We start from the raw sequence: 64,814 nt of genomic DNA on the forward strand, positions 1-64,814 counted from the left end.
GGCAGACTTAAGAGTCTGACTTCTGTAAGACCCCTCTCCCTCTCTTCTAGTTTTCCTCCTTATTATCATTAACAGCTCATTTTTACCTTTCAAAATTCTGCCTAGACCTCTGCTTTTTCACTTTAAAATCTCCTCCTCAACTAGACAATCTCCTTTATTTTCATGACCTCCTCATTCATGAGAGAACCTGTATTTCCACCTCCCACCTCTCCATCTAATGTTATTATTTTTACTCTCAGCTAATGACCCCACCAACACCCCCATACTTGAAAACCCGAGTCACCATTAATTTGTTCACATCCTTCAACTTCTCCATCCAGTTGGCAACCAAACTGCACTTTCCCCCTCAAACATTTCCTTGCATCCATGCACCGCTCCCCGCCCCACCCCCCAACTGGATCTCTTTGACTTGTCACTGCCTGAATTCCAGCTAAGATCATCGTTTCTTGGCCAAACTGTTCTGTGCTCCTGCCTTATAAGCCACTTACCACATGAAAAGTTATCTTTCACACCCAGCCCATAACATGCCTTTCATCAGTGCTCCCTGCTGGTTGCAGGATAAAGCCTTCTCATTATAATTCTTCCTTTGCCATCTAGTGGCCTGCTCTTCCTCTCCACACCTTGAACAGCAGCCACACTTGCCTACTGCCTGCTAATAGACATTCCAGGTGCTTTCCTACTCCACAGCTTTGCCCAGTCTCTCCCTCTGACTAAACTCTGGCTCATCCTTTCTGACTGGATTCAGAGGCTACCTTCTCTATAAAACCTTATTTTAAATTATTTTTTAAATTGAGGCATAGTAACATATAGTAAAATGCACAGGTATTAAGTTGGGTGAGTTTTGGCAACTGCATGCTCCCCAATCAATATACAGAGCACTGCCACTGCCCCAGAATTCCAGCATGTTCCTCCCAGTTGCACTCTTCCCACCACCAGAGACAACCACTCACCTGTTCTCTACCTCTACAGATTAGCCGTTTGCTCATCACACAAGAGGAGTCAATAGTATATGGTCTTTGTTTCTATGTCTGCCTTCTTTCACTCAGCATGAGCTGAGATTGATCAGCCCTACTGTGTCTATAAGTTCATTGCATTTCATTGCTGAGAAGTATCACACAGTTTGTAAATGTAAACACTTACTCGTTGATGGGATATTTACATTTGGGTGTGGGGGTGGGCACAGAGGTTCTGTAGGAAGCTGCCTTCATTCTTCTCTGTTCTTTATTTTTCTAAGCCACCCAGGATTATAGTTTATTGTAGCTGGGTCTGTCTTCCCCATTTAATAGTTTTTTTAAGGTTTTATTTATTTATTTTAGAGAAAGAGAGAGATACTGAGAAAGCATGCTGGAGAGGATGTGGAGAAAGGGGATCCCTCTTACACTGTTGGTGGGAATGCAAGTTGGTACAGCCACTCTGGAAAACAGTGTGGAGGTCCCTTAAAAAGTTAAAAATTGAGCTACCCTATGATCCAGCTTGCACTACTGGGTATTTACCCCAAAAATACGGACAGAGTGAAGAGAAGGGCCATATGCACCCAAATGTTCATAGCAGCATTGTCCACGATAGCTAAATTGTGGAAGGAGCCGAGATGCCCTTCAACAGATGACTGGATTAAGAAGAGGTGGTCCATATATACAATGGACTATTACTCAGCCATCAGAAAGAACGATTACCCAACATTTGCAGCAACATGGACGGGACTGGAGGAGATTATGCTAAGTGAAATAAGTCAAGCAGAGAAAGACAATTATCATATGGTTTCACTCATTTATGGAACATAAGAAATAGCAGGAAGATTGGTAGGAGAAGGAAGGGAAGAATGAAGGGGGGGTAAACAGAAGGGGGAATGAACCATGAGAGACTATGGACTCTGGGAAACAAACCGAGGGCTTCAGAGGGGAAGGGGGGTGGGGGACTGGGATAGGCCACTGATGGGTATTAAGGAGGGCATATATTGCATGGCGCATTGGGTATTATATGCAAATAATGAATCATGGAACACTACATCAAAAACTAAGGATATACTGTATGGTGACTAACGTAACACAATAAAAAATTATTATCAATCAATCAATCAATAAACCATACTTAAAAAAAAGAAAGAAAGCATGAGCTGGGGTGGGGGGCAGAGAGAAGATGCAGGCTCCCTGCTGATGCGGGGCTCAATCCCAGGACTCTGGGATCCTGACCTGAGCCGAAGGCAGACACTTAACCAACGGAGGCACCCAGGCGCCCCTGTTTAACTTAATATTAATAATATTTCATTTCCTTGGGCGCTTACATGTGATTGGAAGTGTGTGAACTACTTAGTACATCCATCAGCTCATCCAATCATTGCAAGGATTCCATGCAGTAGACAATGTCCTGATACCCACTGACAAGGAGAAAACTGAAGCCTGAAGAGGCCAAGTTCCTTTTTTAAGTTAACCCATCTGGTGAGTAGTCGAATGAAGATCAGAATCTAGATCTCACGCCATCATTGCAAATTCTTAACAATTATGCCATAATACTACATGCCTGGTAAATAGTAGGCTCTCACTTTTTAAAATTTTAAATTTAATACTTTCTAAAGAAATTCAGTATTCTTGGCAACAGTTGACCCAAGAAGACACAATTTATTCTTCACTGATAAAACCAAACAACCACCCTTGTAAAATGATTTCATATGCACTTTTATTTCAAAAAAGCCCTTTTATTTTGTTCACAATTTTGTGAGTCAGAAATCTGGGAGGACTCAGTTGGTCAGTCCTTGCTTGGGGTCTCTCCTGTGGCTGCAGTCACATGTCAGCTGGGCTCCAGATACAGGGGGGCTGTCCTTGGCTGGACGTCCACAATGGCTCATTCACATGGCTGGCAGTCTATGCTGTCAGTGGGAGACATGCTGGGGCTGTCAACCCCAGGGCCAACATGTGGCCTCTCCAGCACAATGATCTCCCAAGATCACCTTGTGGGACAGCTTGCAGGATGTAAGATGGTGTTGCAGCCATTTTTGAAAAATAGAATCTGCCAGAGCCATCTCCTTAAGGCAGCTGAACTTTGGGGCATGTCATTGGGCCCACTGACGGTAAAGACTTTCAAGTTCCAAAATTCCTCTTTGGGGTCAATGTCAGGAAATAGGTGGGGTTTATTGGGAAAACTAAACAGGCAGATTTATTTTTAAGGCCATTTGAAAGTTATTTCACCCAGTGTGGGGCCAAGGATTGTGTTTTCAGAAACCCGTTAAGTAGTAAATGTACAACTGTGCTGGGCACATAGCACCAAATGAGTCTCATCAGATATTTAGTCTTGTAAATTATGTCAGCAAGGGGAACTGTAAATATCTCCAAATGAAGTAATACTTACGGGCATTATAAAATGATTTAATCCAAGCTAGAATCACTCGCAGTAAGAACTGGCAATTTAGTGACTCTTTGTAAGCTAAGTGTTGGGGTAAACCTGAGGTCAGAAAAGGCACTGCTCCAGCCTTACCTGGCGTTGCGGATATGCAGCTGAGGGTAATGGTTGTGCCTGTGACATATATGCACAGCAAAGTCCTCATCATACGTCAGACTCGGAATGTTCCCCACTTGCTCAAACACGGTTATGAGAGTCGAGCCTAAATCACGGAGACAAAGAAACGTGGCCTCATTTTACCAAGGAATAATTTTCGGACTTCAGAACAAAATGTAACTTCCATTCTAAGTTGTATTTTAATTGTTATGATCAAATAGGCATGTGATACATTAAGGACTCAGAGACCCTTCTTATTCCCATTCCCCAAAGCGCCACATTAAGCATGAAGTTTCCTATGTTGGCACCTGGGGACAGGAGGTGGTTGCGTAGACCTTACCTAGGCTCATGTACGATGGAACTATGAGGAATATGAAGTGCAGCTCTGGCACTGCCTTAAACACGGTCCTGGCGAGGGGAAGAGAAGGCAGGACAGGTGTTAATAACAGAGAAATCCTGTTAGCTGGCACTGTGTGAGACACATGCCTTCACTAAAAACATCAGATGTTCATAAATCCATCTGGGCTCCTCTGCTCCTTGCCTGCAAAGGCAAGAACATCCTCAAGGCAATTTCTTTTCCTTCTCTATGTTTCTTTAAATTCCAAACGGCCTCTTTTCTGTCTGTTCCATAGAGGTAGAGAGAAGAGAGTGTGTCATATTCACGTGGCACACCAGATTTCTGCTGACATTAACCTTTGACCTGGCATCTGGATGGTCTGGTGTGACATTACAAAGTGACTTGAAAGCTGAGGCCACCACCCCCAAATGTCTGCACAGGCTGTCAGAGACACAGCACCATCACCTGGCAGCCTGACTGATCATATTTCGACACGCCATATTATTCAGGATGATTCTGAAGTCTGTCAGATTAATAAACATTTCTAAAGAGAAGATTGAGGAAAACTATTTTTAGAAACATCCAAACCTATGATGCTTTACTCTACCTCCCCAAAACCATTTTTTTTAAATGACTGCACTACCTGTTTGCTTCAAATGATGGTAGTGAAAGATGTGTGTCAAAGGGAGTGCTGACTCAAAGAAACAGATCGTTTTCTTTCAGAAATATCACTGCTGTTCAACAGAGAGGCTTTAATACAGCCATTAAGTTATAAGCAAATTAAACACCTCAAAGAATTTCATGTCCTTTGAAATATTTTAAAACTAGGCACATAGTCTCTTCTCTGTCATTTTGGCATTAACCTGTCTTGTCTACGGTGCTGCTGGCCAGCTCTCTGATGTCATCGTCTGCAAGACCCCAGCCACTCACCGAATAATCTCTTTGCAGCAGCCAACGGAATACTCATCCACAGCCACAAAGAGGTGCAGGAACAACGTGTTTAGAGGCTGTACAAGAAAGGAGAACATGATTAAAGGCTGAGTCAGCATTCGGGCCATGTCAGAGCAGGGTGGGAGGTGCGGGGAGGATTTGGGGTGGCCACAGGCTCAGAGCTGCCCGGTTTGGGGGGTGATATTTTATGTCTATAGTGATGAGACACTCAGGCAGCATTCGAGCTATCTCACTGATTCCATTTGCTGCCTTCTGTCGTCCTAGCTTAGAATTATTCAAGGAAACAGGGATTGCAAATGAGTCCAGTGCATCCAGCCCTTCTTCCTGCCCTCACGAAGGGGGCTAGGGGCAGGGAAGTGCCTGCAGGGGAGTGAAATCGATTATTAACTCAGTAGTCTTGTCCTCGGGGGTGTCTATGCCAAGTGAAAGACAATCACCCATTCCCTGGGGCTCTTGAGTCAGCAGCTGCTGCTCTATTCAAGTGACACAAGAGAAAGATTCTCTTATGAATTTGAAGGATGGAAGGCAGATGCCACGTTATGAATCCAATGGCTTGTTTTGTTCAACATTCCCAGAGTCAGAATCAAATATTACTCTTGGGATCCAGAAAATCTGATAGCTGGAAACTCAAAGTAGCAAGATTCGAACAGGACTTTAGGTTAAATCTCTAGTTTTTAAAGAGCTTTGTCCCCTAACTTCTGAAGACATTTTAAGTGGCCTCAATAATGAGCAGTTATTCCATACATCTGCTCAACTCAGTACCCCAGTGTTTATGGGCAAATCTTCAAATTCCAGAGATAATGTGAATGTGAGGTGGTTAACTGGTGGGGGTGGTGCTTGCACCTAGATCAGAACAGGAGTGCTTCTGTGTTTCTTGTCTGCTGACCAATTTTATAGATAGCCTTGTGTTACCACCTGCACATATGTGTGTCTTGGTCTGCATGCCTCAGAAATATTCAGAAGCGGTGTTTATCAGACATAAAATGGCAAGAGAAGAACCATGAGTTTGGTTCAGGAGCCTGAAAACTCCCAAAAGGGAAACAATACAAACCCTACAGTCCATATAGCAACAGCCACAACACCACTGTGAGCACATTCCGTGTGTTACCTGCTAATCCCACAACCGCCTTACCTAACATCTGCTTTACATTCTGAACAGGACTAGTCTTAGGAGTACACAGCTTATTATTTGGCTGATGTATCTTCCAAATTCTCTCTTCCATCAAAAATATTATAATTCAAGGTTTATTCTTTAGCTTTAAGATAAAAAGCATTACTTCAGTTACAAATACCCCTGGGATAAGTAATACATGAAGCCGTCAGGCTCTATACCAATGCTTTCCAATAATAAAATAACTTGAGCCACAAATACATGCCGCATATGTAATTTCCTAGTAGACATATAAAAAAAAGAATTAAGCTAAACACATAAAATTAATTTTCAATATATTTTATTTAACCTAACATACACTTAAATTATCATTTTGCCAAGTAATATAAAAATCGTGAGATATTTTACACTTTTTTCTTACTAAATATTTGAAATTCAGTGTATATTTTACACTTACAGCACATCTAAATTCAGACTAGCACATGTCACGTACTCAAAAGTACATATGGCCGATGGCCACCATACAGGATAGCCAAGCTCTACACTGCTGAAGGAGTTTAAAAGTAGTTCAAAGAGAAACCATCTTAAGAGAACAAGCAAAGGAACAAAAGAGGAATGAATTTACGAATAAGGGTGTTAATTTATGATGCTTGAAAAGGTAAAATCATGACCCTAATACAAATATCAAAGAAGCACATGTCCGAGATTTATTCAACCCATCAATGAAGGAGTCGATCGGTGGGATGAGAAAAACAATTCGTCGCACTTGAGGAGTTGGCTACGTTAGGCATTTTAACGAGGGGATGTTAGAATAAGACAGCTAGGCTAGATACAAAATTGTTAATGTCCTACAAGGCCATACACCATAACTTCTGAGGTGATCTCTTCCACCAGACAGAAATTATTTACAAATCGAATGGATAAAAATCTACAAAGATAATCACTGTTCCTGTAGAACTGTACAATAGTCTGGTCAATAGAAAATCAATCAAAGGTACAAGCATTGGACTGAAAGCATCTTTTTGGCCTATTTCCAAGTTTAAGATAATTTTTCTGAAAACAGTAACTGGGTGTATAGAGTGGTGAGAAAGAGGAGAAGCAAAGGACAAGGGGAAGACATTATTTAGCTGAATAAATGCTGGATGGTGTGTTGGGGTGCATGTGGGCATGTATGTGTGTCCATATACATGTATATATGGGGAGGTGAACTCACTCATTCACTCAATCGGTGTTTCCTAGGGCTCTGGGGACACACTCTTGAATTCCACTGACAGGCAAGCATGCTACCCACAGTCATGGCCTCTAGCTCTCCACTGAACTGGGGCCATATGCAGGCCTGGCTCTGGCAGGCTGAGGGCAGAGAAGGCTCAGACCTGGCACCAGCTACCAAGTCAAGTTGCCAACAGGTTGTAATGTGCCCACAGCTAGAAGACATCAAATGAGCCAGAGTCCACAAGGGCACCTTGAAAATTACAGAGTGCAACAGAAACCTAAGGCTCTATTATCACTGTTACAGGAGCAAAGATGTAAAGGCAGGTGCCCTCTCAACATATCAAAGACTTCAGACGCTGAGCCTAAGTGTCCATTGATGGATGGATAAAGAAGATGTGGTATTACATACATACATACACACACACAGGCTTGCGCCCACATATGTACACATACAATAGAATATTACTCAGCCATAAAAAAATGAGACCTTGCCATTTGTGACAAGATAGATGGACCTAGAAGGTATTATGCTAAGTGAAATAAGTCGGTCAGAGAAAGACAAATACCAAATGATTTCACACTTATGTAGAATCTAAAACACAAATGAACAAACAAACAAAACAGAAACAGACCCATAAATACAGAGAACTGGTGGTTGCTTTCAGAAGGGAGGGAGAGGGGGATGGGCAAAATGGGTAAAAAGGGAGCGGAATAAAATTAAAAAATATGGAATGAAGAAGTCACGGGGATGAAAGGTACAGCATAGGGAATATAGTCGATGGTACTGCATTGTATAGTGACAGGTGGTAGCTACACTTGGGGCGAGCATAGCATAACATAAAGAGCTGACCAATCACTGTTGTACACCTGAAACTAATGTAACATTGTGTGTTAACTATAGTTCAATAAAAAACAATTAAAAAAAGACTTTGGACACTGATGCTGGGGGCACAGTGTGAAGACCTGAGAAGCACACATCTGACGCTCCCGCTGATTCCCTGCTCCCTCCTTCACCAGCAGAGGTGACCGACGCCTTGCTTACTGATCTGCCTATTACCTTCTCTTTTTCATCCTCTCTGGCCTCTTGCTCTTAAACTCACCTTTCCTCCCCACTAGCTAACTTTGTTTCTCACTGTCATGATGTCCTTTCCATCGTGAATTTTGAACTACTCAGTCTCAAAACTGGAAAGACATATGTCAAACATAGGACTTCCCTTCAAAATTAAGGCTGTTCTAATAAGAACTGTGTGTAATTGCTTACTGTGCATGGGATTTCACTGTCAAGATCCCGGAACACGGATACCCAGCTGTCCTGATTGGAGACATTCCAGTTGGGATAGTCCACGAAGGTAGCCTGGGCCATGATCTCCTCCTTGTCATTGCAGAGAGTAACAGCAAGGTTTGCCTTTTCCCTGTAGAAATGATTAAAACTGCACACATGACTAAGATTACCAAAAGGGAGATGAGGAGGTGTCATTTTTTTCTCCCTCCTTTGGCTACTGAAGCCTAGCAACCACCGCATAATGTATGAAACCTCCGGAAGAGGTGGGAACAATGTGGCAGCAACTTCGAGAACACAACTTTCAGGACATCTGGGGCTACCAACTAAGTTTTTATTAAGAATTATATTTCATTACAAAGGTGTTATATTTACACGAAGTGTCCAATACCCTTCACTTGGAGATTAGCTGGGGAAATTGTTTGTCATTTTCCCTATACTTCCAACATTGTCAATTCCACCGTGTTGACCTAAACATGTGTAGTTAGAGTGGCCAACTGTCCCTGTGTACCTGAGACTGAGAAGGTCCCCAGGATATGCGACCATCAGGGCTACAGGTCCTGAGCAAACCTGGATGAGTTGGTCACCTATGCAAAGTAGTGAAGCTGAGAGTTTAGCCCCATCTCTGTCAGCTATCTTAACCAATTTCTTCAAACCCTGAGCCCTTATCTCTGGGCTGATGGATTCTTACAGCATGTGAGTATCTATCACCTGATCCAGCTGCAGAAATGGGGACCCTGAGGGTCTGGCTTAAACCAAGGCAACCCAGCAAGTTAAAAAAGACAAGGGTGGAGAAGCAGGTCTTCCAACTCTTGTTCTGGTGGTTGTCCCAAGGGGACATCTTGATGTTCCTTCCCAATTGCTCCGCTGTCATGCAGCCTGGCATGCCAGCAAGAGCTCTGACTTAGGGATTGTATATGGTTTACTGCATGGAGAACCATTTGTATAGAAATTGAGATGCCCTTTTCACTTTTTCAGCTGAGTGAAATCTACTGGTATCTTAAGTTGGAGGAAAAAGATTTAAGTGTTCCTTCAAAAAACAAAGGCAGAAGTTACCCATATTCCTTAGTAAGGGGACTAAGAAGATAGCATGTAACTGAAGGAGGAGAAAAGATAATGGAGAGCATAGAGAAAAAGTTCTATACGCTTTCCAGTTTTATTTTCATCATAAAAGTAACAAATCGTGACTACAGTCAAAAACAGAAAGTACTCATGAGAAGAGAAAAAATGATTGGAAAAGTCATCCTTTGTACCACTTCCCATAGGTAACCAAACAGTGCCAATATTTTGGTGTCTATCTCACCAGACTTACCTTTTTTTTGAGAATAATTATATAATGAAATGTACTTTGTGTGTTTTTAAAAATGGAATCACATAACCCATACTGTTTGTAGCCTGCTTTTTTCCCACTTGACAACATACCATTTTTCTAGAGTCGTTCACCAAAGAGCAGTCTCTCACATACGTGCACTTCCTGTACTTCATTTTTTTCTTCAAATGGTTCACTTTTGGCTTAGATAAGATGATTTCAATAGAAAATTTACAACATCATTGTAAATGGAAAACTGGTATCCCTTGCTATAAACAGAAGATAACCATAAAAATCAAGATACACATTTAGAACAAAACTTGTTCTTGGGTGTATCAAGACAAATCACCGTGGGTACCAGCAGAGGTACAGGCATCTTTGGGAAACATTGTGCTAGGCATGTTGATCTCAGCACCTACAGCCACTGGCCCTCTTCAAAGGAGGTCCACTCTTCAGCCATAGGGGACTTCCTCTGGGTGCACCTGCCACAGGGCTATCGTGGAAAGAAGACAGCAGACTGCCCTCAGGTCCCAAGAATACACCATCCACACAGAGGGCTCATTAGCAAAAGGATGCAGTCCCCCAGTCTCTCCATTCTGATTCACTGAATCTCTGCCCCTCTTCCCACTCCTGTAGTGGTTCTCTCCAGCTCCTGATCCTCTGGGCTCCTCTGTCCCAGGCTCCCAGAGTCATGACCTACCGCTTCACAGTGATAGTCCTCACTCTAATTCAGATGAGAAAATGCCCAGGGCACAGGACCCGGCAATGATGGTGGTGGCGGTGGAGGAGGAAGTGGGCAAGAGCTGGGACAAGGCAGCTGCCATCCCCTCAGGGAAACAAGGGAAATGTGTTCCTGGAATCCCAATTTGAACTTGAAACACATTTATCCATGGGAACCTAGGACGGTGGTTGGGTTCCATAGTACAATTAGCACAGTACTATACCACACAGACATTATAGATTAAATAGGCTTTTATAGGTTGGCCTGGGAAGCCAGCCATGAATAACGTCGTTTCAATGGGAAAATGCACTTCAATTTCCAAATGGCTGAGTGCAAGAAAGTAACTTTCGTAGCATCATACTTTTGTATGTATAATTCCCACTTCTTATTACCTCTTAACATTAGCCCTCTATGGGACAGATAAAAAATCATTGCAGGAGAAAAGAAGGGAGAGGTGGAAAAAGGTAGAGGGAGAGGCTTGTTTTTAAAAGTTTGATTTAGAATTCTTTTTTGGAATAAGCCAAATCAAAAATACACACACACACACACGTATATTTCACACAAAATACATTAAAGCTCAAGGATATTATCCAGCAAGCGAAATCAGAGTTCTTTTCATTAAAGTAATGTCTCATTTGTTCACTTGGTTTAGCGAATTTTCCAAGTTCAGCCAAAACTCATTTTATTTAACTACACTTGATGGAAATCTTGGGTGAAACAGTATCCCCATTTTCTGCTTTATTAGGCAGCACAAATGGCACAGATCTGGGTGTTCCCAGAGCCTGTCACAGTTTCCTTCCTCCCCCCCCCCAGCCCCCTGCACTGTGACACATGCACTTGATGTGGCCAATTCCTTTGGCCCTGTCCCCGCTCATCTGCCATGCCCAATCTGCTCATTTTCTCCCCTACCATTTAGCAGGGTTTTTAGGTGAGGTCAGTTGTATTCATTCCTGTATCTGTGACTGAGCCAGCAGGTAATATAATGAAATGCAATAAAACCAGGAAGAAACCACCAGTTTTAGAAATGCTTGTAAAATGGATCTCTGAGCCTTGAGGTTGACCTGCCAAGAGGATGGGAGTTACTTAATAGGAAAAATGAAAGGCTGCATGGGCTGGGTACACACTATGGAAATGTAAATTTACTTTTACTTCTGAAGATATGCTGGCTTCTGAGGTAGGTCACAACCTTTTTAGTTATTAGGATCCCATAGTTATTAGGATCCCAAGATTAAAAAAAACCTTTCATTACTCCACTCCCACATGGCATACATTATGCTTTCTATATCTGCCAATTCAGAAAATACATAAACACATGAGACGTGTGGATTCGAGGTACGCTGACAGCCACTCCAAGGCTCAGCGGCGGTGTGAAACTCACTTTCGGAAACAACTGGCTGTCAAGAACATTCAGGTAATTAGTATGTGTCTGTGTACAGGATTTGAGAAAACAGATTTGTGGAAGGTTTTCAAAAAAAATCTGTAGGAAGGCCCTAGTTGTAACCCCACCCCCATCTCCCATGCCATGCTCTGAATACCCCCTAAAAGGATGGGCCCTTGGCAACTGATCACATGGATCACTGGTGATCACATGGACAGCCCAACCATGTCCCCTCCTGCTCAGGCCAACTGTGACACACTTCACCCCAGGAAGGGCAAGTCACAAGTGCACATTTGCTACCAACCTGGGGGTTTGTAATTTATTTGTATGCAGGAATTTGTTCACATGCAGAAATTTATTCGCGTGGTAAAGATTCAAGACCCATTAACATGTACAGTGGCCCTCTGTCACTTGCTTTTCCATCTCAGGCAATCATGCCTCTCTTTGTACCATATTCTGAGGCTTGTTGATTTCTTTTAATGATATATATGGAAGAAAATTCCATCATACTCATAAAGCAGTGACTCATCCTGTTCCATGGCTGCCTAGTTGCTGAGAAAGGAAGGGAAGGAGAATAATAGAAAAGACTGCCTCTATCTGATTCTCATCCCTGTTCCCTTATAGGCAAAACCGGGGGGAAGGAAAAAGTAGTAATGAGCAACTCCTAGGAGCTAGGCACTGCCCTATATTTAACAACTATTCTCACTGTCCCACTCATCCTATAAATTAGGTGTAACTGTCCGTTTCACAGATGAGGATGCTAAGGCTTAAGCAGATTATGCAAAATCACATGGCTAGTAGTGGATTTATGCATTAATGTAACAAACATTTCTTGAATACATACCAAGTGCTAAGCTTTTTTCTAGACTCCAGGGACACAGAGGGGAACAGACAAAAATCCCTCCCCTCATGGAGCTGACATTCTAGTGACTGGAGACAGGCTTATTTTCAAAAGACAAAACAAAAAACCCTAAAATGCATAGAATGTCAGTTGGGTTCAAGTGCTATGAAGAAAAATAGGGGAGAAGAGGATGAACCTCGCAGGCACGCACAGGTGCGCTTCCAGGAAAAGGCAGTGTTTGAGGTGCAATGGAAACGCCTCTGTAACTGTTGGATGAGGCACACGTATGCCCAGGGTGCTGCAGGAAAAATAAAGGAACTCAGTGGAGCTCAAGGGAGATGAGGTCAGAAGGGAAAAGGGTGGGCTCCACACCAGGTCACGGCAGGCATGTGGCAGACCAGTGGAGGGTTTTGAGCAGAGCACCACAGGATCTGGTTGGTGTGAACAGTGTCACTCTGGCTATTATGTTGAGAATAATTTGCTGGGTCTGCGGGGGGGAGGGCGAGTGTTGGGCGAGGACTGATGCCAAGGTGGAAGCAGAGACCAAAGGGGCTGTTGAAATACTCAAGTGAGAATGCTGGTGCCTTGTACCTCACCTCAGCAGGAGAAGTGAGGTGGAAAGAAGAGACCAGGTTCTGGACGTATTCTGAAGGTAGAAGTGACAGCTTTGCTGGTGTGGTAGGTAAGAGCAAGAGTGAAGGTGACACCAAGGTTTTTGGTCCAAGCAAGCGAAAGGCTGGAGTTGCTAGAGTTACCGAGATGGGGAAAGTATGGACAGAGTAGTTTGGAGGCAGGTGATGATTGTGCTGGTTGTGAAGTACCTACCAGGTATCCAAGGGGTGACATCCAACAAGAAGCTGGATAAATGGAACACTACATCAAAAGCTAATAATGTACTGTATGGTGACTAACATATCATTATAAAAAATAAATTTTAAAAAGCTGGATAAATGAATTTGGAATCTAAGAGATTCCGTCAACAATGTTACCTGTTTTTCACGTTTAAATCATAAATTCACCCAGAATTGGTTTTTTTTCCTTTCCTTTTTTTTTTCTTGTATGACAGGAAGTTGGTCTTTACATTTATTCTCTTTTCCATATGGGTAACAAACTGTCTCAGCACCATTTATTGAATGGTACATCCTTTCCTCACTGGCTTGGTCATCAAGTTTTCATATAAGTGTGGGTCTCTTTCTGGGATCTCTAATTCCTTGGCCATTATCACACTGTCCTGATTACCATACTTATAATGAGTTTTTAGTTGGGCAAATCTCCCCACCTTGTTTCTCTTCTTTCAAATTGCTCTGGCCCTTTGCTCTCCCATATAAATTCACACCTATATTATCAACTTCAACAAATAATCTATTTGGGTTTTGATTGGAAGAGAATTGACTTCTTTGTGTTATTAAATATTCCTATTCAAGAGTGTGGTATACTTCTTCATTTATTTAGGTCTTCCTTGATGTCTTTCAATAAAAATTAATAATTTACCCCATAATAGGCTTGGATGTGTAGTTTCTGGGAAGGAAGGGGAGTACCTTTGAATCCTACCCTCCCCTTGAATACTTTAAAAGTACTTTCATTCTAATCGTGCACCTGACAATTTATCTGCTATTTTTGTTCTATATTTCACCTAAGTTATTATTTATATCTCATAACTTACTATTTATATTTAGTATCTACATTAGATTAGGCATCATCATCACTGCTTTATGCAAGTTTGATTTTTTCCTTAGACTTACCAACATATTTGCACATATATTTGTTTACTTTCTTATATCTTGGCTTTCTAGTTGAGATATTCTTCTTTCTGCCTAGAGGATATTCTGAGGAAACCCCTTTATTCAGGGTTCATTGATAAACTAACTCAACTTTTGCTGGCCTGAAAATGCATTCATTTTCCTCTAGGTATTGAAAACCTATTTCCCTGGGTACACAATTTTAGTTTGGTGCTGTTTTCTCTCGAATACTGAAGATATTCTACTATCTCTGGCTATCATGGTTGCTAGTGAGAAATCATTATTAGTCTAATCTTCAGTAGTTTGCAGGCAATTTGTCTTTTTTCTCTGATAATTTTTCAGATCTTCTCTCCAGCTTTGGTATTCTTCTGTTTCAGTATGATGTGCTTAGCTGTGGATTTCTCTGTGCATTTATCCTGTTTGGGTTTCACTGAGTTTTCCAGATTGGTATTTTCAACAATCCTGGAGAACTGTCAGCCATGATCTCTTCAAATATTGCCTCTTCTACTTCCTGTTGTTTCCTTCCAAAAGTCTGATTAGACCTAACTGTAACTGTTAACTGTTCCATTCTTACTTTTTGCCTCTCTTTGTGCTGAATTCTGGATAATTCATTGGTATCGGTCCCCCAGTTTGCTACTTGCTACTTCTGTCTTCAACTATGTCTGTTATGATGTTTAGTTCATTCAATGAGCTTTTAACTATATTTTCATTTCTGATGGTTTATTTGGCTTTTTTTCAAATCTCATTATTCATTTTTATGGTCTATTTCAATGTATCTTTTCACTGTAGATATAGTAAGCAGTTATTTTCTATTCTTTGATGACATCCGAAGTCTTTGAGGGTCTGATTCTGCTTTATACTTTTGGTTGTTGGTTCTCCCTAATGGTGCATGTTTCTTTATATATTTGTGATTTTTGACTGTAAGTGCATATAGCTTAGAACTCTATCTGGGTGCATTATTTGAAGTCTGAGTTGAACCTCCATCCTTCAGTCCTGATTTGTGTTATTTCAGCCAGTTTCCTGGACACACTACTAATCTGCGACCACTTTTAATCAAATTCTCCACTTTATTTGCTTTATTCAGTCTACTGGTAAACAAACATAGCTTTTGTCTGAAAATGCACTCATTATTTAGGAAGTTTTGAAGCTTTTTGGGGCCACACAGATAATCAGCATGGACCTTAAATCAACACATGCTTTCAAATTCTTAAAGGCTTTGTCCCCCTTCATTCCATGCTGAGGTTGAAAAGACTACTTTCCTTACTGTCCTGGCTTCAGCAGTGGGTTTATGTCTCATTCATCCTTACAATGAGCAACCCAGTTTTATACAAAAGGATCTAATACTTCCCTCCTTAGGTGGAGGGAGTATTTATCTTCTGTTCTTTGCAAAGCTGTCAAAACAGAAGCAAGAGGTTTCTAGAATGTAGCAAAAATCCTCAAGGAGAAGGTGACACTGGTTCCTGCTGTTTTCCTAAAGTTTCTGATTTCATTTTGATAATGTTCTCTACACAATACTTAACTTTTGTGTTCGTGTGTGTGTGTCGACATGTTGTTTCCATCCAGAGGACATCATTACGGTGTTTAATTCACCATAATGGCAAAAAATGGAATCGTTTCACTGATATACACATTTTTAAAGCATTTTTTACATGTTGCCCTGCTGGTCTCCCACAAAATTGTGAACATTTGCATTACATTCATCAGTGCGATAATCAGAAAATACAAATTTTAATGTCTTAGACTGGACTTAGTTTAAACATTTCAATTATATTTAATATGAAGCTTTATAAAATCCAAAATACTAAGCTATCTTTTATCTTTTTCAATAAAAATAATAAGGAACAGATTATAGAATGTTTACATTCTAGCGTCAAAAAAAAAAAAAAAACCGAGAAAAAATCTATGCATATTTTGAAGTTTAGAAGATCATTTTAACAGCAATGGTTAAGAGAGCAAATCTGGGCTTTGTCACTTACTAACTGCTTGACCTTGGGCAGGCCTGCATTTTCTTATCTGTAAAATGGACAAGATAGTGGCTACCTCAGAGTTGTAAATAAGACAGTACTAGTAAAGCACAGCACCCAACAGAAAATAAATGCTGGAAACTAGCAGCAGATATTTTTAATTTACCCCGAGTGACTCTACTAGTGCGTGGGCAGTTGAGATTTGAACTCAAGTTTGCCTGAATCCAAACCCATGAGAAACCCTCTCAATTTGCAGGTTGTTATGAGACTTAGAGATTGGTTGTTTCTGGAGATCAATCTGCTCAGCAGGACAAATTTTCTTGCTGTCCCTTTCCTCACCATAAAGCCCTATAAGATAAGGAATGGGATCCCTTCCTTGTGTGTAATAAAATTGATAAACAGCCTTTTTTCAGGTGGCCAGGAAGATGGCAGACATTCAGACTGAACGTTCCTGTCAAAGGCAACCAACCATCTTCCAAAATAAGAAGAACGTCCTACTTGGAGAAACTGGCAAGAAGAAGCTCCCACCATACTACAAGAACATCGGTCTGGGCTCCATAGAGGGCACCTACACTGACAGCCTCTTTACTGGTAATGTCTCCATCTGAGGGTGGATTCTGCCTGGGGTGGTGACCAAGATGAAGACACACGGAACCACTGTCACCTGTGGAGACTACCTCCATGACATCCAAAGGTACAACTGCTTTGAGAAACGCCCCAAAAACAGATCTGCGTACCTGTACCCCTGCTTCAGGTGAACACAGAATGCCCAGATTGGTCACAGTGGGCAAGTGCTAGTCCTTGAGCAAGACTGTGTGCTTCAATGTGCTCAGAGTCATGAAGGCCGCTGGCACCAAGAAGCAAGTCCAGAAGTTCTGAGACTAGACATCTGCCCATACCCCTGAAGAAAGTAATTTTTCCAGTTAAAAAAATTGATAAACATTCTTGGCTTACTTAGCTACATACTTACAGAAGATAGATGACATTAAGCCTCCCAAACAGCTTCTGGGTAAATTTTCTAATGAGGTTTTTGATACAATAAATATCCTGTGATTCTGTTCTTCGGCAATGAACCACTTCTACCTTTCCTCTTGGAGAAGTGAGCACTGACATTTTTTATCCTGTCCCAAAAAGAGAGAAAACAGTCCACCGTTAATCTGAGATGACAAGCCGGTCTGGTTAAAGTACTTACAAAATCAGACATTAATTCAATTTCCGTATGGTCAGATTGAACATGGTATTTGAGTGCTGGTGAGACACATTTTCCCCTGGGCGGGGGGTGGCTGTGACGACTGTCATCTCAAACTAGCCACATGTTTCTCTCCAGAAGAATGATGTTTCTGAGAATTGGCCCATCTAGAAATTTCTGAAACTGTACTCTTTGTTCCCAAGAAAGCTGCTTTAATATTCTAACAATAGAATTGAAAAACACTGAAAGGAGTTATTTACTGATTCAGAATCCTTTTCATTTAATTGGCCACCATGGCATGTGGTCAAGAGTTATAGGGGAAATACTGGCAGCTTCTACCAATGTTCCAAATAGAGTTCACCAAACTAGAGCCCTGAAAAGCAACAGTACTGAGAGATGTTTTGAGACAAAAAAAGTTCTGTGGTCAATTAAGTGTAGGAAATGCTGTTTATGATGGCCTTCCTGAGGGCCCACCATGCCCATTAAAGTCTTTGAGAAGTTCCATAATAAAGTACCTCCTTTCTTTGTATAACCCAGCTTTTCCCACACCCTTTCTGAGGAGAATTTTTAATGACAGCGACAGTGGAGAGTCTAAAGACACTTTGGGGAATGCTGCTGACAGGAACAGCAGGCCACAAACTGATTTCAATCTCTCTCTTAATGTCTTAATATATGTGTGTGTCTTTCTATTTCCCTCCTCCCTGTCTGTCCCTTCATTCCTTCCTGTTTCTTCTTTTCCTTTTTCCTTGGGATAATCATTTTATTATGTATTAGCCAGTATACTCAAAACAGGCACATTAATTTTCACCACCGTACTGACCCTAGGAACAATATGGGCCATTTCCAGCACCCTGGAACACTGTCTCATGGCACCCCCCAGTTCATTATCCTCTTCAAATGTAACCACGATTCTGACTTCTATCACATAGATGATCTTAGCTAAATTTTGGAATATCACATAAGTGGAATTACATAGTGCTTATGGTTTTCTTCCAAAACACAATATTATATCATTTGGCTTTTTGTTGTTATCATTGTTGTTTAGATACATCCTTGTATAATTTTCAGTGTACCAAAGAACTTGAGCACGGCAGGGGTCTGAGACAGCACTGGACCAAGCTCCTCCTTTGTCAGATGAGCAAACTGAGGCCCATGAAGTGAAGTGACTTGCCTCAGGACACCGACATTTGATCAGAAACTGAACCTTGGGCATGTCCTTCTAGTCCAACCCCCTGACGCTCCCCTTGTTGAAGTAGCCTGCAGGCTGCCTCTGTGAGTAAGGGTCCCCTGCTCTCCCAGTCCACTGGTTTCACATTAACTGCAATTTAACTGCTCTTATCCATCAACACTTGGATGTTAAGGGTGCAAGGTGTGGGGTCATGCAGGGGGACTTAGAAAGATGGCAGGTGGCAGTCAAGAATCATCACCCTGTGGTGGTCTCCTTGAGGAAGCCACCCTCTACTTCTGCAGGCCTCCATTAGCACTTGCCAAGCAGACCCAGCTCTTGCGGATGCCCTACATTGTCCAAGCTCACAGAAACTGAAAGGAGGAGCCCAAAATGCCAATTTTTCATTTACAATGGGAAAGTCAACAGCCAGACAGTCCAGATGTTTCTGCAACCCAGACAGTTAACAAACAAGTCATGTAGGCTAAATACAAGTCTGACTTCCTCTCCTTTGATAGAACAAGGTGTGCTATGTGGCCACTGCCTTACAGCCTTGGTGTCAGGGTAACTGAGGTGAACTGGGGAGCACATGTACTCTCAACTCCAGCCTCGTGCTGTCTTGTGAAAATGTGAGCTCAGACTGGCAGATCTTCACATTCTGCAAAGGAAGAAAATCTTCATATTTATAATAGCATCTCCAAAATCAGAAATAGTGGCTCAAAATTTTCTTCACACTCTGAAGATGTAAATAAGCAAACATTTCTTTAAGCTGATTCAACCTCCACACATGCCATGGCAAAGCCATCCAGGCACTCTCTCTTTACAGAGTAACTAACTACATAGCTATGAAAGCCTGGCTATCAGAAGGCAGTTTACATGGGGCCATGGCCAGGAACACAGGCTATGGAATCAGAGTACCAGGGATGAGACCCAGTTTCTAGCCCCTGTTAGCTGTGTAACCTTGAGCTAGTTACTTAAACTCTCGGTGCCTCAGTTTTCTCATCTGTAAATTAGAGATAATATGCATACTGTAAAAGGTTCTGTAAATGAGTTGTTACATGTAAAACACTAAAAGCAGTGTTTGACGTGTGTTCAGTAAATATTGAGCACGGAAGTTTCTCAGGATTTAAAATAGTGGACATCAAGAAGTCACTCGAAGCTCCTGAGGTCTGGGGGAACTTCATTTACTGCAGAGACGCCAAGCCAAGGAAACCAGATATGGCTAATGCTTAGGTGGCACCTTCACAGTTTCCTGGGCATCTCTACATTGTTGACAACCACGAGACCAATGAATTCCCTTTGCAATAAACACATCCCTTCTTGGATAAATGAACACACCTTCAGTAAGGTGGCCATTAAGTTCTGATGACCTGATGACATTCCCTTTCTAAGATACAGCCCAGGTGCAATATGAGCTAATTCCATGTTCAAACTCTAATGTCAATCTTTCTTAACATTTGATTTTTAAAAGCATTTTTAAATACAGCGATGCATTCTTCATTGTACCTTCTCAATGCATAATACCTTTTCAGTGTGAAAAACATAAAACTGTATATAAGGCTGAAGTCATGATGGTTTTTATTGTGGCAAAATGTGGCATAAAATTTACCATTTTTACCATTTTAAGTGTATGATTCAATGGTGTTAATTACATTCATGTCACCACTACCCATATTCAGAATTTTTTCATCTGAAATCCTGGTGTGAAACCCTTTGGTCCCAACTGAAATTTCCTCTCTTTTGGGCTTGGCATGTATATAATTTCAGACAGTATCTTCTATGTTAGGAGAAACGATACATGCTGGATGGAGATGATGACCCAGGAGGGAGATAATCTACTGGAGGGTGTCTCACCTGAAGGCCTTCTCCCTCCAAATCGGGGAGAAGCATTCCCAAGCAATAAAATGACAGTATTATTTCAAAGGAGGCAATCAGAACCAGGCTGACTACCTCTGAGCAATTAAATACTCAGTAATATTTTCCACAGTGCCTGTGAACGTGAAATTACGTGCCTCCTACAAAGACATGGCATTAGTAGAGACAGTAAATTTTCATATTTATAAAATATTTTTTTACCTACTTTGGGTAGAAACGGACATTAATAATGTCTACATTCTTGTCAAAGCTAGCCATAAATGTTGTCATTCCTGGCTTTGGTTTTAACTTAAAAGCAAAACTGAAGAGACATCCTGTTTGTGAAACATGATGTCATAAGCAAAAGCTACAAATACATATATATATATTTTTTGAATAAAATAAGAAAACATAATTAGAGAGCTGAGCTTTGGGGGGAAAGGAAACAAGGAAAGAAAGAAGGGAACAAGCAGAGAGAAATCCCCCACCCAGGTGGCAATGACTTTGTGTGCAGTGGCTCAGGGAGTAATCAAATGTGATGCAGGCCCTCGGGGCAAGAGTTTGCACCCTCTGCGGGGAGAGCAGGGGCCTCATTCAGAACCAAGAACTGAAACTAAACCCATGCGTCCAACCTGGACTTTGGAGGTGTGGGCCTCTTGATAAATGAGGAGACTAAAAAAACTGAAACTACTATCCCCTGGAAGCGGCAAAGCAGCTTTCTCTAATGATAGCTCTGGGTAGAAAACAAAACTACTTGTGAGGAGTCCAAATCCTAGACCAAAGTAGATGTGCATCCTAACCCATGCTACCTGTGTAGTGTGCAAGTCCCCCAAAACTTCAGATAATAGACTGTGAAAGAGATGATGAAATAAGTATGTTTACAATTATTAGAAATATAAAAAGAGAAATGTCATGAGAACACGTAATTATGAAAAAGAACAAAAACCTTAAAAATGGAAAATATGATTATTGAACTTTAACTGGATGGGTTAAAAACATATTAGACATGATTAAAAAGAATTAATGAACTGGAAGACAGCTATGAAGAAATTTTCTAGAAAGAAGCACAGAGAAATAGAAAAAAAATATAGAAAGCAGTTAAGAGACATGTAAGACAGAATAAAAAGAATATCTTCTTATAGGAATTCCAAAAATAAGTAAATAAAATGTTGTTTGAAAATAATGGCTAATGATTTTTTTGGTAATGATGAAAGACCTGAATCCTCAGGAGCAGGAAAATAAGAATAAATAAAAATAAAAATAAATCCTAAATATATAGTAGTGAAATTACAAAATGCTAAAAACAGAAAACCTGAAAGCAACCAGATAAAAGACAAACTGTCCATGAGAAAGTAAGAATTAGACTAAGAGTATATTTCTCATCAGCAACAACATGAGCCAGTGGTTCAGGGGTTGGCAAACTCCCTCTGTAAAAGGTCAGATGATAAATATTTCAGGCTTCGTGAGCCACATGTTCCTTGTGCAACTACCCAACTCTGCTATTATAGCATAACAGCCGGAAACAATAAGATCACAAATAAGCATGACTGTATTCTGATAAAATTCTAGGGGCCCCTGGGTGGTTCAGTCGGTTAAGTGTCTGACTTCAGCTCAGGTCGTGATCTCAGGGTCCTGGGATTGAGCCCCTCCGGCTCCAGGCTCAATGGGGAGTCTGTTTCTCCCTCTACCCCTCCCCCACTTGGGCACCTGCTCTTGCTCTCTCTCTCTCAAAAAATAAAATCTTTAATAAAATTCTACTCATGGACACTGAAATTTGACTTTTATATAACTTTAGTGTGTCCTGAAATATTCTTTGGTTTTTTTCAGTTATTTAAAAATATTTTAAAAGAAATTCTTAGCAAAAATAGCCTATGGGCTGAATTTGACCTATGCGCTATAGTTTCCTAATCACCAGAATAGTATCTTTAAAAAAGTAAAAGTAAAAACAGCCGTTAACCTAGAATTCTATGCCTAGCTAAACAATCACTAAAAGATGAAAGTTAAGAAAAGACAATTTACTACGAAGATGGAAAGAAATTACCAAAGAATCTGGTTAAAAGAACTAAAAGATGTGTATCAGGAAGAATAAAATTAAAATCAGAAGGGAGTGTAATATAAGATAAAGTGCTGGAGAGACAGAAATAAACAGGCAGGTATATCTAAAGAAGCACTGATGGCAAAAAAAAGAAAAAGAGGTAATAATGATGATAAATTTTGCTTAAAAAACAAAAACAGCATCGAATTACCAGGCAATAAAAACTTGCAAGATGGAAGGAGGGCAACCAGAAATAAAACATTCAAAGTGTTTGCATCTCTGAAAGGAGGACAGAGATTATTAAAATTAAACTTTGTTAAATTAGTTATTCATAGTTACAAGTTTAAGGGACATCACATAAGGGAAACATCTTTTTATTTTAATGGGTATTTATTTTGTTAGGTGACTTTGTTTCAGTGATATAAAATCTCATTCAAGTTACTTAAAATTTGAAAAGTGAAGTAACTTACAAACATTTAAATAATAAAATTGGTAGTAGAGAGCTATGGCAAATATTTTTATATTATTACAAATGACTTCAGTTAGTCATTTGTCATATAAGTCATAACTTTTCTCAAAAGCACTATTCACATAGATGTGATTTTTCTAAATACATAAAATACACACAAGCATATTTATAAATTTTTTTTCTAAACACCAAAAGAGACTTGCAACTGTCATTTCTTAATCAATGAGCTATCAGGCCATGAAGACATGGAGGAATCAAATGCATATTACCAAGTGAAAGAAACCAACCTGAAAAAGCTACATACTATATGATGCCAATGATATGACATTCTGGAAAAGAATAGTGAATAGTGAAACTATTCTTTACCATATTTTGATGGTAGATACAGGTCATTAAGTTTCACAGAATGTCTCACACCAAGAGTGAACCCTAGTGTTAATTTGTGAACTTTGGGTTATAATGATGTGTCAGTGTAGGTTCATCAACTATAACAAATGTACTACGCTGGTGAGAAATACTGGGGAAAGGGGGATGACAGGTGTGAGAAATAGGAATTCCCTGTACCTTCAGCTTTTTTGTGAACCTAAAAGTACTTTTAAAAAGTCTTTCTTTAAAAATTCTCTTAACCATTTGCTTGCATATAATTAATTTTTTGCTTTGAAGACAGGTCAAGAATTATACCAGCTAACATTTACGAATCACTTTGCATAGATTTTCTCTTTACTGCTAATGAAAGAGATAACTATTATTTTCATCTCACAACTAAGGACATCGGAGCTAAGAGACTTTACCTAATTAAGGCACATTCACAGAAAATTTAAACACCTGTTTACCTGACCAAAAGTATGGCTTATTTGCTAGTACTCTGATGATTTATTTTCATTTTTTTCCTATTATCTGGCTTTAAAATACCTCCAGTTATTTTTAATTACAAGCCTTAGAGTTTATTTATGCACAACTGCCCAGAAAGGAAGACCTCAGACTACAAAGCCTAGAATGCAACGCTGCAAAGGGCCGCCTAGGGACGCGGCAGCTCGCCCCTTAGCATGCTGGGAAAGGCAGTTTTCGGCCCTGCCTCTCTTCCCCCGCCCCCAAGCCTCCGGATCAGAGCTTTGTTCCTATTCCCCTTCCCCCGCGCCACGGTTCGACCGACCCACTTGGCCTCGCAGGTCCTCCCAGTTCTGGAGACTGACCTGGGGATGCGCCCCTGACGCCCTGGACTCCGTCCCCGCGTCCCTGTCGGGCGGGCCAGGGCTACCCACCTCACGGGCAACTCCGAGACCCGGCGCTCAGAGGAGGACGCTCAGCCCGGTTACCACAGAAACGAAGTTGCCTGCGTCACGGCGCGTGCGGGAAGTCAAAGGTCACACCAGCTAGTTCCGCTTCCTGTTCCGGGACCCAGTTTGTTGTCAGAAAGCTTTGGGGTTCCGGCCAGCCCTCGGGGCCTATTTCTGGGGTCCAGGTTGGCCCGAGATCTGCTGCTGCAGCCATGGCGGCCTCCACCGCGGCCGGGAAGCAGAGGATTCCCAAAGTGGCCAAGGTAGGAGACCGCGAGCGGCTTCGTGGGAGGAGGCCCGGGAGAGGGGCTTGCCCCAGCCTCCTTGGGGCTCGCGGCAAGAGAGGGTGTGGTGCCGGGAGCAGTTCTACGCTATGTGGGCAAAGGGGAAGGAGGAGGGGAAGGGTTATACGGTGGTGGGGTGCAGGCTTTTGTCACCCCGGGGCAACCCCCGCGTTGGCATGGCCTTCGTTCTAGGATGTGTTTTTGCTGGGGGAGGGGTGGGGTCATTCGGCAGCAGCTAGGCAGTGCTCGCACAAACGGGGAACGGCAGAGGGAGAGGGAGAAGTAGGCTCCCCACTGAGCAGGGAGCACAGTGCTGGGCTCGATCCCAGGACCTTGGGATCTTGACCTGAGCTGAAGGCAGACGCTTAACTGACTGAGCCATCCAGGCGCCCCTCAATTCCATAAAATTTTATTGGGCACCAGTGGTCCAACAGAAATACAATGTGAGCCACGTATGTAATTTTAAGTTTTCCTGTAGCTACATTAAGCAGTCAAAACAAGCATCATTAATTTTAACTGTATATTTTCTTTAATCCATGATCCAAGATATTCCAACATGTAATCAATATAGGAAATTTAAGTAGGTAGTTTATTGGTTTTTTTTTTTTTTTCATACAAAATCTTCAAAATCCAGTGTATATTTTACCCTTACAGCCCATCTCTATTTGGGCTCACTACATTAGCTCACGGCCACTATGTTGGACAGCACAGCTCTAAGCCTTCAAGAAGCTTACGGTCTAATGATGGGAATTTACTGAATGTTGTCTTTGATTTGAAATGTCATGAAAAAGCCAAACGCGGTTTGAGACATTATTGTCCACCTGGGACATAATTGAAAAATTCTGTAAGTAGAAGTTGCAGCAGTAAAAAAGATATAGCACACATCCTGATAACACAAAACCTTTAGTGAGAATTCTACCTAAGCGCCTCAAAATTTATTATTACGCTAATCTAAAAGGGAACACTTGCTATTTTTGCTGCCTTTTCTCTTAATACTTACCTAGGGCTTTGTAATAAATACCATGCATAACAAAGAAAACCTTGTTTTCTGTTTAGTTTCATAGAGAAATGAAAACCTATCATCCAAAGTGGGCATCTTGTAATAATACTTAGAAAGTTCACATCCTAAAAAATGTGTATTTGCTTCCTAAATCTTGTGTGATGAGCATCTACTAAAAATGAAAATGTCTTCTGTCTTAAAAGGTGAAAAACAAAGCCCCAGCTGAGGTGCAGATAACTGCTGAGCAACTCTTAAGAGAAGCTAAAGAAAGAGAACTTGAGCTGCTTCCACCTCCACCTCAACAGAAGATCACAGATGAAGAAGAGTTAAATGATTACAAACTAAGAAAAAGGAAGGTCAGTCAGGGTGATATTTTCCAGTCTATTAATAACACTGTTATGAATTTATAGGTCAGAGTTTGCAAAGATAAGAATAGGTTAGTGTTTCTAGCCATATGAGTAGTGCAACTTCTGGTTACCAGATAATTGCATTTTGCTGAACTTCAGAAAATATGCCATGAGTTGTCTTTTAAAGTATAAGGAAACGAAATTCACCAGAGACCTAATTTTTGGTGCTGAATCAAAGATGGGTGGAAGTTTAACAAGTGGAGCATCTGACAGCTGGAAGGGGCAGGGCTTACCAAGGCCACGTTATGTACTCTCTCTGTACCACCTTCTGGAAAAGAGCCATGAGAGGACTTGGGAATTCTCACTGTAGAATCCTCACTCTAGGGTAATTTTTTTTTCCTTTAAGATTTTGTTTATTTATTTCAAGAGACAGAGAACGTGCGAGCAGCGGGAGGGGCGGAGGGAGAGAATCTTAAGCAGCCTCCACACTCAGCATGGATCCCCATTCGGGGCTTGATCTCACAACCCTGAGATCATGACCTGAGCCAAAATCAAGAATCAGACACATAACTGACTGAGCCACCCAGGCGTCCCTGGGGTAATTTTAAACCACTAATCCTGTTGTACCTCCTTATTAGTGATGTTCAAAGAGTGATGTGTGAAATTCTGAGACATTACTAAGAGGAATGAAATGGTTAAAAACATTTTTTCATACTAGGAACAAGTAAAGACTATTATTAAAGTATCAGTTAGTTATTAGCAATAAAAGAAAATACCAACAAATCTGCTAATAATTCCTTATATCTAAAGTTTTTTCCTTGTTTGCATGTAAGACTGTAAAGAAACACCTGAGATTGTAACCTTCATTAGTGAGTTTCTTATTTCTCAGGATTCCAGTGTGTAATTTCTCCTAAATAAGAACAAAATGAATAAACCTTTTAGAACAGGATGAATAGACAAAGGATGATGTCATTTTTACTTACTTTTCCCTTCAATTTGACCCTTTTTCCCTTCCTCCAGACTTTTGAAGATAACATAAGAAAAAACAGGACTGTGATTAGTAACTGGATAAAATATGCACAATGGGAAGAGAGTCTAAAGGAGATTCAAAGGTAAAATTGCTGAGTGTGTAACTTCATATGTAAAGATATCATAAGTTAAGAGACAGAAAAGAAGTAGAAAAAGTTAAAGCACAAGTGAAAGAGTGTGCCTCTAGTAGTCATCCAAGTTGTTCAGTGAAACCCTAGGGTTCCCTTGAGGAGCCTCAGGGGCACTGTGGTAGGGAGTCCTGGGGGAAGCAGCAGAGGAGACGCTGCAGGTGGGTCTCACCTCCAGCACACACCACAGTCAGAGAAGCACACTTTCACCTGCTTTCTCTGTATTGGGATTTTTTTTATAAAAAAATTGTTCACTGGAAGCCAGTGGCCAGCAAGATAAAAGTCCTGTTCCCCAGCCTTTCTGCATTTTCCTGGTATACCACTGCCCCAGCTGTGCCCGTGTACCAGCCACTCCATGAACACATTTGTGTCTCCTTACTCTACGTTAGGCTGTTCTCTCTGCCTACAGTGAGCACTCCTCCCTACCCACCTTGGCCTCTGGAGCTTTCCTCAACTTCTTAACTCTGGAGTTACCTCCTGCTTAGCCATTTGCACCAGACATTATTATTATTTCTTCCCTTTTGCTTCCTTGTGTAAACCTTGACTCTAACATTTACCATATTGTGGTGTAATGATGTGCATGTAGTTTTTTGTAAGAGTTTGTAAGCTTCCTGAAAACATGTCTTTTCACTTTTTTATGCCCAGAACCTGGCTCATGGTGAACACATGATAAAATAGCAGGCCACTGCAGATGGTTTGAGATAGTGGCCCTATGTGTTATGTGTACTACTCTTGATATTCTCCAAATCTGGCTTCTTAAGGGCTCGATCCATATACGAACGTGCTTTAGATGTAGACTACCGAAACATTACACTCTGGCTGAAATATGCAGAAATGGAAATGAAGAATCGCCAGGTCAACCATGCCCGAAATATCTGGGACCGGGCCATAACAACTCTGCCTCGAGTCAACCAGTTCTGGTAAGTTTCTGATCTACCAAAGCAGCTTTTTGTAGGCTAGTGAGGTTCTGCATTTTTGTGTTTTACTTTATTTACATAGTTGCAATCATATATATTTAATTTACATTCTACTTTTTCTTTAAATGTACTGTAAGTAGTTTTTAATGTTCTATAGTATAGTGTCATAATCACTACATGTAATAGCTGTGTAATCAAAATTAAAATTTGGGTTGCAATCTTTTATGCATAAGAAACTTATTGTTGAACTAAGCAATCTTTAATTAAAATGTATCTTTATTTGCTCTGGTTCATCGTTTCCAGATCTATATTTGATAAGAAAACATGTTTGCTTTAACCTTTGGGGAAGATAAAGCCCTAAGTCTTCACATTTAACCAAGTTAGAACTGCAAAAAGTGCCAAAGATCATTTTTCCCCCCGTAAGTCATTTTGACCATGACAGATATTTTGGGATGATTTTGTTAAAGGTACAAGTACACGTACATGGAGGAGATGTTGGGAAACATTGCTGGTGCCCGGCAAGTGTTTGAGCGCTGGATGGAATGGCAGCCTGAGGAGCAAGCCTGGCACTCCTACATCAACTTTGAGCTGCGATACAAAGAGGTGGACCGGGCCCGCACCATTTATGAACGCTATATCCTTTGAGTGAGTCTGAGTGGTGCTGTTGTGTCCTGGTTGCTACTCCTGCCGGGGAGGTATAGTCATGGTCTGGACATATGGGTTGTCATTAACGTAGGCCCAGAAGTCAAAGATACAAGTTTCATCTGCTTCATGAGCTACATAACTGTTTCTAGAGACATAGGATGGTCAAAATAAAAGTTTGTCGTCTGGGTAACTGAGCTTTTTCCAGTGAAACCTTGGATTTGTTTGTATTTTGGCGTTCCTTGTGGAAAGTGACATACCAGGGCTTTGGCTGCTATAGCCAGTCCTGTTTCTCCTGGGTTTTTTTTCTAGGTTTTTCTAGGGTGTTGGTCATTAGCACCACTACTGGGAATCCATCCAAAGGATGGAGACAGGAGGGCAGCATAGTGTAGCGCAACAAGCTCTGGCTCCAGGCCAGCTGGATGGGTGTGAGTCCCTTCCCTGGCACCTGTTAGCGGGGCAGCCTCAGGTAAGTCAGTTCACACTTCTGAACTTTTTTTCCTTTATAAAACAAAAGCGAATATACCAAGATTAGTTGTTTTTAGGATTTAAGATAATCTATATTGGGGGTGTGTGTGTGTGTGTGTCTGTGTCTGTGTGTGTACACATATCTCCCTTAGGAACAGATTTGGTGTTTGCTAATTAAGTAGCTTCATAGAACATTACCCAGAAAAACAAGCATCAGCTTTATTATGCAATTTTAAGGTCTCTATGACCTCTGCCCATTTTAATATGATTAATTTAACAGAACCTTGTATAGCGCTTGTTATGTGTCAGGCATTGTTGTAAGCACATTACAAATAACAACACTTAATCCTCAGGACAGCTCTGAGTTCGGGAACTACTCCAGTCTGCGGGGTGGGAGACGCAGGCATGAGTGAGAGGCAGTGTGGCCTGGGTCTCTCTGGTAGTGATGGAGATGGGCCTTGAACCCAGCTGCAGCTTCAGAGCCTATGCCCTTAATTTCACTGCCACATATTACTACTTTGAATTAGTGATTTCCTGTAGCAAGGTAGATGAAAAATAGGTTTAGTCTATTAAGAAATAAAATGGTAATTCAGAGCTTTCTTTTCTGTGTCAACTATGTTTCAATAAAAAAAGAGAAAAACTTAAAAAAACCCTTTTTCTTCTGCCTGTAGTTAGCAGTATTGTTTTTGTAACATTTTTTTCTTAATCATTAATTCAGATGTTAATGTTATTGAGCATATAATACAGTAGGTGCCATTTATTGAGCACCTTTTTTTGGCACCAAAGTGCTAAGAGCTTTACACACATTTCCTCCTTTCAAGCCACTGAGGTTGGGTTAGTATTTTTTTTTCTCTTTTTACAGATGATAGAACTGAGTCTTAGACATGTTAAATGACTTGTTCAGGATAGCATGGTCAATAACAGGTTTCAGCTTTTTCATTTCTCCAGATTCCTGTTTGTACCCACTACGGAAATACTGAGTAAGTCCTGGAGGAAGACAGATGAACAAGTCACGGCCCCCTTCAGAGGTCGCAGTTTAGCTGTTCTTTGCCTTTGCACGTGTTTTTTCAACCCTATAGTCGTAGTTTGCATTGTTGGGGGTTTGGGTTTGGAGGTTGTTGTTGTTGTTGTTGTTGTTTTCATTTGAAAAGCCTTGCTGTCTTGTGTGGTATTTCCTTAATTCCCTTGAACTTGTCCTCGTGCACCCTGATGTCAAGAACTGGATCAAGTATGCCCGCTTTGAAGAAAAACATGGTTATTTTGCCCATGCACGGAAAGTGTATGAGAGAGCTGTCGAGTTCTTTGGAGATGAGCATATGGATGAACACCTTTATGTTGCCTTTGCCAAATTTGAAGAAAATCAGAAAGAAGTAAGTACACTTGAAGAACTCATTTATATTGCATAATAGCTTAGGAACGATTACTTGTTGTGTGCGTTGAGTTCATTCCATTTTCTTACTTATCCTTGGAAAAAATGTTTCCAAAATCTCTCAAAGAAAACAGCATACATTTGTGGCTTAGCTTCAGATTGGGAACTGAGTGATTATAGATTGTACTAAAGTGTCCTAAGTGTGTTGTCCTTTGCTTGAAAATTAAACCTTTATATATATGATGAGAATACTGTGTATAAATTGAGAGTTCATCATTTGGTCTCCTCATTAAAGGGTTTTATAGGTAACAAACCTGGAAAACAGAAGTCCAGAGCCCTTAGAACAGAGCAGAATTTGAAATGGAAACAGAGATTCCCCCACAAATAAGTCAGTTCTGGTCTTCCATAATACATATAGAAATAATCTCTTAAAGTAATTCAGGTACCGTAGAATTGAGAGAGGTAGGCTGAGGTCCAAACACAGGGTCTTACACTTACCACAGTAAGGACTACAGATACTATTCCAAGGCCAGTGGGAAGTATGAAGGGTTCTAAGCAGAAGAGTGGTAGGATGGGATTTATATTCTAAAGAAAACCTCTAGCTAATCTGTGGAGACCGTATTGGGAAGAACGTGGCAAAAGTGGAAGGAAGCAAGGGGACTTTTGAAGTGGCCATGGAAGAAATGGAGATGGTGTGGCAGTGGGGGGAGGGGAGCAGGGGATGGGGAGAAGGGAAGGGCTGTGTTGAAGAGGTAGAGGTGGCGGGGCTCTCTGAGGTAGTGAAGGTAGGGGATGAGGACAGGAGAGGAATCCCAAGGAGGACTCCTGGTGCTTGAGGCTGGAGCAAGGGCATGACGGTAAGTGTTGCTTACCAAGACTGGGAAGACAGTCCCAGGTTTGATGGTGAGGAACAGGAGGTCAGTTTTGGACCTGTTTAGTCTGAGATGCATAGGTGTCACCCCACGGGCAGTGTCAGGTAGACAGTATTAAGTGTGGAGCTCAGAGGAGCGTGTCAGTGGGCCCTGATGAATAAATACCTCAACAAGAGGGAGAAGAAAAGTCTTATTTTGGACACTCTGAGACCACAGACTCTAACAAGTAATATATCATATCCTAATTACCTTCCAAGTTGTGGCTCAAGTGAGAGTATTGTGTTGTAGAAGTAATTCTCCTGTCTGCTTTTAGTTTGAAAGGGTAAGAGTGATCTACAAGTATGCCCTGGATAGAATTTCAAAGCAGGAGGCCCAAGAACTCTTTAAAAACTATACCATCTTTGAGAAGAAGTTCGGTGATCGACGAGGTATTGAAGACATCATTGTGAGCAAACGAAGATTCCAGTATGAGGAAGAGGTGAAGGTGAGTGCTGGTGTGGACGCCGAACCTTGCAGGTGACAGAGATGTGCCAACCAGCGAAGAATAGCAGGAGAGGGCTCCCAGGGATCACGCTCTTGCTGACATGTCTGCAGTGATTGGCAGCCATTGCAACAGCAGTCAGCAGGCTCCTGGGAAAGGCCAGCAAGCAGCGCTTGCTCTGCCCGCCACATGTTGAAAGTTACTGTGAGGGTTGCTGGTAGCGCGCTGTAGAACTTGAACAAAAACCGGGAATCCATGTGAAGTCCTTTCTGAAGATGGGAGAGTCGGATATTGAGCCTGACAGTTTTTGTACACTACCTTTTAGCTTAACTGCTTGAACAAAACATACATTGTAGATATGTTTTTATTCTCATCTCTTTATTTGTAATGTATTGTTTTGAGATAATAGCATTTTCCTTTATTGGTCTGCTGTGCATATAAAAACTTTTGCTTAGTCAAATGAATTAGGATATCGCCAAAGGACCAAGTCTGGTATTAAATGAGGTCAGCAAGATACATTCAAGATAAATGACTATTAATTGAGAAGGCAGGGTTCATGTTTGTGACCATGATTCTAATTCCACTGTAATTTTATTTTATTTTTATTATTTTTTTTTATAAATTTTTATTATGTTAGTCACCATACATTATATCCTTAGTTTTTGATGTAATGTTCCATGATTCATTATTTGCCTATAACACCCAGTGCACCATGCAATATGTGCCCTCCTTAATACCCATCACTGGCCTATCCCAGTCCCCCACCCCCCAGCCCTCTGAAGCCCTCAGTTTGTTTCCCAGAGTCCACAGTCTCTCATGGTTCATTCCCCCTTCTGTTTATTTTTATTTTTATTATTTAAAAAAATTTTTTTCGATTTAAATTCAATTAGCCAACATATAATAATACATCATTAGTTTTTGTTGTAATGTTCAGTGATGCGTTAGTTACATACAACACCCAGCACTCATCACATCACGTGCCCTCCTTAATGCTCATCATCCACTGTAATTTTAAATCTAGACATAATGATATGCAGTCAAGTGTACAAACAAATATATTTATAAAAGTAGGCGTCTTATTATTGAGCGATTATCTGGAGAGTGGTGGTTGTATATTAAAGCAGCCTTGCTGTGGGACACCTGGCAAATAATCTGCCCTCTATGTTCCTTTTTCTTTTCTATTTATAGAATCTCAGGAATAGTATTTTTTTTAAGATTTTATTTATTTGAGAGAGAGAGTGCGAGCATGAGCGGGGGCGGGGGGGGGCAGAGCAAGAAGCAGACTCCCTGCTGAGCAGAGAGCCCAACGTGGGACTCGATCCCAGGAGCCTGAGCCAAAGGCAGACACTTAACCAACTGAGCCACCCAGGTGCCCCAGGAATGGTACTTTTAAATGACATGGGTGCCAAACAGTTGCTAAAATATAGGAAGGCAATCTAGCGTCTTTTTTTTTTTTTTTTTTTTTTTTTACCTCACAGAGTTCAGCAAGTGTAGCTCTTGGTTTGGTTTTTATTCATTAAACTTGTGGTCTTTCTAGGCTAATCCACACAATTACGATGCATGGTTTGATTACTTGCGCTTGGTGGAAAGTGATGCAGAAGCAGAAACCGTTCGAGAAGTCTATGAAAGAGCCATTGCCAATGTGCCACCCATTCAAGAGAAGCGGCACTGGAAGCGCTATATCTATCTGTGGGTTAACTACGCACTCTATGAAGAATTGGAGGCCAAGGTAAAAAATGGAATTACGCCTCAGCTGTTGATGGCTGCCCCCTCCCTGGCTGCTCACCCCTGTGCGTGCACCTTGGCTGTGGTGGGTAGCAGTGGGTACTGACATGTACAATCCCTGAAACAGGAATCTAGTTCTAGAGTTTCAGCCATACAGTTAACATAATTTCTCTGCCCCCTTTTAAACTCTGTATACCTGTCATGGGCCCAGGTGAGGTGTTTTTTTGTTTTGTTCATTTTGTGTTTCAAACCTGAGGCACCAGATTATCACTTGGAACTTCCAAGGGAACAATGAAGCCGTCGTTAGCTTATTTTGTATCATTTTCCGGGCTGATCCTAAATAGGGATCACAGCTAGATTACACATCTTTGCTTCTAGTAAAGATCAGGTGGGATTTTCAGAAATTGGTTGTGGATAAATTAATTGGGAAAGACTAGCTTTCTGCTGTCGATCTGAGACTATAAAATGTCTTTGTTTCTGTCTGCTCTCAGGAGAAAAGCCTTTCTACAGACAAGCTCTCAGAGATTGATGGCTATCTCGTTGTTGATTCTTTAACCAAAGTTTGATGGCCACAGGTAGTTCACGTTTGATCATAAACAATGAAATCAGGGTTTGAGAATAGCACCCTGTGAAGACATTCAGGGTGGGGGTGTATATTTTTACTAGTGCTAGCAAAACTAGCATCAGTACAGACTTCAATATTCAGTGAAAATTTCTTTCCTAATACAGGATCCCGAGAGGACGAGACAGGTATATCAAGCTTCTTTGGAATTAATTCCTCATAAAAAGGTATGTTTGGTGTAAGTGTTCTGTTCCAAAGTGTCAAAATCCTGCTTGTGTTACTTGTGAAATAATACTTACTGTTTGAGTAGTTTGCTATGCAGGGCACCCTGGAAAACTTAGGTCTCAAAAGTATGCTCTTTGCCTCTGAAAACACCTTACAGCCTGGTTGAGAGGACAGTCTGCATTGACAAATGAGTAATATGGATAATAATGTAGAAATTCAGAGGGGCGCCTGGGTGGCTTAGTCATTAAGCGTCTGCCTTCCGCTCAGGGCGTGATCCCAGGGTCCTGGGATCGAGCCCCGCATCAGGCTCCCTGCTCTGCTGGGAGCCTGCTTCTTCCTCTCCCACTCCCCCTGCTTGCGTTCCCTCTCTTACTGGCTGTCTCTCTCTCTCTGTCAAATAAATAAAATCTTTAAAAAAAGATGTAGAAATTCAGAGGGTGGGTCACTGGAATAGACTGAGTGGAAGGAGGAAGCTGCACATCAGAAAGCACTCGGCATGTGCAGGAAACAACGAGCAGATGTTTGTTGGCATCCGAGCGGACATGGGTGTGCGTGGGGCTTAACACTGGTGTGCGAGTCTGGAAATGGCTGAGACATTATCTCAACCCTATTTCCCAGCATGAGAAACAAGTAGAGATATTGACCGAATTACCTTCTAGAATAGAGATGGCATGTTCTGCCTGCTTACGAGCATACCCACAAAACAAAGCCGGTTCTCAGTGGGGGCTGCAGGGCCATACAGTACAATAAAGTATTTGGATTACTGTTTGTAACTTTTGTAAAATAATCACATTTGCTTAAAAACAAGAAAATACATCTGTCCTAGCTGTAATATTTAGGGAAATCTAATTGCATGTGGCCTTTTACTAAATTTTTAACTTTAGCATAATTGAAACAACTCTTTTAAATGTTTTTTGTGCTTTTGTTTTCTAGTTCACATTTGCCAAGATGTGGTTACTATATGCACAATTTGAAATAAGACAGAAAAATTTACCATTTGCCAGAAGAGCTTTGGTAAGTAAAGAAAGGATCAGGGGGCACCTAGGTGGAATTCTCTGCCTCTGCCCCTCTCCCTGTGCTTGTGCACATGCTCTCTTTCTCTCTCTCAAATAAGTAACTAAAATCTTGGGGGAGAAAAAGGAAGGATCAAGATGCATCACTGACTTCTTTGAGAAGGAAATTAAATCTTAGTGCTTACAACTTGGACAGTTCCTACTAAGAATGCAACAGAAGTATTCTGCCTTTATAACCTGAGATGTGTCAGAAAATGCATGGCGTTTGAAGAAAGATCGGGTGATAATGTTTAAATCGCTCTATTTTAACACTGGAAGCTTTATCTGTAGCTGCCAGTTACCAGATCTTTTCTCAGACTGGAAGGATTGGATGTTAGATCACATTAGATCTGAAGTCAGCTCTTGAGTAAATTCATCTTGTGCAAAAACCTGGGGGTATTACATGCACCTTCCTCTTAACAGCTGTTCTAAAGTCTCTTAAGATCAAATGCTGTTTAAATGCAGGTGTCTTTCTGTAAGCCACTCTTGGCTCTCTGGCTGTGGGCAGTGAAGCAGCTTTCATTCTGTGATCACCACTTTACTTATAGGAGGTTTCATCCATCTGACATCCATATTCCCTAGTGCTCTGAGAAACTAAGTAAAATCCAGAGTACTTGTACAGACAGTTCTGCAGCCCTCTCTTGCTGAATAGGAACCAGTGGGCAGAGGCCCTCTTGACAGCTGGGTGAAGTAGAGGGTTTCCATTGGCCTTCTGTCAAGACCCAGTGTGAACAGTGATACCACAGAGGCAAAGAATGGCTTGTCACGTTCTTCCTCAGCAGAGAACAGCTGATGGGATAGGTCAGTGATGTCTGTACACAGGTTGAAACCACATATCACAGTGGTTTGGTCATTTTATTTTCCAGGGAACTTCCATAGGCAAATGTCCAAAGAACAAGTTATTTAAAGGTTATATAGAATTGGAGCTGCAGCTTCGAGAATTTGACAGATGCCGGAAGCTTTATGAAAAGTTCTTGGAATTTGGACCCGAAAATTGTACCTCTTGGATTAAATTTGCAGAATTAGAAACGATCCTTGGTGATATTGAGAGAGCCCGGGCAATCTACGAGTTAGCCATCAGTCAGCCACGCTTAGACATGCCAGAGGTGAGAATCTCGAGATGAATATGATTTTGTTTTAGATATTTCCCTAGTATTGCTTTAGATGACCATCTACATGTGTGTGCATTTTAGAGTGTAAAGATAAACTCACTTGCTGTCTTGTCTACTCAGATTAGTACTTTACTGTTGGGGGCATAGAAGAAGGATGGGAGTGCGAGAAGCAGCCCTCTCCTAGTAAGACACCAGAGCCCAGAAAAGCCCCATGCTGACACCAGGATGAATTGGGATATAATGGGGCCAGTTGCTCTCTTCCTCCCTTCTTCAAGTAGACGGCTAACTAAAGGGGATGGGACAGGGCCGGCCAGGCAGGGAAATAGCAGGCAGCTCTGGAGAACAGGGCAGATGGAGGTTGAGGCTGCACATCCCGATTCTCCTGGCACAGTTCTTCCCAGATTGGGTCAGCAAAAGAATCTCTATCTAAACCAGAATATTCCTTAAATTAAACTACTGCCACCATCCTGGCCTGTCCTAGGACCTGAAATCATCCCTTCCCTATTTAAACTTAAGCCACAAGGTGGCGCCAAACCACAGCTAGGACCTGTTTGGGAGCCACTGAACTCACCCAGCCTTTTTGTTAGTCTTGCCCTAATGTGACTCTGCATTTTATGGCTTGGGTCCCACTGGCTGCATTAGGGCAGGTCTTTATGTATAATGGTTCTATCATCAGTTGGCCTCAGCTCCCAGGCATCCAGGCCACATGTCACTACATCCTTGTTTCCTACCAGGCAGTACCTAGCAAGTACACTGCTATTTACTGAATAGTTGTTGAGGTGAACTCAGTCCTATCAAGGAATTTACAGTGGAGGTAAGAAGAGTATATCCTGGCTAATCTAGGCATGTCCTCATGGTAGTGTCAGTTGTATGTGACAGGATCATGGCAGTGTCTGGGAGACTTGGCAAGTCTCTGACCTTTTCTTAAGTCCAGCATTTGAAAAACTCTGAAAGAGAATCCAAAAATGAATCCAAAGCCTTTTATCTCCTAATGTAGAATGGTAGCCAAGTTTTGGCCAGCTTATAAATGCCACTGTTCTTATTGTGTCCAGATGCTGCCCGTTCTTTAATTGTTCATATAAGTCCTGGGTTCCTGGATGTCCTAGGTTGGAATGGTAGTTAAGCTCAGCTTTGGATAGGGACACGTTGCTCTTTAAATGTCAAGGATGACTTACTAAGTTCTCTTTCTTAGGTGCTTTGGAAATCATATATTGATTTTGAAATTGAGCAGGAAGAAACTGAGAGAACACGAAATCTTTACCGAAGATTGCTTCAGCGGACACAACATGTCAAGGTACCTTGCACTCTGTAGATTATCTTTGATTTTGTCTAAATCGGCAGTCCTGAAGGAAATACCATATTTCTGTATTTTAAGTGTTCCAGTTTTTTGTTGGTTTTTTTCCTTTAATGATTTTCTTGCTTTTAGAAAGAGCCTATGAGTGTCACAGGACTTTGGAATTTAAAGTTTGTATCAGGTCAATATTTATATTGCATGGGAGTAACTTGAATATCACAGGATTGAATAAAAAGTTAAACTCTTTTCAGGATTTTAAGACTATTTCAAACACGTAATTGGATATAGAAGCAGACTGCTTCAACATTATTGAAGCATGTAATCAGTATGTTCTTGGGAATACTACAGATGAACACATTAGTATGTTCAGATGTCTTTAACTAGAAATTAGCATTATTACATGATCGTGTTTGGGTGACATGGTTAATTTGCTTCCATAATAATTTTTCTTAAGGTATGGATCAGCTTTGCACAGTTTGAGCTGTCTTCAGGGAAAGAAGGAAGTTTGGCTAAGTGCAGACAAATTTATGAAGAGGCTAACAAAACCATGAGGAACTGTGAAGAAAAAGAAGAGAGACTTATGTTGCTGGAATCGTGGAGAAGCTTTGAAGATGAATTCGGAACAGTATCAGATAAGGAGAGAGTAGACAAACTCATGCCAGAGAAAGTCAAGAAGAGAAGAAAGGTCCAGGCTGATGATGGGGTAAGAACTGAGCCCCTAGAGCTGTTCTTATTAGATGAGCAGAAATGCATCTAACTTTGAAATTTGTACTTTTAAGTGCCATATGTACAATCTGAGCATGGGAGCAAACGGCCTGGAGTAGGAGACAGTTGCAACCTGGCTACCATGGAAACACAGAGCAGGGTGTATCATCTACCCAGGGGTGGAGATGGGAGATGGTTGGCAAAGGCTTCTGGGAGGTGGTTGATTTCAGGAGCTATATGAAGCATGATATTTCTGGAGCATTAAGCAGGAGGTCAGAGTGGAGGGAAATGAAATTCAGCTTTTAGGTAGGACCCAAGCCAGAGACTTTGTAAGCTACAGAAAGGCTCTTAAGCACAAAATGACATGACCCAGTGGTTGGCATCTCCTGCAGGCATACTCAGGGGGCTTAGATTGGAGGAGGACCTGTTGGGAGGCTCTTATAAGCAGAGCAAGTGATGGTGGAAGCTGGAACTAGAGCAATGTTTAGGCCAAATCAGTGACCAATTTGAGGTGGGGCTGTAAGGGCAGAGAGTCAGATTAATAGTGCACAGATTATGGCTTTCGCTACTAAGTATTAAGTCTTTAAAAATTTAAAATCTTAGAAAACTACAAGATGGATGTGGAGACACGAAATATCTTCTTGGTTGACTGTAGAGGAGTTGTGCTTTAATTTTTAGGATCTTTTCCCACTGGTTTTTAGCTCTCCGTGAGCCCCACTTGCAGCAATACCAACCCCAACAGCTACTTTTTTTAAATTCAGTTAATTAACATATATTGTACTGTTAGTTTCAGAGGTAGAGTTCAGTGATTCATCAGTTTCACATAACACCCAGTGCTCATTACATCCCATGCCTATTAATGTCCATCACGCGGTTACCCAACAGGTACTTGTTCACCCCAACCTTGTAGGCCCAGCCCTTGTTCTTTCTGTGATGGGCTTTGATGTTGTTCTGTAAATGAACATAAGTTGAATTTGAACTCGCTAGGGTTTTGCAGTGAAAAGTCTCCACTGTAAAGTAATTACAGTGTATTTCAGACACGTGTTGGCTTATCTCTTAGTTGTTTTACTTTTTTTCTGTAGTCTGATGCAGGCTGGGAAGAGTACTATGATTACATCTTTCCGGAAGATGCCGCCAACCAACCCAACCTCAAGCTCCTGGCCATGGCCAAACTTTGGAAGAAACAGCAACAGGAAAAGGAGGCTGCCGAGCAAGACCCAGATAAGGACATTGATGAGAGCGAATCCTGATGTTCTTGTTCATATTGATAAGTGTTTTATTATTTTTATAAATCAATCACTCGGAACTCTTGTGACTCCATAAGTTTTTGTATATTTCACCAGTAACGAATTGAGTGAAGTCTTTGAAGCTATTTTTTGAATTATTTTTAAAATGCTCTTGGGTTAGTGAGGGGTGGGGGTTGCAAGTATTTTTTTAACTGCCGATTTCTTTATCTGAGTCCAGAATTTTTTTTTGTCCACATCACGCATTAGGAAATCTAATTGAGGTAATGCTTTTAACTATTTTAGATGGACCTGCACTTTTGAAAGTGTTTTTCTAGAAGTGTTCAAGTTACATTCTACAGTAACTTTTAAAGTGGTTTTTTCATGCTTGTCTTCTTCATAAAGATATTTCGTGCACTCACCTGAAACCTCTAACTTCTTCACATCTTCAGTCACAGACTGAGTTCCATTCCCAGCTGCCACTTGATCTATAACTTAATCTTTTAGTTTCTTCTCTCATAAAATGGGCTGCCAACTCCTTTGAAGATTATATTAGAAACAGAATATCCCTGGCACATCGTGACTGTTCAGTAAAATGTTCATTCCCAGCCACTTTCCTAAACATGTTCATCCTTGTAGAATTGAATGTGCTTGGATGAATTTAACTTCTAAATATCCATGCCTTCTTAACAGTGGCCATTGGTACTACATGCTTTTGAAAACACTAGTTGGGAAATAATTTATAGTTACTGTATTTCCAAACAAGGTCCTTTTGTTACCAAGATGTTTTAGTCACATTTCAGTTATGCTATAATCAGTTTCCCCAACTGGTTGAGCTCTGTAATGGCTTAAAGAATAGTAAAACACGTGCTGTGAAAAACAGTGCCCCCTGCTCCAGTAAATTTGGGAAACCCCAGATTAAGGGTTAAGCCTTGTTAATTCTCTTTACAGTTCAGCTTTTCAGAGCCTTGGGTACGTTACTGTACATTATGTGCATTATGAACCCCAGTAGCAATGCTGGTGTGTTTCCCAGTGTTACTGGACAAGGGAATCTTTTTTTTTTTTTTTTTTTAAAGATTTTATTTATTTACTCGACAGAGATAGAGACAGCCAGCGAGAGAGGGAACACAAGCAGGGGGAGTGGGAGAGGAAGAAGCAGGCTTATAGCGGAGGAGCCTGATGTGGGGCTCGATCCCATAATGCCGGGATCACGCCCTGAGCCGAAGGCAGACGGTTAACCGCTGTGCCACCCAGGCGCCCCGAGGGAATCATTTCTACCTGGAGTACCAATAAACATCCTCTAGTGTTACAGCAGAAAGTAGCTACTGTAATACAGGATACATTTAACTTACACTTGGTTTAGAACACATGAAAAACACCAAAGGTAATGCCAAAAAAGAAAAAGTGGCACAGAGATGATTAACACATTTGTTGACACATTGCTCATATCCTCAAGCAAAAAATATTTGCTTAATTGGTCTGATTATTTTCTTTAATCTGGCCTGATTTATCAAGCCTATTTTTTCTTGTTTTGTTCACTGCCCAAGCTATTTGAGTTGAACTGTCATCTTCTAGAGTATTTTTTTACTTGGAAGGGCAGCTAGCAATTTATTATTTGCAGATTTAATTGGGTAAAACTTACTAAATTTACAAAAATGTTAAAGAATAAAAAAAGCAGTAAAATAATAAAAGGAATCTAAGAAAGCTAGTCAGTATGGTACTAAACTGTATCTTGAAAGTAAGCAAATGTTTGAGGGCAGAGGCAGCTAGAACGGACAGCATCAAAGGCACACCTGTGTTCAGCCTCAGTGCTTCAGGCTCTGGACCAGTGTTACCCCAGCTGCTGGGTGTCACATGCATCCTGACTATGGAATACTGAGGTCTGTCTGGTTGGCCAGAAGAAACTTGATTTTATTACCATTTGGCTAAGTGCAGAGTCAAGGGGTGAGATGAAAGGCCAAAATGCTAATATAAGTGACTAATCAGTCTTCCTACAATTCTGTCCTATTTATGCTGCATAAGAACAAAAATTAATGGTCAGTTTCCCAATGTAAACTCCTACCACCACTTTCTGGCTAGTGCCAGCATGAAATGCATGAAGGAAAAAAAATTTACCTTCTCATGGGAGAACATGAAAGATGTCGCTTACCCTCAACTCCACCAGAGTTTTTCAGAGGCAAAAGCTTTTTAGTAATCATATCTGTGGGGTTTTCTTTAGCCACTTCTTTTACTCACTGTATATTTTCAGGTATAATAAGTAAAACTATACATGAAACTACATGGGTGGCCCATGACCTAGTTTTATGGCCTGTCTTTTGGAATTAGGTTCTTTTTCCCTTCTAAAGAAACTTCAGTGTCTTTATATTTTCAAAGGCAGGATTTAAGCAAAGTGGTGTGAGATTAGACAAAAGATCTGGGACTAAAAGTATGAAAACAAGTATCTGGGAAAAATTTACTATGCAATAAAGATGCCTACATATGCTGGGCAGGGACTGTTTCAAGTATGCATTTTGAAAATGCTTTCTATGTAAGCCAAACAAGAAAAACATCATATCCTAAATGATGGCTCTTCTCAATCCCGATCTTATTTTATAAATGACCAACAAGATTCCAAAACACACTCCTAGAGTCTACCGTGCATTTTATTATACATCTTAGATTTATACATTTCATATATGCTTTTAAAGCTTCAATTAACAGTTCAATACAAAATAAAAAATATATATGCAGCAGTGGTTCTCAGGCATAGAATTTAGGAGGAGACTGGAGCAAGTTTTTTCCCTAGCATATAGTGAATATTAGGACCCAAAATAGTGGAATGTTTCCATCTGACCTAGCTGCCTTTTTGATTGAATTTTATTACAGTGAACAGCTTTAGTAGGTATAATATTGCTAACTGGAAACAATCAGACTCAAGTTATAACCTGTATTTTCTTGAAGTCTGTAAGACCTAAATGATTACTTTTCTCCTAATAGAGCTCCAAGATCATCCAATGAAAATAATATTGTCCATAAAATATCTGGAGCATCAGCCTAAGAACCACTGCCCATGGTTATTCAATGTCTTCAGGCCTCACAGGATGAGGTAATGGTATGATGGATTTCTTCTCAGTGTCTCTGGAAAGTGCTTTCCTCATATCTGTTAGGAAGCAAAATTTAATGTAAGTACTCAAATACCAAAATATCTTATGTCAAAGTGTATATGTAAAGTTCCCGTAAGAGGTTTATCCCCTACCCCCACATTTACTAGGTCCTCAGAGACAAATGTTTTTAAGTGAGACTCCTGGTCACAACTACTCAGTTCTACATGCCAATGTTCTTTTGACAAAATCTTAGTAAAATTAACATGCCTGTAACATAATAAAATAACTGATCGTAATTAACCATTGGTTAATATAAGTTAACTGTTGATAGGTTCATAAAGGCAGGTTAAAGGAGATTTAAATATTATAGCTCAGATTTAAAATATTAAGCCCAACAAATATGATTCTTTTCAGTTTATTAAAATGACTACAGTGTGTAGAATGAATGTAAGTGTTCTGGCTTCTTTTGGGGATGCTGTCATAGAAGGGAGCTCACCATAGGCGTCCTCGTCGGGCTCCCCATTGCTGGCCGAGTAGTACTCTATGACTGTCCTGTACACGCTGTAGCCCAACTGCTTGTACATATTGACTGCAACTTGGTTAGATACTCTTACAAAGAGATCGACAAAAAATCCACCCTTTCTTTAAGACAAAAAGGGGAAAATGTTAGAATGTGAGGAATTCTAGAAAATACTTACATATTTTTAAAAACAACACTTGTCTTTTGTTGGCTTTGACTATAATTCAAAGAATGGTAATACTAGGACTTTGCAGCTGATTACTTTATATCCATTTGTATTACTGAGGATTTATGACAATTATTTTGAGGTATAAAGACATTATTTTGTTAGCATACTAACATTTTAAAACCTGTATTTTCTTTAAAAGATAAATTTTTAAAACATTTTTTAAAACGATAATTCTGTCTTTAAAAAATTACTGTGTATTTTATATCACAGTAAATGACACGCTCATTTTATCAACTAGTGATACCATATTTTCACCCATATGCGCAAATTAAAGATTCCAAGCAATAATAAGCACCTGTGTGGCCATGGCCTACGTGTCACAACAGGACACGGGCTGCCTGACAGTGGCAGACCTGAAGCCCTCCGGTCTCTGGGCAGTGACATCCACCTCCCTTACCCACAGGTCTCCAAGTCCCAACTCTTACCCTCATTAGCTCCTTGGTTTTTGCTGTAGATTCACCACCTAGTAGTTTTTCCTATTTATGGACTTTATTATTATACTTTGTATATCCTTTGATTTGCCCCTTTCAGTAATGTGCAAGGCAGCCTGGTGTAGCTGGATCTTGTTCAATTTCCATTTAGCATTCCATTTAATGGGTGGATATACTACAAGTTGTCCATGATCCCACAGATAAACATTTTGGGTTTCTACTATTATGAACTGTGCTGTTACGAATATTTTTATTATGTCTCATGGTACAGTATCTAAGGTCTACAACTAGGAGTGTGATCACTGGCCCACATGGGCCTCGTCAACCTTTTTAGGTAGTACCCATTTCCCAGTCTCCTTACACACCCAGAAGAGGGTAAGGCTTGGTGCACCATTTTTATTTTTGAAAATCTCGTATCTCAGGATAATTTTAATTGGCATTGCTCATTATTAATGAGGCTAAATATATTTTTGCAGGCCATTTAGATTTCTCATTTTTTTCAGTCCTTATTGGTCTTTCACACATTTTATTTTTTCTCCCACCCAGCTGTGGTTCTCTATGTATTCTGGATAGTTGACATTGTGTAAAGGATTGTTGCAAATCTTTTCCCAATTTGTGGCTTGACTTGTTATTATCCTCCTGTAACTTTTGGTGAACAAAGTTACTTCACTTCAATGAAGCTGCATATGAGCCTCTCCTTTACAGTCAGGTTTTATGTCTTATTTAAGTTCTTTTCTACTCTGAGGTCATGGATACACTCTCCTATATTACTTAAAAGGGCTTTTTAGTTTTGCTTTTCACATCTAGGTTTTTAATAAATCTGGAATTGATCTGTGTATGGTACGGTAGTAATCTGGGAAATTTTTTTCCTATGTGGATATCCAGTTGTGCCACCATCCTTACTGAAGAGTGTATCCTTTCACTGCTGCTCTGCGGTTGCTTCCCTTGAGGTATGTCAAAATCTACGTATCCCTGCACCTGTTCGTCAGTTCTGTTCCACTGGTCTAGACAAGTACTCCAGCACTGACACAGAGCTCACTCATTAGAGCTTAATCTGGAGGGGCAAACCTGCCCATTTTGTTGCTGTTCAAACGATCTTGTCTCCTTCCATTCCCCTGTAAGCTTCAGAATATATTTAACAAGCCTCACAAAAAAAGACTGGAGATTTTGATTTCAATTACACTGGCTCCATGGATCAAATACCAGTTTAGCCCTCTACGCCACTGACATAGTTCTCTCTTTACTAAGATAGGTCATCTTTTCTGTCTCTCAGGAAAGTGTTAGAAACTTCAGAGAAGTCTTGCACAGCTTTTGTTAGATTTTCTCAAAGGGCTTAATGTATTTTGATGCCATTGTAATTGGCATCTTTTCCTAAATTTTACTGTTTGTATAAATGAAATTGAATTTTATACTGACTGTCCAACAACTCTGCTTAACTTTTATTCTAAACATTTATTTGAAGGTTCTTTGTGGTTTTCTGTTTGTACAATCTTATGTGTACAAAATAAGAGTTTTATTTCTTCTCAATCCTTGTATCTTTTTTTATTTTTCTTGCTGTACTGTGCTGTCTAGGATTTCCAGTAAACTACTAAAGATGGGCTGACTGTAGGCATCCATCGTTGTCTCATCCTTTTCTTCAAAGGGAGAGCATTCAAAGCATCACTGCTAATATTTACTACAGGTTTTTGGTAGATTTTTTTTGTTTTTTTAGGTTAAGGAAGTTCTCCCCTTACATTGCTAACAGTTTTTAATCAATAGGATTTTATCAAAGCATTTTCTGCACTTAACTAACAAATGTTCTCCTTTAATCTATTAATATGGTGGAATACATTTACAGGTCTTCTCATGTAAAAACAACCTTCCTTCCCCTGATATATCATCCTTTTTATGAATTGCTGAATCCATTATGCTAAGATTTTTCTGGGACTATTGCATCTATAAAGACTGATCTATTTTCTTCAAATTTTTAATCCTTGTATTTCTTGTTGGTTTCCTTAAATGTTATTCTAGCCTTAAAAAAAAAAGTTGAAAAGTGTTGTGTTTTTTGTATTTTTTTTTTTTTTAATTTGTGTAAAAGTGAACTAACAGTTGTTACTTCTTAAAATAGTAAAATTTGCCAGAGAAGACATAGGTTTCTGGAAAGATTTTTAGCTACTGATTTTAATCTGTTGAGGAAGGGGGGTTCTGCCTGCAACCTATTTTTGTACTGCTCTCCAGCTAAGAAAAGTTTTTAAAATTTTGAAGGGGTATTTCATACACACACACACACACACACACACAACACACAGGCACACATACACTAGAGATATTAGGGGGCCTGTTAAGCCTAAATATTTATCTGGCCCAGGAAGAGTACTCACCCCTATTAATCCATTTGTCTAATTGTTCTATCAATTAGAAAAAAGCATGTTCAAATTTCCCATTATGATAATGTTTATTTTTCCTTGTATTTTTATCAATTTTCGTATTTTTACTTTGAATTTATGTCACTGTGTACATAAAACTTGTAATCATTACATCTTCCTGATGCATTAAAGCTTTTTACTTATAAGCAATGACCCTTTTTTACTCTGATAATTACTGAACTATTATGTGACTCTTGTTAAGTACACCAACTGTCTTTTGGTTAGAGTTTGCATGATAATTTAAAAAATTTCTTTCAATCTTTGTCTTTAATCTTTACATATATTTCCCCTAAATAGAACACAGTTCTGACCATCTTTGTCATTATTTTACTGTTGTAAAAACACCTTAATATGAGGTTTTTCCCTCAATAAATTTTAAATGTATATTATTGTTTACTACAGGTAAGTGTACAGCAGACTACAGAGCTTATTCATTCTGTTTAACTGAAACTTTATGCCTGCTGATAAGTAACTTCCCATTCCCCCCTCTCTCCCAGTCTCTGGCTACCACCTTTCCACTCTTCGATTCTCCAAATTTACCTGTTTTAGGTATCTCCTATAAGTGGAATCACACATTATTTGTCTTTCTGTGGCTGGCTTCACTTAGCATAATGTCTCCAGGTCTTTGTCTTTTAACTGGAGTAATTAGTCCATTAACATTTAGTGTTGTATTTACTCATTATATTTGGATTCATAGCTAACATCTCATTTCAGGCTTTTTATTTGTTTTACCACTTTAATTTCCTTTTTCTCTCTTGTTTTTAATGTATAGTTAAAAATACGTGTATGTATGTATGTATGTATATAGGCATATATACACACACACACACATAAAAACCTTAGTAACTATTCCTAAGTAATGAAGATTTAGAAACTAGAAAAGAAGGGAGCTTAGTGGTTTTCTAATCTGAGAATCTATTCAATAAGTACATTAAATCATATATGTAGCATGATAGCTAATCTGAACCCATTTCTTAACTCCCTGTCCATTCTATAGTAATGCCAAACACTTTTTTTCATCAAGATAATGCCATTAACAAATGTGTAAACTAAAAATTTTCAAGTACTAGAACTGATTTCTTTTTCAGCTCATACTATTTTCTCTCTTCCCTGAATAAGCTCAAGTTCCTCTTGCCCCCAGCTTGGCCCAGAGCATTTTCAGGCCATGGTTACTTCTTTAAAACTTACCTTTTTAAATCCACTAAGTGGAAAACCTCAAGAGCTCTTCTCAGCAAATATTCCCTTTCCTATATACTTCTAGGCATTTAAGAGTAGAGAAAAAAATAAATGGCAGCTTGACAACTGATTAAACTTATACACACATCTCTTATCTCTTTTAGAATGGGAGCTGGCAGGAGTCTCTTAATTATATTCATTTTATCTCACATAATGAGGGTGTTTGACATACATAAAAGGTCTTTTTTTTTTTTTTTTTAAAGCCTTAATGCTGGTAGTTCCCGAACTGTGCTCCAGAGTGCTCCAAGGTGGCCCAAACTCTTTGAGGTGCTGTAGGATATTTCAAATGTTTGGGAAAAACACAGATAAACCTTACACGTCAGACACTGGCAAACTACTAGTTTGATTTAATTCACAAATGCAGCATTACACGGTGTTACATTTCTTTTGATGATAGAACAGGTCATCAAAGGTTTTATGAAGCCAGGTTGGCAGTTCCTGTGACTAAAAAACAACCCAGTACCACAAGAAAATAATATGAAACAAGAATGCAGGTGGTTATGTTGAATCTGTTTCCAAGGTTGAGAAGTCATGCAATGCCCAAAAGGCACACACATCTCATTAGTAAGTAACCACAGTTATTTAACAATGAAATAAAAATATTTTTTTCTTTCAATTTTTTATTTTTTCCAAATAGTTACTAGTTTGTTAGGCCATAAATACTTACTAAGCAGTTGGGACATAACTGCTTAAGCAGTCTAAACTGAGGGTTTTTTTTTTTTTTTTTTTTGGCCGTGGGGCACTATGAAAAAAAAATCACTGAGACGCCAAGGGCGATATTAACAGAGAATTTGGAAACATCTGCCACAGTGGCAAGAACACTAAAAAGAACATTAAGGTCTAGTCTTGTGATTATACCTATAACCCAGCATATATTCACTTTGCCTGAATTTTCCTCAATGGCAAAATAGGGACAACACTACTACTCTGAATATGTGAATACACGACTACTGGAGAAAATGAAAATCCTGCAAACTGTGAAGCACAATATTCAGCCTGAACAGAGAAAAAAAAACTTATAAATTTTCACCATGAGAAAAATCAAACAGGGTTCATAAATTATTACTTGAAAAGCAGGATCTCACCTTTCTGAAATCTCCTCTAATAATTCCATAAGTTTAGCGGCCAAACCAAGGCGTCGAAATTCTGGGGCAACAGAGAGAGCTGTGACGTGCCCATGCCATTCTTCCCTAGCTACTGAGCCTTCTGCTTTACCCATGACTGCCAACAAAAGATTGCACTCAGTAATTAAACACATGGATTTATACATGAATATAGAATGACTGTTGGTACATTATTATAAAGGAAACTAATGACAAAGTTTTAATTTTTAAGTAACACATACAGTCATCTAACTAATGGTTACTAGTGCTCTTATTTGAATCTCACTTAGAGAAAGCTTTAAAAAAAAAAAAAGGAATGATACACTAAACACACAACTAATTTTGAACACAGAACCAGATTATCTATTTTTTAAATATCTACATGTAGGTATGTATGTGTACACAAAACTGAGATAATCCACAGCTCAAATTTTCGTTAATTTTGTTAAACTAATTCAATGAAGATGCTACAATTCCTGCATTATGTACCAAATAAACCATGCAGAAATGTAAAATAAGCACAGAATGAAAGATCCATGAAGCCTGAGACCATGTCTATCTGTATTCCCTGGGGCCTAGAGCACAATGCCTAAAATGTAGAAAGCACTGGCGAGCTGTCAGTGGTTAAAGGAAATAAAATTATAGGCATCATGATTATATTTCTACTCCTACAATCAATTGAAACCCATATTAAAATCTCAACTGCCTACCAAAAAAAGTTCCAGTGGTATTATACTTACTATAACCCATTAACTCTCCACCAGGTGCCTCCGCAACAATGAAGTACTCTGGCCAGTGGGCGAGGTACTGTAAGTAAAAAGGAATCCCATACTAGAGTCTTGTTAAGGAGTATGGAAAGTAATGGACAGTACAAAGTTCTTCATAAGAGAAATATTGTGAAGAAAGGTTCCTTTGAAAAGTATATTGTTACTTTATCCCCAGCTCTATGTTTATGTGTGATTTCTATATTCATGTCAGTACATTAAATATTTAGGTTAGCACTAATAATTTATAACAAAATTGCCTGAATATATAACTTCAAAAATTGAGTGGAGACAACCCAGCTAACAGCAGAGAACCAGGAGCCTGAAGTTCTATCATCTGTATCCATACTGACCACACTGTATCTAAATCTCTGCACAGCACTTATCATCACTGGATATTGTTTACTCTCTCTCTCCCTTCTGTATATGAATGTCATGTTCAGTCTATCCCTGGTGCTTGGCATAAAGTAGAAGCTTAATACATTTGTTTTTCCATAATTGCACTAGAAAATTAATGACTAGTACCTACTTGAGCTCCAGCTGTGTGGCTGTGAAAATAACTTTAAAAGTTAAGTACTGCCCAAGTCAATTTAACAATTACCTAGTGTTTCCCCTGCACTGATTCAAATTCTCTCTTTCTGGTACTACAAAGAAAAGCTGACTTAAGAGTGAAAGCCTGAATAATTTGCTCATTACGAAACTCTTCAACCTTGGCGTCCTTACTGACACGTGCTCATTCTATTCTTAGTGTAAACTTGCTGATGCAATTCTATGAGGGGTCACCACCGAACGCACAATTTTCTTAAGTTTCTGTAAAGTCTGCTCAGTTGTAAATTCTTCAGACTCTTCTCTGAACGACAGCCACTATTTTGAGCACTCTTCAAACATAACCTGTAACACGGCAGGCCAGCCAGTGTTCTTGCCATTCAGCCACCAACACACACCATTACTGCCTCTCTTCCAGCTCAGGGAGGAGCCCAGATATCGGCTCAGCAACCACCAAGACCTGGCAGGTTACTTTCAAACCTGGCCTCACCTGGATTATGGGACTTTTACTGTAAATCTGAAGTGTCACTAGACACACACCATATAAGTTGATTCGCATCCTAATACTTCACCTTATACAATGAAAATTTTTGTGTCATTCAAAAATCTTTTTTTTAAACATGGAGGTCTCTTTAAAAAGTCATGATTTCTGAAATATAAAATGAAAACTTTGGTGGTTTTTTGCTTTTTCACTCAGCTTTGTTTCTGATATGTAGCCCTGTTGTTACCTATACCTTGTAGTTAATTTTTAATAATGTATAGTACACTCCATTGGGTGAACAATTTAAAATTCCTATCTCCTGACATGGGACATGTGGGCTATTTTCAGTTTCTTGAAAATCTTTTTAAATTCCTCATGAATACAGTATACTTTATTTAACCATTTCCTTGTGTGTGAATCCTATTCCAAATTGTTAATATTATAATTCTGCAATAAAAATTTTTGTAATGACATAACTCAGGGGTTAACAAACATTTCCTATAACGGGACAGACGGTAAATATTCAAGGCTGGGTGGACCATATGCTCTCTGATGCAACTACTCTAACTATGAAAGCCATGGACAAAGCTAGAGACAATATGTAAATTATCCAGTGTGGTTGTGTCCAATAAAAATGTATTTACAAAAATAAAAATAGGCAGTGGACCAAATTTGGCCCATGCACCTTAGTTTGCCAAACTCCTCACCTAACTATTATTTTTAGCTTCTGGGAAATGTAATTACTATGTATTACACTGCCAAAGTGCCTTCTAGAAAGACTGTAGCAATTTATACAGTCACTAGCAATTTATAAGAATGCTCCTCATACACCCTCATCAGCCTGAGTTTTATCATTTGTTTTAATCCTTGATAATCCGATAGGTAAAGCATGGCATCTCATTTTGGTTTTAATCCACGTATCTTTTGACTGATGATACTAAATGCTTAATAATATCATTAACTTCTTATATGCCCTCTTTTGTTAAATTATCAGTTAATATTACCCTCCTACCCTGCAATGGACATGGAATATAAGCTAGAAAGACATTGAGAATGTGGGATTGTCTATTAGTGCAACATAACCCAGAGTACCCCAACTTCACATATCTTTGCCCATTTTTCATTGGGGAACATGACAGATATGGCAAATTACTACCCCAAATCCTTTCTTAGTAACAAGCCCTAATTTAAAGGTGGGCTCATTCCCAGACTGTTATAGCTGGGTGAGTGTGGCTGGAGGCAGCTGCTGGTCAATGGGATACAGAAGGCCTGTGTGGTACTTCCTAAAGGTACCCTGGAAAGGGAAGGTCACTCTCACCTCCCCCTCTGTTGATCCTCCTGCCAGGAACATAGACATGATGCTGTTTGCTCAGGCAGCTACCTGGGACAGGAAAGCCAAGGCCACCCTGGGAGTGATGTAGTGGTTAAAGTGCACAGCCTGGTCGCCGATGACTTCATGAAACCACCACAGACTGTTCGTCACCTCCAGGCTTCATTCACAGAGAGTAATAACCCATCTTGAAATCACTGCTTTCGGTTGCATGGAGCCATACTTACTGCCAAGGGGCAAGGTAGGCAGGGGAGCTGCACTGCTGTAGATTTATGAGGTCATTCTGTTAGCAGCTTGTCAGGCAGATTTAAGACAACTCTTATTCCCAGTTTGTTTGGTTTTTTAAATTACTTTCAATGTTGCTTACGTTTCCTGGCCTACAAGTTTTAAATAAGTTTTTCGGTACTCGAGTCTATTTTTTCTTTTGTTTCTCCATGTTCCTTACTCTTAGCCTTCATCTAACTTTTTTTTTTTTTAAAGGATACAGTTTCTGTAAGTGGATCCAAGTTACTAAAAGAAAGAAAAGAAATGTCAGTAGTAAGCAGTGTTGACAAAACCAGTTTAAATAAGCCACTGAAACTAAAAACATACCCCAGGAAAACAAAACATGCTAAATCCACAACTTTAAAACCAACTTTAGGGCTAAGGAAGACAGTATAAGCTACCGAATGGCCAAACTGAGCCATCACAGCTACTATAAAGATACTTATAAATTTTTATTTAACTTTTCTTCCTTACAAGATACTTTATAGTTAATATGTCTGCATCAAAACCTTCCATTTTCTAAGTGGCAATACATCACTAATGGAACTGGGGCCCAACCAGGCATGTAAATCACAGACAGAAAGTAAAACTAGCTCCCTGCAGCATCTGACAGCAGTCCCTCCTGCCTGTCTCTGGGCCTTTACCTGCTCAGTGTGGGCATTCTCACCACTAGGTGTTTGCTCCCCACTCTTCTACATTCTCACCTCCTCTTCCCCACCACCCCATCACTTAACTTTTGGAAGAAGACTCCCAGATCTGGCTCTGGTGCTGCCCAGCACCTGTCTCACCAGCATATTTGATCAAAACACTCCTGAGTCAGCAGTTCATAAAATGTACCTCTGTGGCTGGCTACAAAGAGCTCTGCCCCTCACTTTCCTATTCAATTAATGGAACCACTATTTTGCCAGACTCAAAACCAGCCAACCACAACTCTTCCTCTTGTATACCCAGTCAGATTCTTCTTTGGGACCCTTACCAAGGCCCTTCTCTAGGCCAGTAGTTCTCAAACTTTTTGGTTTCAGAACCCATTTACACTAAAAAATTATTGAGGACCCCAAAGAACTTCTGTTTATGTGGGTTATATCTACTGATATTTAAATTTTCTGAAATATTCATTCATTTTAAAATAAATTACATGTTAATATGAGTAACTTACTTTTTAAACCAAAAGTCACTCTACTTTCAAGAACACAATTTAGCAACAGGAAAGGTATTGTTTTAACAATTATACAGATCTTTGTAACGTCTAGCTTAAGAAAAGACAGCCGGATTCTCACACCTGTGTCTGTTACGCTTGGTATTACAAGTCACACAACTGAAAACTCCACTGTGCACTTGTGAGAGAATGAAAAAGGCAAAAAAACCCATCTTGGTGATATCCTGAAAATCACTCTGACCTTGCAAAAAGCAGCTTGAAGAGCCTCGGCCACACCTGGAGAATCACTGCTCCACAGTGTGGGAATACAGTATCCCACACTTCTCAAGGACTACTTTATAGCCTCTCATCTTGCCTCAACTCTCCACAACAGGCCGCTCCTTCTCAATCTTGCTGCTTCCTATTTCACATAGAAAATACACAACAGTGGAAGGAAACCTTCATCAAGGGTCCCACCATGGAACCCACACACTGACAAGCATCTGCACCCCACTCTACTTGCTTTCCTGTAACCATGCCTGGAGTGCTGGTGGGCAGATCTGTCCCCTCTCACTGCCCAGACCCCCACTCCTGCAATTCTCTTCTCTCCTGGGATAAATGTACAGACATGCTGCACGCTCAGCCATCAGCAGCTCTTGACATGGCTCCCCACTCCCTCCACCTGAAATGTTCTCCTCACTCAGGTTCCAAGACCCACCATCAGCTCTTCCTCCCACTTCAGTGGGCCACTAGGTCTCCTTCAACACCTGGAGCCTCTTTTCTCCTATCCACACTCACTCCATCACTGATGTCACCTAGCACCCTGGTTTTAATATCATCTACATAGTATGAGCCCCCCAAATTGCTATCTTTAGCCCAGACACCTACCTGATTTCTGCACCTGGGCATCTCAATGCACTTAGCGGAGAAGCCCAACTCCTAGAAGGGCCTCTCCAAGATCTAGCTCTGTTCCCACCCTCTCACTCTGCACTATCCACACTGGCTGCCTCCCCCAGTCAGAAACAGGTACCTGTGCCCTTACTACTCTCTCTGCCTGGAAGTTCTCCTGCTCCCAAAATCCACAGGACTCAACCCCTCACCGCCCCTTCAGTTAAAACAAGGTTTTGCGGAAGCCTGGATGGCTCAATTGGTTAAGTGTCCGACTCTTGATTTTGGCTCAGGTCATGATCTCTGGGTTGTGAGATCGAGCCCCGAGTCGGGCCCTGAGCTGAGCATGGAGCTTGCTTAGGATTCTCTCTCTCCCTCTCTCTCCACCCAGCCCCCAGCCCCCTGAACACATGTATGCGTGCTCTCTCTCTCAAAAAAAAAAATGTGTATACACACACACACACACACACACACACACATGGTTTTTCCCTGTCTACTCTTAAAGCTTCGAGGCACACTGTGCCTTCCTAGGCCTGCACAGCCCAAACCCAAACCTTTGTCAAGTCGTCATCTCTGGGCTATTGCCAAGATGTCCTAAATGGCTTACCTGCCTGGTATACCTCCTCTAATTTACTTACATTCCACATAACTCTGTGGTGAAGAGCTCAGGCTCCAGAGCGCTAGTCCTTAAACAGCCGAGATTATGCATTTCCAAAGTGTTCTTGGTGGTCTGGGACCACTCTTAAAGAACCACTGTTGTAGAGGCATCGCCTTGGATTAGACTCCTTGCTTCACCCACTCCCACCACAGGGCTCTATCACCTGGGGCAATTCTCTTGCACTCTCGGTACCTTACTTTTACTCATACAAAAAATGAGGATAATCAGAGTACCTACTTTAGAGAACTGTGAGGATTAAATGATTACAGTGCCAGCGCCCAGGAAGCACAGGGAGAGCTCAACACAAGTCACCTGAGTTACACTGCTCTGATTGAAAAAGGCCCATTAGAAAATTCTTCCCATCAAGCCTGAAACCTCCAACGGCAGAACAAAAGTCCAGTTTCACCAGCTGCTCTGACAGCGCAGAGAAACCCACTACTCCAGTCACACCTGTCTCCTACTTGTCTGCCCGGAAGCTTTCCTCACCTTCACACCTGCTTCCTTCTCCAGAACTTCCTCATTACTGTTAACATTTTTTTTTAGAAATGTAAATTTTTTTAAAGATTTTATTTATTCATTGGACAGAGAGAGAGACAGCCAGTGAGAGAGGGAACACAAGCAGGGGGAGTGGGAGAGAAAGAAGCAGGCTCCCAGTGGAAGAGCCTGACGTGGGGCTCGATCCCAGAACTCCAGGATCACGCCCTGAGCCGAAGGCAGACGCTTAATGACTGAGCCACCCAGGAGCCCCATTACTGTTAACATTTTATCCATCCTTCAAGGCTCATCCCCTCTTTGAAAGGTTTCTAGCCACCCCCTCAAGTTCTTCCCATCCTCCTAACACTTGAATCCGAACCACTTGGTCCTCAGTTTTCACACACTGCTCAACTGTCTTTAAAGTGGATTTTGGACTGGTGGGTGGGTGGATGGATGGATGGACAGATATGTGAGAAAGTCAACATAACAAAATATTAACTGCAGAATCCAGCCGATGTGTCTATAGGTGTTTAGGGTAAAATTCTGTCAACTTTCTAAATGTTCAGAAACTTATGTAATAAAATGTTTTGTTTTAAAAAAAAAAAGTTACCTGCAAGTCACAAGTCCTGCCTTAACTCGGACTTAAAGAAAGTACGTACGGTGGGCCTCCAGCAGCATGTGTCTCCACCCTACCCCCGCCCCTCGCCCCGGCCCTGACTCCTCGCACCTGAAATAAGCTGTCCAGGCTATATGCACCGCTTCAGCAACGAAACGAACAAAAACAAACCCGGGCCAAGAAAGAAACGGCGGTGGTCGGTGCCACCCTCACTAGATTTCACTCGGATACAAATGAACCATCAGCAGGTGGGCTGCCCCACGTTCGTGTTCTCAACAAACACTTGGCTGTCGACCTCGCAAAGGCCTCCGCGGCCGGCGCTTCTGGGCCCACCACCGCACAGAAGACGAAACCGAATCACCCGCCCGGACACTGGCCGCAGGCGGCAGAGCCATTGCTGGACTCAGTCCGCTCTCTCCCACCTCCTTCCACCCGCCCCGGCGCATCGCGACAGCCACCGCGACAGGTCGCCCGCGCGCTCCCCCGGCTCCGACGAGCACGAAAGGATGAGGGATGAAGCTGCAGCGCCTCGGCCAAGGTCAGCAAGGAGGTCTGCACGTCCGCCCCGGCCCCGGCCACGGCTCCGACCTGGCGGCTCCCAGGAGGTGCCAGTGGCGGCCGGCGGGGGTAGGTCCGCGGGCCCGGGAGAGGGGACACGGCCACCAACGCCGGCCCTGGGCGCTTCACTCACATGTTGTTGAAGCGGAACAGGTCATCGCACGTGAAGGCCCGGAGCGTGGTCATTGCGCCGCCGCCGCAGAAGCCGGCTCAGGGGACCCCGCGCCCGCCTCGCCGGAAGTTGTCCTGCGCGCGGTCGCCGCGGGGGGCGGTGCGGAGAACTACTTCCGGGCCACAAGTTGCTCGGCAACCACGGCAGCGACACGGCTCTCTCTGGCGGCGGCGTCTGGAATTGCAGGATCATTCTTGTAAAGTCATAGGGGTCTTACCATTTCAGAACCTCAAAACTCCTCCGTGGCCGTCACTGAAGGAAGGAAGTAGTGTGATCTCCTAGTAAGGAGACAGAAAGCTGCAGGGGTTAGGAAATCACAGTAGAGAAGCGGGGTTCAGGAACACTCGAGTGGCCCGTAATCAATGAGAAAGGCAGTGGACCAGAATGGGAGAATTCATGGTCCAGAGCTGCCTTTCCCAGTGATGCCAGCCCAGTATGTGATCTCAAATCTACGATCACTTTTATAAACATAAAGAGAAAGGTGAGATGAATTGTAACAGTATATGTCATTTTACCCCATATATCAAAAATATTCTCATTTTACTTGTAATTAATTTAAAAAAATACTAACGGAATGTTTTACTTTTTTTTGTTTTGGACTAAGTCTTTGAAATCTGGTGTGTATTTTGCATTTGCAACATATTTCAATCCAGGAGGTGATTTGTCATCAGAAATACCTGTTCTGGGGCGCCTGGGTGGCACAGCAGTTAAGCGTCTGCCTTCGGCTCAGGGCATGATGCCGGCGTTATGGGATCGAGCCCCACATCAGGCTCCTCCACTCTGAGCCTGCTTCTTCCTCTCCCACTCCCCCTACTTGTGTTCCCTCTCTCGCTGGCTGTCTCTATCTCTGTCAAATAAATAAATAAAATCTTAAAAAAAAAAAAAGAAATACCTGTTCTGTATTTAGATTTCATCAAATGCATACATAAAATGTATAGTTAAAAGGTAGATTTGCATACTCAAATGGTTCCAATCATACTGAATTTTCAAATAACTGAACAGAACGTTGGTTTTCACATTTAAACTTAAATTAGTTAAAATTAAATGAAGTTAAAAATTCCATTCTTCAGTCGCATAAGTCACATTTCTAGCACTCAATAGCCCCATAGGTAGTGGCTCTGGACAGCATAGGTCCAGAAGCTAAGAAATGTCTTGCCTGCTTTTGCAGCTTTCCCCTCACTCCTTTGCTAAGCAGTCACTGAAGTGGTCTTGAGGGACACATTGCAGAGGTCAAACCAGCCCACATAAGTGCTCAAGAAGATGTCTAAATTCCAAGGCCCTCACATCTAACTGCCAGGGGAACCCCAGTTGCTCCACAGGGATCTTCAGCAGCCCCCTGCCCAGAGATGTAGGCCAGGCATGGAAGGAGAGAGCAGATGGCTGAAGAAATAGGTAGGCCTATAAGAAGGATCTCCCAAGGTCTAAGTTAATTGGCATTGTTTCCGAAAACCTCAACAATAGGGGCACCTGGGTGGCTCAGTCGTTAAGCTCTGTCTTCAGCTCAGGTCACAATCCCAAGATCCTGAGATCGAGCCCTGCATTGGGCTCCCTGCTTCTCCCTCTGCCTGCTACTCCCCCAGTCATGCTTGCGCTCTCTTGCTCGCTCTCTCTCTCTGTCAAATAAACAAAACCTTAAAAAAAAAACAAAAAAACACCACCCTCAACAATATAGGTGAGTGTAAACACACAGGTAATAAAGTCCCTGGAGCATGCAAACCCATCCTAGAAATGCACCTGGAGGGCAGAATATGACCTCATGAGCTCAGCTTCTGCCTGCCAGGTGTTTAAACAGGGAGACAATTTAGAGGCATTGTCCTATCAGCAAAACTAAGGTGCCACTTTGAATGAATGTTAAAGGATAATTTTTAGAAAAGGTAAAATTGTGATTTTCATATAAAATGAGCACATGACCAAGACTGTAATTGATTAATTAATGAAAGAACCAGTAAGTTGTTACGACCACTTCAAGGGAGAACTTAAAGTGCACAAGCCAGGGCGCCTGGGTGGCTCAGTCGGTTAAGGGACTTACTCTTGGTTTTGGCTCAGGTAATGATCTCAGGGTCCTGGAACTGGGTTCCGTGTGCAGTGGGGAGTCTGCTTGGACTCTGTCTCTCTCTGCCCTCCCCCACACGTGCACTGGAGCTCTCTCTAATAAATATTTTTTTAAAAAACTGAAGTGCACAAGGCAATCAGGAATGCTGAAATGTATGTACCAAATAAATGTGAAACTGGTTGTTCTCCTCAGAGCAGTAATCTATTGCATCATCTGGACATGTATGATGCATTTCTATTGCTGTGGACAAGAAACCAATTTCTTTACTATCAGTGTTCTGCAGCTTATAGAGCTAACCTGGAAGGGTATCCCCGACAGAACACTTAGTCATCTTTTTTTTTTCTTTTCTTTTTTGGTCCTTTAACACTGAATTAAAACCAAAGAGATTGCTGAGCACCATAGCAATACGGGTACTTAAAGGTTTCCTTTAAAGCTGAAGACTTTGTAAACGTCATTACTCCATTGTTTTCTGGTGTTTAAAGTTTTCTGGGGAGAAAGAGTAGGCCAGCATGATTTTTGTTTTCCTTTTTGTGGGTGACTTAGTTTATGTTGGAGTGTCATTCATCATAACACTTCCGGAAGTAGAACGTTCTTAACAGTGCATACATTTTAAACCTAGTGAATCTCTGGAGTGTATCTCCTCGTGAATTTCAGCAGTTTAAACACTGAAATAAAAAAAAAAATCAAAGCTGGATCGCTCCCATATAGCCAGTGAGAATGTGAAGTAGTGCAGCCTCTCTGGAAAACAGTTTGGTGGTTTCTTTAAAACCTAAATATGCAACTACCATTTAACCCAGCAATTGCACTCCCAGGCGTTTATCCCAGCGAAATGAAAACTTATGTTCACATAAAAAACCTGTATACAAATGTTGAAGCCAGAGTCAAAATTCTGTGTATGGTATAATTCCATTTATGTGACATTCTGGAAAAGGCAGAATTATAAGAACAGAAAACAGATCGGTGGTTGCCAGGGACTGGGGTGAGGGGAGCAGAAGGGAATTATGGGAGAGTTTTATGCGACTGATCATTACTGTTTCTGTCAAAATTCATAGAATATACACTAAAGAAAGTGATTTTTACTGTAAGTTATTCCTCAATAAACATGACTTTAAAAGAATAAAATCATCAGTTTTTACATTATTGTCCCCAGCATTTCAGTAAAAAGCATGAACTACATTGAACCCATAAAGTCTCACGGTCTTTTGAGCTCCTGGGACATGCTATTATTGATTTCAGTTTCAGTGCATTCAATTTTATTTTTAACATGCAGGAAAAACACTGTTTCTGTCCTGGCTGCACGTTTTCCCCACATTAAAGATGACTCATAGAACTTTTTATTTATCATTTTACATTGTGTAATTCCTTTTACTGCTTAGTTGGAAAAAACTACAAGCTTTTACCACATTTTATCACAAAACATTTTCCTGCTCATTGAGACAAAACACCATGTGCTCTTCTGTAAATAGTGCTGACCCAGGTTCGCATCCACCATGGCAGAATTCCACATTTAAACAAGCAAACAGCTTGGTGTCTCATCTGTTGTTGCTCCGTTTCTTTCCCTTCAGATCATGTGGAAAGGACAAGGAGCACAGTAAATATATATATATATATTGACAAATCCTAGGCAATGTGCTTGACAATGAAACAGCTTGGGTGGGTGGCTGCCTTTAGATAACGAATGTATTTTTTTTATAAAATAATAACTGAGCAGGATAGATACATTGACTCTGACCATCAGTGTAATAATCTATGTTCAGTCCTGCTAACCAGGTTTTCAACTGTGCTCACCACTCATATTAAAAGCTGACTACAGGTTTCCATGAAACAAGACAGACTGCATACATCCACCCCCTACCAATACCTCACTAAAATGAGAATTAAAAAAATTGTTTTCAATGTATAAATCCATAAGAATATAAAGAATGAAGGAAGAAACAATAACAGCAAGAAGTGGCAGCAAAATTATGGATGCTAATAAACGCATTTAGCAGATAGAATAAAGCCAAAAGGTCAGTGACTGCAGGAGGAAAAGCCAAGAGGCAAGGCAATTAATTCTGGAAGAGGCTCGGGGAATTAGACAAGCCAAGTACCAGAAAGGGAGAAGATGAGACCCTTACTCCTTGGAGAGACACAATAAGCCATGTCCTTGAGTTCAAAGCACAAGCATGAAGGGCGAGGTTAAGACACACTACCAACAATGGGGATTAAGTAAAAGCTAGCATCCTGAATGATGAACCCCTGTAAACCCTTTACCTGCTTTGCTCCCAGAATGCTGGCAGCTAGACTGAACCCCACCCTGCCACCCCCAGTAGGATGACAGAGAATTTTTTTGTACGGAAACTGCCTGACCCAAGAGGAAAGCCCCACAGATATTTACACTTTTTCAGCCCTCTGACAAAATGAGCAGAGTGCCACGTAGCCATTCTAAGAGAAGGGACACCAATTCACAAACTCTGCCCAATATACACGATTTCCAACAAGTTTTGTGGTGCTTTACATTTAGTTATGAATAGTTAAAAGTCATTGAGCATTTGAGTAGAGACTCTAACCCAAAAGACAGAGATCAAAACAATCAAACAAAAATAGAATGTCATAAACAGAAAAACAAACACTAAAGGAGGTCTTACTGTAATATCCACAGAGAGGTAAGAAGATACTGTAGCCATGGAAAGAAAGAACAAAATGTTATAAAAATTACATTCAGAAACAAAAAAAATTGGAAATTGCAAATATGTTATTGTATTTAAAAAGATTAGAAATCGAAGCAATGCCCCCAAGAGTATAAGAAATAAAAACAAAGAGACAGAAAGCAGGGTTTAAAGCTAAAAAACAAAACAAAACAAAACAAAACAAAACCCCCAAAAAACCCCACAAAAAAAACCCCTCAATCTAGTAGGTCCAATATTCAAATAACAGGAATTCCAGAAGAAAAAGAAAATGGAGAGAAGAAATGATAATTGTAACAATATAAGAAATGTCCTCAAAATTTAGAAATATGAGTCTCCAGAGTGAAAGAGACCACGGATTCTCCAATACAATTGATGAAAAAAAATCCACATCAAAGCACATCACTGACATTTCCAAATAGTCGGGATAAGAAGAAGATTCTAAAAGTTTCTAAAAAGATTCTAGAAAATGGAAGCAAGATGTATTACCGATAACAAAGCAGAAGAAAGAGAGATCAAGGAATCAATCCCATTTACAATTGCACCAAAAACCATAAGTACTGAGGAATAAACCTAACCAAAAGATCTGTACTCTGAAAACTATAAAACACTTATGAAAGAAATTGATGACACAAAGAAATCGAAAAACATTCCATACTCTTGGTTGGAAGTACAAATATTATTAAAATTTCTATACTACCCAAAGCAATCTACACATTCAATGCAATCCCTATCAAAATGACACCAGCATTTTTCACAGAGCTGGAACAAACAATTCTAAAATTGTTATGGAACCAGAAAAGACCACGAATAGGCAAAGTAATGTTGAAAAAGAAAAGCAAAGTAGGAGGCATCATAATCCCAGACTTCGAGCTATATTACAAAGCTATAATCATCAAGACAGTATGGTACTGGCACAAAAACAGACACATAGACCAATGGAACAGAATAGAGAACCCAGAGATGGACCCACAACTGTATGGTCAACTAATCTTCCACAAAGCAGGAAAGAATACCTGATGGAAAAAAGTTTCTTCAACAAATGGTGTTTGAAAACTGGACAGCGACATGCAGAAGAATGAAACTGGATCACTTTCTTACACCATACACAAAACGAAGTTCAAAATGGGTGAGATACCTAAATGTAAGACAGGAAACCATCAAAATCCTAGAGGAGAAAGCAGGCAGCAACCTCCTTGTGGCCACAGCAACCTCTTGCTAGACACATCTCTAGGGGCAAGGGAAACAAAAGCAAAAATGAACTATTGGTACTTCATCAGGATAAAAAGCTTCTTTTTTTTTTTCAAGAGAAAGAGAAAGCATGCATGCAAATTGGGGGGGGGGTGAGAGGGAGGAGCAGAGAGAGAGGGAGAGAGAGAACCCCAAGTAGGCTCCATGCCCAGCATGGAGCCCAATGTGGGGCTGGATTCCATGACCCCGAGATCATGACCTGAGCTGAAATCAAGAGATGGATGCCCAACCAACTGAGGCACCCCAAGATAAAAAGCTTTTGCACAGTGAAGGAAACAATCAACAAAACTAAAAGGCAACCAATAGAATGGGAGAAGATGTTTGCAAATGACATATCAGATAAAGGGTAGTATCCAAAGCCTATAAAAAACTTACCAAACTCAACACTCAAAAAACAAATAATTCAGTTAAGAAATGGGCAAAAGACATGAATAGACATTTCTCCAAAGACATCCAGATAGCCAACAGACACATGAAAAGATGCTCAGCATCACTCATCATCAGGGAAATACAAATCAAAACCACAACAAGATACCACATCACACCTGTCAGAATGGTTAAAATGAACAATTCAGGAAACAACAGATGTTGGTGAGGATGCAGAGAAAAGAGAACCCTCTCACACTGTTGGTGGGAAGGAAAAGTGGTGCAGCTACTCTAGAAAACAGTATGGAGTTTCCTCAAAAAGTTAAAAATAGAACTATCCTACAACCCAGCAATTGCACTAACAGGTATTTATACAAAGGATACAAAAATGCTGATTAAAAGGGGAAAATGAGGGGTGCCTGGGTGCTCAGTCAGTTAAGCATATGCCTTTGGCTCAGGTCATGATCCCAGGGTCTTGGGATTGAGCCCTGCATCGGGCTGCCTGCTCAGCAGGGATCCTGCTTCTCCCTCTTCCACTCCCCAGTGCTTGTTACCTCTTTTTCTCTCTGTCAAATAAATAAATAAAATCTTTAAAAAAATAAGATAAGAGGGGCAAATGCACACCAATGTTTATAGCAACAATAATAGCCAAATTATGGAAAGAGCCCAACTGCCCATCAGCTGATGAATGGATAAAGAGGATGTGGTATATATATGGTATACACACACACACACACACACACACACACACACACAATGGAGTATTACCCAGCCATAAAAAAGAATGAAATTTTGCCATTTGCAACAATGTGGATGAAACTAGAGGGTATTATGCTGAGCAAAATAAGTCATTCAGAGAAAAACAAATATGATTTCACTCACATGTGGAATTTAAGAAAAAAACAGATGAACATAGGGGAAGGGAAGGAAAAATAAAATAAGTTAAAAATAGAGAGGGAGGCAAACCATAAGAAACTCTTAAATATAGAGGACAGACTAAGGCTTGCTTGAGGGGAGCTAGGTGGGGGATGGGCTAAATGGGTGATGAGCATCAGGAGTGCACTTGCTGAGATGAGCACTGGGTGTTATATGTAAGTGACGAAGCACTAAACTGTACTCCTGAAACCAATACTACACTATATGTTAACTAACTTGAATTTAAATTTAAAAAAAGGAAGGGAGGTGTATTAGTTCCCTTTTGCTAGTTATCATACCACCCAAACTTGTGACTTAAAACAATTTGTGGGTTGGTTGGGTAATTCGTCTGGTCTGAACTGGGTGCATGGCTTAAGACTGCCTTGCTCACATGTCTGGAACTTCCTGGAATGGGGGGACTGCTCTCCCCACAATCTCTTGTCTTCTAGGAAACTAGTCTGGATTTGTTCACAAGGGTGATGAGAGGGTTCTCAGGAGCAAGAGAGGGCCCAATGCACTTTTCAAACATTTACTTGCCTATTTGCTATTCTGCTTTCGATCAAAGTAGGTCATATGCCTGGGCCCATAGTCAAAGTGGAAGGAGGTTATCCAGTGTTATAAAGTGAGATACGATTCTTTGGAGGTCATTATGACAACTGTGTAAGGTACACACAAGGTATATCTTGACAGAAGCAAGGATTAGAAATCAAATGGTATCAGACTTACCAACAGCATTTCTGAAAACCAGAAGTCAAATGAAGGAAAATGATTTCCAACCTTAAAAACTCTGAGAGACAATTTCTACCGTAGAATTCTCTACCTGGCCAAATGATCAAGCACTAGTAAGGACAGAAGAATCAGAAGAATATGTAAGGTCTCAAATATTTCACCTCCAATTCTCCTGAATAGTGTGCT

General features: G+C 40.7%; 3 protein-coding genes and 1 pseudogene across 3 annotated transcripts in view; 2 read left to right on the forward strand and 2 right to left on the reverse strand.

Annotated features, from left to right (window-relative positions):
• The window catches only part of CFAP61 (cilia and flagella associated protein 61), a 286,086-nt gene extending 268,642 nt beyond the window's left edge, over positions 1-17,444 (reverse strand). Inside the window, exons 1-5 of the mRNA XM_008710053.1 lie at positions 17,302-17,444; positions 8,362-8,512; positions 4,757-4,833; positions 3,830-3,897; positions 3,469-3,595 (exon numbers count right to left, since the gene is read on the reverse strand). Coding sequence (XP_008708275.1) covers positions 3,469-3,595; positions 3,830-3,897; positions 4,757-4,833; positions 8,362-8,512; positions 17,302-17,444 — 566 coding nt within the window. The remainder of the gene's footprint in view (positions 1-3,468; positions 3,596-3,829; positions 3,898-4,756; positions 4,834-8,361; positions 8,513-17,301) is intronic.
• Positions 16,708-17,210, forward strand: LOC121104574 (annotated as a pseudogene).
• Positions 17,445-24,407: 6,963 nt separating the features above from the next.
• Positions 24,408-39,834, forward strand: CRNKL1 (crooked neck pre-mRNA splicing factor 1). Its single transcript, XM_008710041.2, has 14 exons — positions 24,408-24,583; positions 25,808-25,960; positions 26,972-27,063; positions 27,870-28,028; positions 28,493-28,659; positions 30,327-30,505; positions 31,690-31,860; positions 33,395-33,586; positions 34,312-34,371; positions 35,303-35,383; positions 36,288-36,527; positions 37,726-37,827; positions 38,282-38,530; positions 39,615-39,834. Exons 1-14 carry the CDS (start codon positions 24,533-24,535, stop codon positions 39,780-39,782), a joined length of 2,064 nt encoding a protein of 687 aa, XP_008708263.1. The 5' UTR covers positions 24,408-24,532; the 3' UTR covers positions 39,783-39,834.
• Positions 39,835-42,379: 2,545 nt separating this feature from the next.
• On the reverse strand, positions 42,380-56,757 carry NAA20 (N-alpha-acetyltransferase 20, NatB catalytic subunit). Its single transcript, XM_040637935.1, has 6 exons — positions 56,610-56,757; positions 52,369-52,393; positions 49,503-49,593; positions 48,745-48,880; positions 43,335-43,480; positions 42,380-42,894 (listed from the first exon to the last, which is right to left on the reverse strand). Exons 1-6 carry the CDS (start codon positions 56,660-56,662, stop codon positions 42,809-42,811), a joined length of 537 nt encoding a protein of 178 aa, XP_040493869.1. The 5' UTR covers positions 56,663-56,757; the 3' UTR covers positions 42,380-42,808.
• Between the last annotated feature and the right edge of the window lie 8,057 nt (positions 56,758-64,814).

Source organism: Ursus maritimus, unplaced genomic scaffold, assembly GCF_017311325.1.
Source record: "Ursus maritimus isolate PB19 unplaced genomic scaffold, ASM1731132v1 scaffold_22, whole genome shotgun sequence".
Lineage (NCBI taxonomy): Eukaryota > Metazoa > Chordata > Mammalia > Carnivora > Ursidae > Ursus > Ursus maritimus.

Bases quoted from the DNA above. Each gene is read 5' to 3' on its own strand.
- CRNKL1 (XM_008710041.2), top strand. From the start codon at position 24,533: ATGGCGGCCTCCACCGCGGCCGGGAAGCAGAGGATTCCCAAAGTGGCC. The intron at 30,506-31,689 runs GTAAGTACACTT...GTCTGCTTTTAG, and splicing joins TTGAAGAAAATCAGAAAGAA to TTTGAAAGGGTAAGAGTGAT. The intron at 35,384-36,287 runs GTAAGTAAAGAA...TTTATTTTCCAG, and splicing joins CATTTGCCAGAAGAGCTTTG to GGAACTTCCATAGGCAAATG.
- NAA20 (XM_040637935.1), bottom strand. From the start codon at position 56,662: ATGACCACGCTCCGGGCCTTCACGTGCGATGACCTGTTCCGCTTCAAC. The intron at 52,394-56,609 runs GTGAGTGAAGCG...TCTTTCTTTTAG, and splicing joins CTGTTCCGCTTCAACAACAT to TAACTTGGATCCACTTACAG. The intron at 42,895-43,334 runs GTGAGCTCCCTT...GCTTCCTAACAG, and splicing joins GCCCGACGAGGACGCCTATG to ATATGAGGAAAGCACTTTCC.